Raw genomic sequence first — 70,394 nt, forward strand, 5'->3', positions numbered from 1 at the left:
CTGAGCTGACGCCGGCCCATGGCTTCCTAACTGTAATGAGACATCTCGGGGCTACCGGGGGCACCCCGGGCTCGGCCGGGAAGAGGAAGACTGGCTATCAATGGTGTTAGATGGAGTGCGCTGGCATTAGACGGAATGTAGACAGCGTCAGACAAAACGTAGATAGTATTAGGAAGAATGTCGATGGCCATTAGAACAGAGATGCATTAAACAAGATGCCGACGGCATTAGACACAGAATGTAGCTAGGATTAAACCAAACACCGTAGGTGGCATCGGATAGAATGTACACGGCACTACCCAGAACGCGTAGGTGGCGCGAGATGGAACGTAGCTGGCGTTGATAGAATGTCGACATCTTAGACAGAATGATGTAGGTGGCACTAGATCGCAGGCAAACAGCATGAGACGGAATGACGTGGGTGGCCTGGGGCAGAATATAGATGGTGTCAGAACGTAGCAATCCTACAACAGAAGCCTCTCCTTTCCCCACTCGCCACTCTGCGCGCCTCACCATTCTTTTACCCATGCTCTGTCCTTTGACCCCGCACCTGTTGGGGTTCAGCTTTGGCCTCGAGGGGGAAGGGCAGAGGAGAGCGCTCCCGAGACGCCGCCCATCCCCCAGCCCTGCGGGAATGCGGAAGCAGGCCACAATTATCTGGGTCCGGAACCAGAAGAACTGGCTTTGCGACCCCCAATTTTCTCGCCAGCCCATGTGCCCCCCATTCTCGCGGGCTTTCCCCCTGGGGTGGCGCTAAGCAAGTGACGTTAGCTCACGAGGGGGTCCTATGACAAGCTCGCCAGCCTATCGCCAGCTCTCGGCCGATCACCCCCTTTTCTCGTCACCCCCCTGCTATATCAACCGCTAGCCACTCCCTTAATAAATCAGATTTGCTCTTGAAGCGTCTCCGAGATCCGCACACGCCTGGCTTTCTTCACGGGTAAGAAGGGAGGTAAAGCGATCTCGTACGGCCGCGTGCACCTGAGGCCTTTCCTGAGCCCCCCACTCCACTCTGGCCTTACCTGCAGGTCGGGTGACCAGGGGAGAGGGTGAGAAAGGGAGCCATTAGAGTAGAGTAGAGCCTGAACCCCTGTGCCAGAGGAGGCGACCCCAGCCTGGCTCGCACCCAGATCCCACCTGCCACTTCCGCGAACCTCCCCACTGCCTCTGGGCTGTAAAGACTCATCTACCTGGGCTCCTCTGAGGCACCTGCCTTAGTCACCCTTTCTTGTAGTTATCAGTGGCCTCCGTGTGGACTCTTGCCATCTGTGTCTCTTGGCACTCTATCAATATTTCATACACTGGTCCCTCATCTCTTAAAGCTCTTGTCTTCATCCCTTGCCCTTCCCTCGGCTCGCATTCCCCGGCTAGACTAACTCTCCCCATCCTCTTTCCGGGCTGCAGTGCCCGAGCGATCTTGCCCTCCCTGCTCTCTCCCTGGGTGGCCTTACCCAGCCCAAGGCATTTGCTACAGTTGAATTCATTTTCCACCAGGGCCGCTTCTTGAGCTCCACTCTTATTTCCAATTGTCTGCATGATATTTTCACGTTTGAAGCTCAGAACTTCTCATCAGAACTCCTCATCCTCGGGTCCCCAGATCTCTTGCTTTTTGAGTCTTCGGTAGCTCAAGGAATGATCATCACAATTCATTAGACACCAAGGATTTGCCAGGCGTTTCCTGGGCCTTCAGGATACAGTGTCGCTCATCTAGCCGTCCTGAGATGGGAGGAGGGTAGCTGTCTTCGGCCGACTCCTAAGAAGACAGCTTCACGGGTTTGAAATTTGCTGTAGGTTACCCTGACAGCACCAGGACTGAGACCCTTGCCCTTTTGACTCTGTTCATATCTTTTTGAACTTTGGCTCTTTATTGCTTACCTGTCATCTCTAGAGTGGCACTGGAAGGGCCACCACATTGCATAATTTAAGAGGGATATTTACAGTGACGTCTGTATAAACCATGGTCCTAGAGTTACAGTGAGTAGAGTGAGCAGGGGCTGGCAGGGATACTGTCCCCTTCTGTCCTTTGTCCCTATTTTCTTCCCTCTTCCCCTCTCCTCCACTCTACCCCATCTGTGGTGCTTGCTGGGCACGTGTCTCCAGCCATGCCATCAGGCTGTGGACACAAGCGAATCGATGAGGGCTCGTGAGTGTGGAGATGACTCCGTTACGATTCTCCAGAGAAACAGAACCGGGAGAATATGTGTTATGCACACACACACACACACACACACACACACACACACAGAATCTGTCTGTGTGTCTAGATTTGTTTTAAGAAGTTGGCTAGGCAGTGTTGGAAGCTCTTTCAAAATCATCTCCTCTTTTAAAAGCCAGCTCTGAGGGGGCAGCGTCAGGGTTGGGCCTGGATCCCAGAACCAGAAGTCTAGGGACATGATGTTTGCTGAGCAAATATTTAATGTATAAATACTACAGCTAAAACTTACTAGAAAGAAGCACCGACATAGTTTAAGTCCTAGCAATGTACACATGTATTAATGAATCTATCTTTAATGTTGAATAATGCATATTCATGAATATATCTTCCTTTGTTTGTCAAGCCGGTTGGTTTTTTTCCCTGGCATCCAATATTCTGAGATATCACATTTTAAGGATGACATGAATGTATCAGCCTATGAATGCACCGTACTGTAGCCAAACTCTTTTTCTGTTATCGATGCCATGGTTCTAACACATACAGTGTCACAATGAAATGTGCAGTGCACATTTTTATCTATGCATTAGGATAATTTTTTTTTTTACCTGTGGATTAGTTAGGCCAAAGGACATCAATGCCTTTGTGGCTCTAGAAACGTATTTCTCCTTGGGAAGTGGCTCCGTGATTGAGTATTGGCTTTGGCTCCATGATTGAATATTGGCTTTGCAAGTGTGAAGTCCTGAGTTCATAACCCAGCAGTGCCAAATACATATATGTGTGTGTGTGTGTGTGTGTGTGTGGTGTGTGTATATATATATATATACACATACATATCATATAGACACACATTTCCAAACTCCAGAAGAAGCATACAGTCTCCATATTCAATCAGGCCGGTGTGCTGAGGTACAATTTTGGTGACTGTTTCCAATCTAATGAGTGAGGCTGGCACTGACTTCCTTTTCACCGCGTGGTGACAGACAGCCTGGCATCGCCCAAACGTGCCTGCCCCTCCCCCCACGCCCCATCTCCTGAAGGAGAATGGTGGGAGGAGCTGCCTGCGTTCAGCAGCCAGGAGGCAAGGGTGGGGAACATCTGCACCCCACCTCACATCTGGCAAATGGAGAAGCTACGGCCCGAGACACACAGGGCAGTGCCGGGGTCTCCAGCGTGCCCGGGGGCCGCACGAGGGTGCTACCGCGTTGTATCCCGGTGTGCACGAGGGTGCTACCGCGTTGTATCCCGGTGTGGTCTCCACCGGGCACCTGCGGAAGCGACAGTCGCCGAGAGCCGCCTCACCTTGAGCAGGAAGCGCCTAATGGCCTCGTCTCTTTCTTTCTCAGGACCAGCCAAGATCCCAAATCGGAACTCAACCATGACGCCCAGAGACCAGGGCCCAGCAGAAAACAAAGAAAATGAACGGGCCAGGAAGAAAGTGGTCAGTCCCGTCGCTTGTCTTTCTCTCTTTCTCATTTTGTTTCGTATTATCGTAAAGGTGCCGCGTGGAGGGGCTGCGGTGGCGTGAGTCAGGTAGAGAGTGCGTTTCTTTTTGGACACTGTCGCTGCGTTCTCTCACTCTCTCCCAGTGTATCCCCTCCCCCCCCGCCCCTCCTTTCTCCAGGGAAACGGGGTTGGCGTAGGGACAGCGGGGAGAAGAGCGTGAGGCGCTGACGGCAAAGCTCCAAGGCTGTGTGGCCGTCGTGTGCCTAGGGCGGGTTCTGGGATGGATGACCCAGGTCTGGTTCTCACGGCCACAGCGTGGCGAAGGCAGCCGGAGGCCCAGTGGACAGACAGACGAAGAGGCTGACGGGATGTGACCTCAGCCGCCCCAGGCTACCCGGGGCAAAGGCAAGGTGGAGCCAGTCGCCCTTCTTGGCCCGTCTTTGCGTCATTTCCTGTGATTGCGTGCGAGGGCGACCGTGACTTGGAAGCAAATATAGACTTCCGTGTTTATAGTAAGCGTGTGGGGTTGGGGATTCAGCTCAGTGGAAGAGCACTGCCCTGCTGAGTGCAAGGCCCGGAGTTCAGTCCTCAGGTTGTGTGTGTTGGGGGGGAGCTAAGACTATAATAAGCTTGTGTTTGGATCGACACAAGTCTACTCACAAATTGTCACTGGCGTGTGACAGGCTGAACCCCAGCTGTCCCCGCACAGGTGGGAAGTGGAAGCTCAGGAAGGCAGGGCCCCTTGCCTCCAGTAATTCTGCGAGGTGAGTCAGAGAGCTGCTGTCCAGGAATTCCGTGCAATGAAGGAAGGAATGTAGCCAAGAAAAGCCCCCCCCACCCGCCCCATCCCGTCCAGCCTTCCCTGATGGAAAGGTCAACCTCGAGGCAACTTCTAGGCTTAGGATACATCCAGAGTTTAGTTCTGGAAGCATCTCCTAGGACCTTCCTCTGATCTAGGCAGGAGGAAGACCAGAGCAATGCCCCTCGGCTTCGGATCCTGGGTACGGTGCGAGTCGACACAGGGCTGGTGACAAAGGCTCACAGAGGCGTGGCTTCGGCACCAGGGGCCCCGGGCCTCACAACCATGTAGGCCATGAGTCCGATCACGTACGGCAGGGTGGCCTCCTGCTCTCGCGTCTCCTTCTGGCTTTAGATGGCTGTCGTCTCCCTGCGTGTGCTCATGTGGTCATGTGGTGTGTGTGCGTGTGTGTGTGTGTGTGTGTGTGTGTGTGTGTGTGTGTGGTGGGCATGTGTTCATTTCTTCTTACAAGGCACCAGGCATATTGGATTAGGCCCCACCCACGTGACTTGACGTGACCGGAACCACCCGGTGAAGTCTCCTATTTCCAAATAGGAGGCTAGAGATCGCCACACATGACAGGGACCCCATTATCCCGTCAGACACACACACAGTCCCCCTCCCTCGTCTCCCCTCCCCTCCACCACCTCTGGCCGTCTGCCTTGAGCCCTCTCTACCGTCCTGACCTCTCCAGCCATCCACCTCTTGGACTTGCTTCCCCCACCCTACTCCACCCTCCCTCCCTCCCTCTGATCACTTCCCTGCCTGCCCCCACCCCTACTCAGCCCCTTCCTTCCCTCTGACCCCGGAACCCTCCCTCTCAACCCTATACACCTCCACCTTCTTCCCACCTACCCACGCCCCATGTCCCTCGCCATCCCTGGACCTTCCCCTGACTCCTCTCCTCCTCCACGGCCTCCTCACCCCCCCTGCCTGACCGCCCCCCACAAGTCCCGTCCACCTCAATGACTTCCACCCTTGTCCCCGGAATCTCGCCATCTCCTCGACCCCTACCGCCATCCTTGACCTCTCCCCTTCTCCCTCATCCCTCCCCACCCCTCCTCCTCCCCACAGGAGCTCCTGTCCAGAGGGGAAGGCAGATGGCAGGGACAAGACGCGGAACACACTGGCCGAAGTCAAAGGGGGCATCCCCGAAGATTGGGGGGGCAGCAGCTAGGCGTGGGAGGACGGACAGGGTTAAGGGCGGTGAGAAGCAAGGGCTGTAATCCCGGAGTGTTCCCTGCCTGCAGCCGGGCCCTGCTCTCCTGTGTGAGCTGTCTCAGACCTCCGCCTCCCCCCTCCCGCCCCACCCAGCCCCTGAGGGGCTGCTGTGGGAACCTGGTGGCTTCAGGCTGGGCACAAGGAGGGTTTTCTGGTGGTGGGGCTCCTGAGCCATCTGCTGGTTGGTGCGGGGTCCCAGCCGACCCCCAACCTTCACGCTGCTCACCCCTAGCTGCCCGCGCATCTGCATGGACCACTGGGCCCTGACGCCTCTGGGTGGGGGGGGGGGGAAGGGGAGCTTTTCATGGCCGCAGCGGTGTGGGGAGGAGGAGGGTTCACTGGGTATAAGGTGAGCTCCAGCACCGCCTGGCTGCTGTTATAGACGAGGAAACTGAGGCAGGAAGAAGCGTGGTGGGGGGGGTGAGGAGGAGGAATGGAGATGGTGGCTCTAAAGCCCCCATCAGAACGGCCCTGGCCTGCCCCGCCCTTGGCCTCTACTGCCCCTTAGGCCCCAGGCTTGCCCCGCCCTGTGCTCCCCCGCCTAAGCCTGGGCCCCTGCCCTCCCCACCTCCCGCCCACGCCCCTCCAGGGCTCAGCGATCCTGGGTGGTGTGCTCCCCTCCCCTCCGGAGCTGACCCTTCCAGGATCCAGCTGAGGGGAGTGCCGTGTCCCCCAACACTGCCCTAGCCAGCCCTCCCTCCCCCTCCCCCGTCACTCCGTGTTCCAGCTCCCCCCCCCCCGGGGCACCCCGACTTTTGGATGCGTGGGCACTTGTCTCACCCGGTGACTCACCCTCTCCCCGAAGTTCCTGGCTTAACTGCCGACAGTGCCTTCTCCCAGGGGAGCGGGGCTCCCGGTCTCGCTTGTGGGGCTGAGCCCCACCTTTACACTCGCCCCGCCCGCCCGCCCCCCTGTGGGACAGTTGAGGTCCCTGGGCCCCGCTTGGGGCACATGAGGTCCTCGTCAGGAACCCGGGGAGGTCGCCTTCGCCCGGACAGACCGACGGAACACAGTCATGACCCAGAGGCAACGTCTTCCTTCCCCCCCCGCAGCCCCGGCCCCCCCCCCCCCCCGCCATGGGCATGCCCTCGAGCTGCGGGACGGTCTCCACCGTCCCCGCATGCGGCCAGGGTGGGGGGGCTCGCGGTCTGGCTGCGGGGTGGCCCCAGAGGACGGCGGGGAAGGACGGGCGTGCAGCGCTGTTCCTCCCGAGGACACCGGGTGAACGAGGGGAGGAGTCGGGCCTGGAATCCGCCCAGGCTCCAGAGGCCAAGCCAGGGGCTCCTCCCTCCGGATCCGGCCACTCACAGGGGCCCTGAACCCGTGCCGGCCACGCCACGTGGGACGCCCGCCTTGTGAAGACGGAGACGCTGCGAGATGCCGGGGGGCGGGGGGTGGGGACTCCCCGGGCACCCCCGAGGGGAGGGCACAGGTTTTCCTTTAAGAACCTCCTCTCGCTGTAACGATCTTGGGGGTGCAGGGCAGACAGTGTGACCGGTTCCTGTTAGGGCTTGAGCAGATTGCCACACTTCCTGTCCCATCCCCTGCCCTCCCCCCTCCCCCCCCCCCCCCCCCCGCGGACTCTGCCTCCTCACCCCCGGAGATGCCCTGGCAGAGTCCAGAGTCCTGAGCTGGCGGGGAGCAGTCAGCCGGGCGGCCGGGGCCTTCGGGAGGAGCCCAGCATGGATCCCAAGGAGCTCAGCTTGGCCCCCCTGACCCACGACACGGGCCCCCCCGGGCGCGGGGTCCCCGGTGGAAGGACCGGGAAGGTAAACGCGAGATGGCCGGAGCGCCCTGGTGGGTAGGCACCGAGACACGGGGCTCAGGCCCAGCCCGGCAGCGGCGTGGCGCGAAGGACCTCAGGCTCGGAGTCAGGGAGTCCCGAGTGTGAATCCTGCCCCGGCCCTGGGACCTGCCGCGCTCCCGCTCCCCCTCCCCACCCCCCCCGCCCCAGCTGCCGTACCCCGGCTGCTCACGGAGGGCTGCTTGATGGAGAATTCCGCGCCCACGTGGAGGGCTGCCCCCTCCCCCGCTTCCTTCCCAGGTCACCGTGCGGGCAGTGACACCAAGGATGGGTTGTGGCACCCTCCCCTTGGGGGACCCGTGGAAGGAGGCGGGGGCGGGGAGGGGGGCTGGGGTAGGCAGACCGCCAGGCCAGGCAGAAGAGACAGCTCCATCTACCGCTGTCCACCCCCGGCAAGGCCTCCTGCGTCTCACCTGACGACCGGCGCAGATGTGCAAGAAGGCCAAGTCTCTTTTTTCCCCATATTTTCCATATGAATATGAATAGACCCCGCCCATCGCTCTCCCGGCCCCCCTGGCATGAATAGACCCCGTCGATCGCTCTCCTGGCCCCCCTGGCATGAATGGACCCCTCGATTGCTCTCCTGGCCTCCCTGGCATGAATAGACCCCATCGATCGCTCTCCCGGCCCCCCTGGCATGAATAGACCCCGCCCATCGCTCTCCCGGCCCCCCTGGCATGAATGGACCCCTCGATTGCTCTCCTGGCCCCCCTGGCATGAATAGACCCTGTCGATCGCTCTCCTGGCCCCCCTGGCATGAATGGACCCCTCGATCGCTCTCCCCGGCCTCCCTGGCATGAATGGACCCCACCCATCGCTCTCCCGGCCCCCCTGGCATGAATGGACCCCTCGATTGCTCTCCTGGCCCCCCTGGCATGAATAGACCCTGTCGATCGCTCTCCTGGCCCCCCTGGCATGAATGGACCCCTCGATCGCTCTCCCGGCCTCCCTGGCATGAATGGACCCCACCCATCGCTCTCCTGGCCCCCCTGGCATGAATGGACCCCTCGATTGCTCTCCTGGCCTCCCTGGCATGAATGGACCCCTCGATTGCTCTCCTGGCCCCCCTGGCATGAATAGACCCGTCGATGGCTCTCCCGGCCCCCCCGGCCTTCTACTCGTTGGCGAGCGCTGACTGCCATAGCCAAGCACCCTGAGCCGCGGGCAGCGGAAGGGGTTCCCCTCCTCACTCGGAACGCCAGCCGTGGGGGACTGGGCGGTCAGAGGGCCGAGGGAGGAGGCGCCCGTGGCTTTCCGGCACGATCTGGCCCCCGCTGGTGTGAGGCAGCTTCGGGCCTGCCGGCGCTCCAAACCAGCAGGGCCTCCTTCCGCCAGGCCGCGCAGGGAAACAGCGCGCGTCTGTCGAGACCACGGCTGCGGCGGGTGCCACGGGGTCATTGTAATCCTCGTCCTCGGGACGCTGAGATGGGAGAATCCCCGGTTCAGAGCCGTCCGGGGCCGATGGCCCGAGAGACTCATCTCCAACTAGCCAGCAAATAGAAGGGAACTGGAGGCGTGGTTCAAGTGGTTGGGCACCAGCTCTGAGGAAAAAAGCAAGCACGCGAGGCCCCTGAGGCCAGGCCTTAGTCCCCACGAGACCAGGAGGGGGGTGGGGGCGGGGAGGATATGCAAAACGGAGGGAAAGGGACGGAGGGCGTCGCTCCAGCGGTGGGGCATTCGCCAAGGCAACGCCCTGAGTTCAAACCAACAGACCAAACGGGACGGCGGGACTCGGAGGAGGGGCAGACAGACCCCCCCCCCCCCGTGCCAGGCTCCCGCAGCGGAGGGGGCCGCCTCCGCCGGGGCCGACGGACGCCTTTGCCTCTCTCTCCCCCCAGGACTGGTCCTGCTGGCTGGTGGTGGCCTCGCTGGTGGGCGCCCTGGGTTCCTCCTTCCTGTACGGATACAACCTGTCCGTGGTGAACGCTCCAACCCCGGTGAGTGTCTGCCAGGCGTCGCCCAGCAGGGGGCGCTGCGGCCACGCCGAGCCTTCCGACTCCAGCTGGGGAGTCCTGACCTTGTGCTGCTCGCTGGCCGCTAAGCCGGGCGGGGGGGGGGGGGGGGGGGGAAGACGCAGAGACAGGGAGCCGCCCCCCACCCCCACCCCGCAAGGGGAGATGAGGCTCAGCTCCTTGTGACTAATGCGCAGCATCCTGGGGAGGGGGGGGGTGTACAGGGAGCCCCCCCCCCCCCCCCCGCAGCACACTAAGGTGCTAACGCCGGGACTCGGAGCGAGAGGGGGTGATGCATTTTCTTGACACTTCATCCCAGTGGGGGCCACGGCGGGCTGAGACCTAGTCCTGGCTGCCGGCTGTCTTAGGGATCACGGGGGGGGGTGGGGTGCTCGCTCTCAGCCTGGGCTTTCGGGGTTCCTGGGCAGGATGAGGGGTGAAGGAAGGTCTGGCTAGGGCAGGCCATGCCCGAGCCCAGCCTTGCGCGTGGGGGAATGAAGGCCTGACGTTCAGGAGCTTACCAAGCAACAGGGCTGTTTTTCCAGGCACCTGGAGCACAGAGTGGGTGGATGGGAGCCGGGCTGGGCAGGCCTGGGAGGCCTTGGGGCTCTTCCTCATTTGGAAATAGCCCCCCACGCGGCGTCCACGGGGGGCGGGGTGGCGGGGGTGTTTGGGGAGCTGGGTCTGGCAAGTCTCCAGAGTGCTTCTGGAGACGTACCTCCGAGTTCCAGGTCCCGTGTGTGCCAGGACGGATCTAGGGGGCCCCGTTTACGATTCTGTTAACTCTGATATGTAGGGGTTCTAGGTGAGTTTTGTTGTTTTTTTTAATGACTCCTGGTTGCCAAATCCCATTTGAAAACCTGGTAGCCGTCGGTCTTCTCTGACTTGGCGCTGGCGGTCTGAGAAGGGGGTTTGACTGTCCCGGGTTGTCTGTGGCTCAGAGAGCATGGGGAATTGGAATGTTCATCTTGAAAGTTCTGCGGAGTGGCCAGCCGAGAGGGAGGGAGACCTTTGTACCTCAGGGTTGTGGGGTGAAGAGACTCATGAGACTTGAACTGGGAATCGATGGGTATGGTGGGAACAAGAAGAAGACTTCCTCCCTCCCTCCCTCCCTCCCTCCCTCCCCCTCCCTCCCTCCCTCCCTCCCTCCCTCCCTCCCTGCCTCCCTTCAACAAGGTCCAAATCTGATCATCAGGAAGGCAAACGGAGAAGGCAGCATCTTCTCAGAGCCCTGAAAGGCAACAGGACTTCCAAAGGTGTCAGAGAGGGGGAAGGAGAGAGAAAGAGAGAGACCGAGACCGAGACGGAGAGAGGGGGAGCCACACACTGGCACAGGAGGCCTGGGGGAAGGCAGGCTGGGGACAGGGAGGTGTGGACCCGCCAGTGCCCAGGGGCCCGGAGGGGAGAAGATGGAAGACAAGGCGGAGCAACAGGCTGGAGTCAGAAGAAGAGCTCAGACCTGACACTGAGCAGCATTAGTTTACGGACAATGAAGAGCCACAACAGGTTTTTGGGGTGTCGATGAGACTCCCTGGGTTGGGGCTTTCTCATGGGGATGTGCCCGGTTCGGCCCATGGATGATGTTACCTCCATTTCACCGTGAGGGGCCGGGTGTAACTTGCCTGGGGGCCTCGTCACTGGAATTCAAAGCCTAGTCTGTCCAAAGCCAGCTCATGCCTCTTCTACCCCTGCCATCAATCGGCAGTGCCAAACCTCAGAAAAAAAAAAACCCAGTGAGCTGGGAGTCTTGGCAGTGTGTGCCACCCACAGAGCGAGCTGTTCACTGCTCTCCAGGCCCCCACGCGCCTGAGCTGGGCTCTCCTTACACACCTCTAGGGTCAAGGACGAACCTCGCCCAGGCTGAAAGGGCATTGCCGCAGGTGGCCCTCGGTCATCCGAGTCCTGCCAAAGCCCCTGTCCCCGTCCGTCCCTGGAGGGAGCAAGGCATGGCACCGGGGTGATCCGACAGAGAAATCTACTGTCGGGCCGGCGCCCAAAGTCTCCGGCCTTAGGAGGGCCGGGCCACCGCTCCCTTTCCCAGCGCTACGGGGGCGGGGGGGGGGTGTGTCTCGAAATCGCTTCACGGACTCTGGTGCTGATGGCTCACACCTGCAACCCTAGCTACTGGGGGGGGGGCCGAGATCCGAGGACCCCAGTTCAAAGCCGACCCCGGGGCATAAAAGTCCTGGAGACTTTTTAATCTCCAATGGATCGGCAAAAAGCCACGCGCCTCAAGTTGTAGAGGAGCGGTCGTGAATGAAAAGGCCGAGTGAGAGGGTGAGGCCTGAGTTCAAGCCCCAGGATTGGCACAAGAAAGAGAGAGGGAGGGGTGGATGGAGAAGAGAGATCGCCATGAACCATGGCAGCAGGTGAGCTAGGAATGCTTAAGACAGAAGAGACTTAGATGCCTGGGGCTGGCACGGAGGCTGCCACCAGGGGGCGCAGACCAGGTTCTGCCACGCCTGGACTGTGAATGTCTTACACTGACTGGGCAAAGCTTAGGGTCGTAGGGCAAGCCCTCGACATTACCTTCGTAATGTGAAAGGGGCCCTAGACGGCGTCCAAATGAACGGGCGAAGCCGTGCGCCAGTGAAGCTTTAGTTACACACATGGATTGTGGGCCGGCTATTACTGTCTAACTCCTATCTTTGAGATTTGAGGAAAGGGGGGCGGGGGAGTGGCCAGTAGATCCCTGATGGGGACCTTCTGGTCAGAGGGCTGGCCGGCTGGACATTTAGTCCATTACCAGTGATCTGTAGCATCTACCCTGGGAGAGAAGACTTCCGGGGGCGGGGGGGGGGGCGCTGGTTGTTCCCTAGTGTTTTTCCTTCCTTTGCCCATTTATCGGTGCCTGTCTAGGCTTTTCTATTTCCCGTGGCTAATTCTCATCGACAGCGTTTTGTGTGTTTAGCCACCTGTCATTTCTTTCCTCTATGATCTATGTAGATACGTCCATTATCTATTTATTCTTTATCGCCCATGTGTCCATTCATCTCCCTACCTATCTACCTATGGGAGGCATTCTGACGACTCGGGAAAAGCCGGCATTTCCAAGGCCAAGGGGCACAGCAACCGCAGGTGTGTGATCATTAACTGAATTCTCCAGCAGTCACGCCTTTGGGCAGAAGGCTGGCAAATGGCCTCAGGCCTCTGCCATCGCAGCTTTGACCTTTAGCAGGAGAACGCAGGGCCCCTCGCCGGCTTCCACGGGACTAATGCAAGGGTCTGCAGTGGCCAGAGTTGTGGGAGGAGCTGCCCCCGGGTGCCCGGGGGACCCCGAGTTATCGCCTCTGTGGACCCCTGGGTCTGGACGCACCCGAAAGGCCGGCGGGCATTGGATAGTCCGGCGAGGCTGCAGTGAGGGTTCTGGGCTCCAAAGCCAGTCTGTAGGAAGAGCGGCGGGTTTCGATCCCTGGGCAGGGGGCACAGGCCTGGGCTGAGTGAGGTTATCAGGGTCGGGCCAGGCCAAGCCGCTCTTGTGTATGAGCATCACCCAGAAGGCCCACAGGGAGATTCTGGAAGCCATGTTCTGAAGAGATGCGATGTTGGAGCCAGGATAGACACGGCGGAGTACAGGTTCCAGAAGGAAGAAGGAAGGAAAGAGGGACGGAGGGAAGGAAGGAAGGGGGAGGGAGGAAAGGAAGGAAGAGGGAGGGAGGGAGGAAAGGAAGGAAGGAGGGAGGGAGGGGAGGAAGAATAAAGGACTTTAGGGGAGTGCTGTGGTCAGAGGAGAGGCAGGAGGGGAAAGGGGAGGGGAGGGGAGGGAAGGGGAGGGGAGGGGAGGAAAGGGGAGGGGAGGGGAGGAAAGGGGAGGGGAGGAGAGGGGAGGGGAGGGGAGGGGAGGAGAGGGGAGGGGAGGGGAGGGGAGGGGAGGGAGAGCTCCCTCTGCTAAGCATTCCTGTCTGTAGTTCAGGGAGGAGCCTGCCGCCTCGGCAGAAGTTCACAGACAGGATTTCACAGACCACCAAACAGTGCTGGGTCTCTGTTGGCTGCGTCTTGCAGGCTAGCGGTGCTCACACTGGAGATGACTTCTGATGCTCATCACCCAGATTGAGGCCTTTCTTTCCACTTCGGCTGCGGGCTCCCGGAGACACCCACACTTCTGGATATGGGTCTAACCACTAAGCCCTTCCTTGGTTTGCTAGAAATGCTCACGGAAGTCAAGAAAGTGCTCTACTTAACGGATACGTGTATAGTGGCAGCAAGGACACAAACGAGAGTGTCCCCAGGTCACAGGGGTGTCCCCAGGTCACAAGCGTGTCTCCCCCGGGAGCGGCTGGTGTCTCTGCACGGTGTCAGGGCTCGCCGCTCCCCGTTCATCACGCAGAGTTGTGGAGCAGGGGTACTCCAGTGTGCGATTTTCACCCGAGTTCCATTACACTGGTGGGGTGGATGGGCTCATTGTCCACCAGGCTGACTCTGTCTCCCGGCCTCTCCTCCTCCCTGGAGAGACGGAGAGCTGGGAACACGGAGCGCCAAGCCCCCGCCCCTAACACGCCAACAGGGTGGATCAAACTCCACCCTGGGTTCCGTCACGTCAAGGCCGTGTCTGGGGCCTGAGCGGCCCACCTTGGATACCGAGGGTACTTCAGTCACTCGAGAAATCCCAAGGACTCTGACGCCGTCTCCCAAGAGCCAGGTGCCAAGCTCAGCCCGGCCCTCCGTTGCGGATAGCTGTTTACTGTGCAAAGTACCATGTGCGTTAAATGCATATTTACAGGAAGCATAAGGATGCTCCGGAATATTTGCTCGGATGAATTAGTGACTAGAGGGAAGGACTGACTGAATAGAGAAGGAGGGAGTGAGAAAGAAAGTCATCAAGAGCACAGCTCTAAGAGTCGAACACCTTGCCCTGCCCCTACCAAGTCTGAATTAGGAATTCTTTAGAGGGGGTGACACGCGGCACCCGTGGAAACAATAGTGGCCATTGCTTTGGCTTTGAGAATGAATTTCTCAACACGTTAGTGGTTTCCGACTGGACCAGATGTCTCGTCCCTGAAGGAGACGCCGGAGGTAGCGTGTAAGCCCACGGAGGAACAACTCATTCGCGTATCCCTAAGTCTAGAAGCGGGTGTGGCAGTGAGTCTGCTGTCTCCGCTTCCTCGTCCTCTTCCTGCTCCCGGCCTCAGGGCCGCTTTCCCCGTGACGACGAGAAGATGCCGTCCACGGCTCCCCTACGCCAGCGCTGCTGCCCAGCTCGCCGCAGAGCTTGGAAGACGGCGTCAGAAACGACCCAGTGACCCGGAGGGCTGGGCCTCTGGCTCCCATCCCCAAGGCGCCGTCCGGGGCAGGGGCGGGGGAGGAGGGAAGCCGCAGGCGTGTTGAACGTGCACGTGGAGGGCGGGCTTCCCTTAGAGAAGGCCCTGGAAGGGGGGGCTGCCGCGGCCCTCCGCGGGGGCTCGGCACGCACCGCCTGATGGCTTGCGCACCTGCCACCCTGGCTCTCGGGATTGGTTGAGTGGAACCCCATGGCCTAATGGGAGCAGAGGGCTCCCCGCTCCCCCGTGCGCCTCATCCCCCCAATTACGAGCGCAACAGGCGTCTGTCAGGAGAAGAAAGCAGCCCCCGAGATTTCACAACAAGGCTCCTGGGTGAGTCAGCCTGGGTCTGGTGTGTCTCCCTACCACGCAGGGCCGGCGGGCAGACGCTGGGATAATCGCCCGCTTTACAAACCGGGGGGGGGGGGGGGGCGGGGGGGGGCGGATGGAGCAAGCGGCTGCCCAACCGCCACACCCACCCGGTCTCAGCCTGGGCTGGGCCCCAGCGGGAGGCCGCTTGCTCGGAATCCTCCCTCTAAACCTACCCGTTCCCAAACGCCTCCCGTGTCTGCTAGGTTAACACTGTGTGTGTGTGTGCGTGTGTGGGTGTGTGTGTGTGTGGTGCGCGTGTGTTGATATTGTGAGCATCTTGAAGGCTCCCTCTCGGGGACCTGAAGCGCCGCGCCGCGTCCTGTCCCGCAGGTTCTCCATCTGCCCCTCGTGGGCATCTTCGGTTGTTTCTGACCTTTCTCTGGTTTGAGGGGCTGCTGGGCTCTTCCGATCGGGGCCTCTGGGTCGTGTGTTGGTTTGGTCTGGTTTGAATCAGTGCTGGTAAGGCTGACAGGACGCCGGAGCCTTCCAGGCCTGGGGTGTCCATTTCTGGGTGTTCCAGGCTGCGGGTATCACCAGCCCCCCCCCCCCCCCCCCGCTCATTCTCTGGAAGTTTCAGCTTATTAGAACTGAACGACTTGCCTCTTTCTTTCCTTCCTTCTTTCTCTCTCTCCCTCCTTTCTTCCCTCCCTCCCTCCCTCCCTCCCTGCTTTCCTCCCTGCCTCCCTCCCGCCCTCCCTTCCTTCCTTTCTTTCTTTTTCTGTACTAGGGATTGGACCAAAAGCCTTGTGCTTGCTAGTCCAGTGCTCTACTACTTGAGCTTACACCCCAGCCCTCTTACCTTATTCATTCCTGTATTGTTCCTTGGTTGGTTTATTGTTGTTGTGATACGATCTCACTGACGTTTCCTAGGCTGTCCTCAAACCCCGAGCTTCCTACCCATGCCTTTCAAGTAAGCTAGGATTATAGTGCATGCCTCTATATCCAGTCAGCCCGCATATGTGATTCAGGATTTTCTCCTGTCATTAGGTTCTAGGACAATAGCTGTGTTGCCCTGGTGGAGAACAGGCCGTGAGCCCATCGTGGCTCTGAGATGCTCTGCTTGAAGGGCAGGGCAGTGGCTGCTCAGTCAGAGAGCTAGGGTAAGGATGCTCAAGGGTGGGAAGTGGCGAATCATGGAGGGAGAGGGCTGCGAGTGTGAGCAAGACCAGACGGAAACGTAAACACCTTGCTCTGACCCACAGAGGAAAGACAGGTTTATTTACCACCAACCACATGAGGCCCTCTCCTCATCGTGTAAGAAACCCGAGACTTGCTGGTCACGGGTAGCTCATGCCTGTACCTTAGGAAGCAACTCGGGAAGCTGAAATCTGAGAATCCCAGTTCGAAGCCAGCCTGGGCAGGAAAATCTGAGAAACTCTCATCGCCAGTTAACCGGCAAAAAAAACTGGAAGTGGAGGCATGGCTCAAGTAGCAGGGTACCGGCCTTGAGGAAAAAAAATGTCAGGCAAGAGCATGCGGTTCTGAGTTCAAGGGCTGGGGGAGTGGCTCAGATGGTAGAGAACCCGGCTAGTAAACAGGAGGGCCTAGTTCAATCCCCAGATCCTGACAGAAAAATAAAACTGTGAACAAACAGTACAAGAAATGGATCCAGTGCCTAATGTATGAAACTGTAACCTCTCTGTAATTCAGTTTGATAATAAAAAAATATATATAAATAAATAAAACTGTGCAATACAGATAAAACAAGGTCCTGTGTTCAAGTCCCAGTACCAGGAAAAAAGAAAGGAAGGAAGGAAGGAAGGAAAGGAAAGGAAAGGAAAGGAAAGGAAAGGAAAGGAAGAAGAAAAAAGAAGAGAAGAGAAACCCCAAACTCCCAGAAGAAAAGCAGGCATGAAGCTCAGGGAACCAACCACAATTCTGCCCAAAGGTCTGTTCTGGAAGGATGCCCCTCCCCAAGCCCAAGTCCCCAGTCCCCAGCCCAGGCCAGCCTCCCGAGCAGGCCTTTCTAAGGGACGGCAGTGTCAGGTCTGCCTTGTGAAAGGCTGGCAGCCGCGGAGGCCTGGGCGTGAGGAGTCAGGCGGCATTAAGTGGCCCTGTGAGGCCCACGTAGCTCCCATGTCCCATGAGCCTGTCTGGGCATTGAAGACGCCTCGTGTATCACCATGCTCCTCCTGGGGGCGGTGTGTTCACGGGTGCCTACCCACCGGCTTTGCACACCCCTCAGGGGCCGTGGGTATGTACGAGTGGGTCTCACGTGTGACACGCGCGTGCCATGGATGGTCACCGGCCCTTCTGCACGCGCGTGACTGTAGATGAGTTCTCGGCGGGCGGTTAGCGAAGCAGGAAGAAGCCTTTCCCGCAGCGAGGCAGGCCACAAGGTCATCTGTCGCCCACTGGCAATTCCCACATCGTGCGCGTGATGGGATTCTCAGAGTTTAATTTATTGCCAGAAGGATGGCGTGTGCGTTCTTAGGCTGGGAGACAATGGTGAATTATTTATAGGCTCTTAAACCTGAGAAATAAACACGTCTAGACGCCTTATTTCGCCAATAAAGAAATAGCCGTATTCATAGCACCAGCAACCAACCACCCCAATTTCTGACTTTGTGTGTGTGTGTCTACGGAGCCAGGGCTGTCTCCATATTCTTCTCGCATAAATCTTCCCCATGACTCCTTTAAAAAGGCACGGATTCACAGATGAGGGGCCCGAGGCCCCAAGACACTGAGTGACTTGTTCCATCACCCAGCAGAGAATGGGTGTCAGGGATGAAAATGGAACAAAGCAGATGCCCAGGGTCCTAAACCACTGTAGACACTGCCCAGAAGGGCGGAACACCTTGCTGGATGGAGTAGGCCAAGGTCACAGGGTCAAGGTCACAGAACAACTCCATGGCGCTAGCAAGTCTTGAACCCGGGACTGTCAACTCCTCAGTTTCCTTTAACTATGTCAACTCTGACTCATTTCTTTGTAGTTTAGGCTCTAGTTAGTATGAGTCATAGTACAATCGTTCCTTGAGGGACTAAACCAAAAAAAAATTGTGGTCGGCCCTGTGGTGGGGCTCACGCCTGTAATCCTAGCTACTCAAGAGACTGAAATCTGAGGATCGAGGTTCAAAGCCGAAATACGTCAGAAGTGGAGCTGTGGCTCAAGTAGCAGAACATTAGCCTTGAGCAAAAAAGCTTAGAAACAGAGCCTAGACTCCAAGTTCAAGCTCCAGGACACACACACACACACACACCACAATCTGTCAGGCTCATTATTTCACACCAAAGGCAGGAGCCCCCTCGCTGGCTTAGCTTGGTAACTGTGGAGTGGTCCTCAGGCTACATCTATAACGACTATTTTGAACCCCAAATGAGGGCTACTGGTCCCTGCCCAGCCCCTCCTGTGGCCCCTCCCGGCCCAGGAGATTAAGGGCAGCCTCCAAAGACCACGGGCAAAGCCAGGCGTAAGCAGCCCCTGTCTTGTTCCCCAACCTTCCTCCCGGTGCCGGACCACCCTTCGACCCCACGGAGCCATCTTCAGCTGCTCGACGTCCACGCGCGGTCACCGGCTTCTGCGCCTTGAGCTTTCTGTCCCTTCCGTCTGCGCTGTCCACCTGAGGCGTGTGACGTTTTAACACATTCCTAGGGGGTCACCTCTGAGGTAGAGAATGCGGTCAGCCCTGAGTCTGATGCCAGGGTTAGCACCTAACAAGTCCCTGTATCTCTGAGGAGCCTCAACGAGTCACCGAGGATCCGTTCCCCAGCTGCAGAACGAGGTGAAACTGGGAGCCGGTCCCGTTATTTGTTCGGAGAGCCCATTGAGATAAGCTCACATGGAATCAGCCAGGAGAAGAACACAGAGAGAGTGATCTATTAACACACACACGCACACGCACACACGCACGCACACGCGCACACTCCTCAACTCTCCAAGCAGCAGCAGGAGAGGACAGAAGGAATTAACACCGTGTGTTGTTTGTTTTCAGTATATCAAGGCCTTTTACAGTGGCGTGTGGGAAAGACGGTACGGACATCCCCCAGACCCGGACACTCTGACTCTGCTCTGGTCTGTGACTGTGTCCATATTCGCCATCGGTGGACTGGTGGGGACCGTGTTCGTGAAGATGATCGGAAAAGCTCTCGGGAGGTCAGTACGGCGCCTCCCTCCGTCATGAACGCACTATGTCTACATGGTCCTCAAAGCCCCAGCCGGCAGCACAATCCCTCTCAGCTTTGGTGGGGGGACTTTAACACCCGAAGAGGAAGGGGAGGAGCTAGGGTTCCAGAGCCGGAGGTGAGCAGAGGCTAAGGATGAAGGGCTGAGGAGAACTGGAGCTGTGGAGGGGCTGGACCGAGCTAGAACTGTAAAACTCAAATAAGGGGTGAAGAGCCCCTCCTTTTCTCCCACTCCCCACTCTTCTGTAAGATCCTCCCCTGGTCAAACCCAAGTGGAAGCCAGAAAACTAGGGAGCCGTCAAGGAGGGCTAGCAACCAGGGTACAGAGGAGAGTGGGAGGGAGGAGAACGGAGAACTCTGAGCACAGAGCTTCGGCGACGGGCTGTTCCCCGCACGCTGGAAGAAAATCATCTGTTCAGATGACCTTCCATTTTATAACGGGCTCGTCATCTGCTCGACGGCTCCCTGACTGATAGATGTTTAGGCTGCTTCAAAGCGTTTGCTCACACGTAAAGATGTGGTGCATATCCAAACTCCACACTGAGGTTTCCCTCCCAGGCCTTCTCCAGTCACACACTTGGCTTCCTGAGCTCCATTCCTCTTGCCTTTCTTTGACACAAAGCCTTCTTTTGAGGCAGATTAGACCATGGATAAATTTCCTCTGTATCTTCTCCACGTCCTTGCTATGGACAACAGTTTTCTGGGAGCTTTGAAGGCGTGTGGGAACAGAGTCTGCAAATTTCCTGTCTGAGCAGAGTCATGATTCTTCCACTACTAGTGGGGTGGCCTTGGGCAAATCATTTTCTATATCTGCACCTCAGTTTCCAACCCTCTAAAAATGGGAGGTAAGGAGCAATGATCTCCATTTTCTCCAGGGAATGCTCCAGGTGCTGGAGGAGATGGATGGAGTGAATGTCACTAGGAGTTTCATAAATAGAACCCTGTCCCTCTTGCCCAGCGTCTTTATTATCCCCATGACATCCATACCAAGGGAGTGCTCAACAGATCCCAACCTTGCATTCCTCTGAGCTAGTAGCCCCTGGTGCTCAGAGGGAAGGACCAAAGTAAAGATCAGCCAAGAGGGCAGGGACAGGCTGGTGCTGAATGACATCCTGGAATGGACGGAAGGGGAAGGACGTCCACACTGCCCAGTGCTGCTGAGCAGCGAAGGCAAAGACTGAGCCCTGCTCCGTGCATCTAGCAGCCAGGAGGCCACTGGTCACTTTGACAAGGGTCATTTCAAGGGCGCAGTGGGAGCAGTAACCCCTTGGATATCAAGAGAGGAGAGAGGGGCCGGCGACGGGGTGAAGTGTGAAAAGGGAAACAGAGGCAGTAGTGTACAAGAAAGGGGAAGATGTGGGACGGAGGTGTTTTGTGTGTGTTTTCTTGGAAGGTTAAAGCCATGTGAATAAGACATTTGAGTAGAGAGGGACAAATTAACCGCAAGACAGTTGCTGGAAAAATATCCTAGAGTATGTGGACAGGAATGGGGAAGTAGCCAAAACGTGCAGGGAGGGACCGGCTACGAGTAAGGACAGTCTGGGGACCTGAGGGGGGCAGGTCTATGGATACACAGCGGTTAGGGCAGTACGTTGAGGGTTTGGGGAATCACTTCTGTGTCTTTAACGGACTGCACGCAAGATCATCCACGGAAAATGAGGAAAAGCAGAGAGAGCAGGCACCTGAAATACTCCCTTTGGAGGTCAGGGTGATGAATGGACCAGGAAATTGTAAGACCAACGCTGGGAGCCGTAAAGCCTCTTGGGGTTGGTGGTCGTGCATTTCAGATGAACTGTCACTATGGCTGTATTTCCTCCGGCCAAGCTGAGCAGGTGCAGGCATGGGTGGCCGAGAGATGGAGAGCCAGGTGGGGTTCAGCCAGGTGGGGTTCTCCCAGGTTCACGGGGTACAGTGGAAAGCAATGGAGCTGCGGGGATAGATGGACACAAGGCGGGTGGGGAAAGGTGGGCGTAAGGTACAACCCCAGGTCTGGTGTGGCTGAAGAATGACTGAGGCGGTTCAACCTGTGTATGGAGGAGGGGGGCAGCTAGTATTTCCAGAGGCTCCCCATTTCACTAGGGTCTGATGAGAAATGCTTCCCCACTTGAGCCAGCAACACCGACCGCTGTGTCCTCCACAGAGGGATGCTGGCTCTGTGAAGGAGGGGAGAAAGTGGCTCTCGGGCCTTCTTTGTCCTTCCCCTTGTGACGGCAAAGTTTCCCCCGAGCCTCTTGGAAGAGCCTGATGGCCCATCTCGCTTCCCCTTACCATCTTGCCTTTCTGTCTAAGGGTTGATCTCGGGGCGGGGGCGGGGGTATAGGGAAGAGTCTACAGTATGGGAGAAGCTCGAGAAACAATGAATCAGGGGTCCTGGGTGAAGTCCAGAGGTCCTTGGAGTTCTTCCCTGCAGAATTAATTGCCACTGTTGTTGTTGTTGTTGTTTTGGTTTTGGTTTATCTGTGTGGGGGTGGCTATGCTTATCCTGGGGTGGGGGTAGGGGTGGGGGCGGGGGCGGGGGGGAATGGAAACTCAGCCCTGAAGTCCCCGTCTCTGAACCTCGGTGAGTCGGGTGTGTGAATTATTTGCAAATACGGTTTCCATTGTCCCCTGGGAGGCCGTCTGGCCGAGGGTTATTTTGGGAATGAATATGTTAACGTGATGAGCTTGCGTAGAGGGGGGCAAGTCAGACCTGACTGCGAGGCGCACATTTCCTGATTAGCACCGAAGGCGTCATCCTAGCCGAGGCCGAGGTTCAGGCCGGAGCCCCGGGAGCGCCCTTTGCGCCTCTACCTCCCCACCGCCGTCCCATCGCCGGCAGATCCCAGCCACTCCCGCCTCCAGATGAAACAGGATTTCATCCCACCTCGCCACCCGCCAGATCCAGATGCGCAACTCTGACTGCTCTTTCGAGGACGAGGCCGGCGGCACCGCTGCTTTCCTCGGCCTCGGCCAGTGGCCGCCTGCTTCTCCCAGAGGGAAAACCTAGCCCTCCCGGCGGCTGGAGGAGCCTTCGGGAACCCTCCACCACCCCTCTCCTTGACGGGCCCTCAGCCGTCCGTCTCCAGCTGGAATCACCTAAGGGATGGTTCTGAACTAGACCAAGCCCAGCTCTTTGGACCTCTCTGCCCAGAGAGCTGTCGCTAGCCGCCTGCCCGGCCCGCTTCCTCTCTTTCTTAGGTCTGTGCTCACACACAGGACCACCACTGGCAAAATCACATCCCCTTCCCTGCTTCAATTGTCTCTACAATACCTATAACCGCGGGCATGCTGTGTGAAAAAAGAAAAAAAAAAACTTACTGAGCCGCGCACTGGTGGCTCAAGACTGTAACCCTAGCTACTCTGGAGGCTGAGATCTGAGGATCAGGGTTTAAAGCCAACCTGGGCAGTAAAGTCTGTGAGAGGCTCTTATCGCCGATAGACCACTCAGAAAAGGCCAGGAATTGTGCAACTGGTACAGAGATACCCTTGAGTGAGAAAAGCTCAGCACCCAGACCTTGAGTTCAGGTCCCAGAACCAGCCCAAAAGGAACACACACACACACACACACACACACACACACACACACACACGCTGATTGGAAGAACATGAGATCACGGACGTTGTGGTAGTCTTTGCCATGTGCCAGAGCCTGGTCTGCACACGCAACTGTGTGTTGGATGGATAAGTGTAAGTGAATGAACGAGTAGATGAATGAATGTGGGAAGAATGAAGGACCGTGAGTGACTAGATAGCTAGGGATACAGGTTGCTTAGTATCACTGTTACTGGAAAGCTAGGACATTTATTTACTACTGCGTGGCCCTGACTTCAGATACTTGTGGATTTGGGGAGAGGGGCCGGTGACTGTTCTCGGGGCTTTGTGTTACCTTGGCTGGAGCTCTACCACTTGAACCATGCCTCCAGACTGGCTCGTTGCTGATTCATTGGAAATAGAGTTTCCTGGGCTTTTCTGTTCAGGTTGGCTTTGAACTATAATTCTTTGATCTCAGCCCCAGGAGTAGCTAGACAGGGTTTCAGGCGGGGGCCACTAGCACCTGGCTCGATTTATTCTTCCATGTGTGACACGAGGTAACAAGATAGGGTAACTATATACAAAGAATTGTGCATGGGCTATTTGGATTTGGATTTGGATTTGTCAATCTCTTGAGGCTTCAAACAAGTTCCACATGCCACCCTCAGAATTTTATATACGTTGCAGAACCAGCGTTGTTATCCATTTTGCAAGCAAACAAGGCTAAGAAACCTGCCCAAAGTCACTCCATTTGTGCACGGCAGAGCCGCTCAAGTCCCCTCTTTGGAGGTGGCATGTTGGGGCCTCTGTGTCTCCTACCCATAGATCTAGAAGGGACCCAGGACCGACAGCACCAGGCTGCCTGGCCAGGACGTGACATGGCTTCTGGGAGTCACTCTTTTGTCTACGCCACAAGTACAAATAAGGCTGTGCGTGCGAGGGCGGCCACCGCAGGCGGCGTGTTGGGGGGACACGTGAGCCAGACGCATGAGATCCGTCACGCAAGGAGGCCTCTGGCCGGCCACCGGAAACCAGAACCCCAGAATGGAAGGGAGCCCATGGCGCGGGGCAGACAGAGAGGAAGCGAGGAGAGGGTAAACCAGCCAGCCACAGGGACCGTCGTCCGCTGTCTTCGGGAGTCTCCTTGATCGGTGGCTTTGCCCGCTTGGGTTCCAGTTTCCTGTGGCCCAACGGGAAATTGTGCACGAAGAACGCTTGGCTGAGCCGTGAGGGGCGGGGCCCGGGCTCCCGATGGATTCTCCCCCTTCTGCAGGGCGCCCCTCAGCTGGCCCCGCGCTGAGCTGAGCCGCCTCACGGTCTCTCCTCTCCCTCTAGGAAGTCCATCCTGCTGGTCAACAACGCGTTTGGGATTTCCGCTGCCCTGCTGATGGCCTGCTCTCACCTGGCGGGAGCCTTTGAAATGCTCATTCTGGGGCGGTTCATCATGGGTGTGGATGGAGGTGAGAGGTCACGGGGTGGGGGAGGGGGCCAGGAGCAGGAATGGAGCCCCAGGGTGGAGCATCCGTCCAGCAACGCTTTACCCGCTTCGTTGAATAAGCTGAAGTCAAACCGAAAGACCTCAGATTCCTACCCCAGCGCTGCCCACGGTTTCTGGAGCGTGCGTCTGAGGGCTGCGCCTCCCGCCTGGGCCTCTGACTCGCCGGTGCTTTTCTGTAGACACGGCATCAGTGGCACAGACAATGGCGGGTGTCGTAGTTGTTGAGGACACCACGGGAGATCTGCTCCTGGGGCAGGCAGACAGCTACAACGAACGCAAGGCAGGTCAGGGGCTTGGGGGCTCTCGTTCTAGAAAAGCCAGTCGGGGAAGACCGTTTGGAGGAGAAGCAGGGATGAGAACGGAGCTGAGACCCGGGGAACGGGTTCTCCAGCCGCGAGGAGAGGGAGCCAGAGCTCTGAGGTGGAAGGGTGCCTGGCACGTTCCGGGAAGTGTGGGGGGACGGGCGTGCTGGGAGCCGGCTGGGCGAGGGGGAGCAGGGAGCGGAGCCGGATGAGGACTGGGGCTCACCGTGCGGCTGGCCGCGGGAGGGGACGGGCGCTCCGACTGCCAGGTGCGCGGTCGCCCGGGCTGATTTTCCACGCCCGTCATCCCTGCTCGGAAGGGCTGCAGGAAAGTCACGCAGCGAAGCCAGTCAGGATGCAGAGCGTCACGAAAAGGGGAGCCAACGGCCAGCACAGTGCAAGCGAGATGAGCCTTGAAGCAGGGGCCCGGCTCCAGAGCCGTGGCGGCTTTGTGTCTCGGGGTTTTATTTTACTCTGGCCGGGGTCAGGTATGGGCCGTCCTTCGTTGGAAAGACATGTCTCGTGGGAAGATCCATTTCCGTGGCCCTGGTGGCTAGGATCCTTGTGCTTGCTGCCCTCCCTGAAGCTATGCATAGAACACACACACACACGCACACACACACACACACACGCGTAGACACGCCTTCACACAGCTAGATACTGCCTGGAACCTGGGTGAGCTCATGGAAGGCTGATTCCCTTCTCACAGAGAGCTCTTTAACAACTGGATACCCGGTAAGAATACGTCTCTGGCCCGATGCTGTTGGCTCACACCTGTAATCCTTGCCCCTCGGAGGCTGAGATCTGATGATCGTGACTTGAAGCCAGCCTGGGCAGAAAGGTCTCTAAGATTCTTAACGCCATTTAACTAGCAAAAAGCCGGGAGTGGGGCTGCGGCTCGAGCGGTAGAGTCCCAGCCTCAAAAGACAAAAGCCAAGTGAGATTGTGAGGGCCCGTGCGTGCACGCACACACACACACGCATGCACGCACACACACACACACACACACACACACTTTTCTCAGTCGGGGAGCAGATGAGCAAGGAGTTGGAAGTAAGCAGGAGAATCATTTCAGGACTTTGTCATAAGCCACACTCCAGATGAGATTACTCCTTGGTCTTCGTATTTGTTCAGAAGGAAAGGCCAGCTCAAGAAAGACTCTTACCCTGAGGAAGAAGGGCTGAACTTCGCGATGCCTGTGTTTATCAGACGTGGCGTCTGTGTCACCTCTGACCTTTCCCAAGTTCCCTGAGGTCATCGAGACTGGGAAAGATGAAGGCAGCAGGTCTGGATCATCTGGGCTCTGTGATTCGCCTGGGAAGATGTCATCACCTGTGTTGGTTCAGCTCGGCTGCGTAAAGCAGCAACCCCTGATATAGCACCCTTGCCTTGCACCTTGTCTGGTACCCTCTCACCTGTCTGCAGCCCAGGCATAGTGATAGCCTGACGTCATAGCGGGACGTCACAGCACGACGTGATAGCGTGACGTCATAGCATGACGGCTGCGGCAAGGGGCCTGGCTCACAGACCCTCCGGCCTCGGAGCCAGGCGGTCTGAGGTTGCCAAGATCTGCTCTCTCCTGGTCTTTATGCTCTATTTTATCCATTCAGATCCTTTCCCGTCGCTTGTAGTACTTGCTAATGCCAATTACGGGTGCTGGGTACACTCTGGATTTCCGTAACTAAAAATAAGCCATATTCAAAGACAGATGCCACTTTTAACACACCACACATTCAAAATGAATGTCCTTTAGATCCCATCCCAAGGAGATGTGTTTTTTTTAAGCAGAAAGGATAGGAGATAATTAAAATTAAACACACACACACACACACACACACACACACACACACACACACACACACTCCTGATTTCCGGAACACAATCTGTTGCAGCCATGACACGACTCAAGTTGCTGTTGTTCATTCTCACCAAACCCTCCCAGATCAGAGAAAGGAAGGTGAGGGCATTTAAGGAGAGGGAAGTTGCCCAGGAAGAAAGGAGAGTTGCTGGTCACGAGTTCGATTGGCAGCGTGTGCATAGTGAAGAACTGAAAGCCAGCCATGAATGTGGAGAACTCCAGAAGGCAGAAGGCTCAAACACTTACTGATGGGCTGAGTTCTCCTGAATGTTGGACTAGAGGACATCTTCCTGTGGACTTTCCCTAGAAAACAAAGAAGAAACAAATACATCATCTTTTACATTGACACAAACAGGGCCTGGTATGCTGTCCTAGGAAAATGTATGTCAATAGCAAAGTTCATTGTGTTGGATACATTCCTGGCATGGCCTTCCTAAGCTTGCGCACAGTTCCAGGTTCAAGTCCATGTCGGCTGCCTTCAGAGATTCACAGTTTCAGTTATCAGAAAACATTACATGGGAAATTCCCGAAATAATACGTTTTAACTAACTTTCATTCGCACGTATTATTACATTTTTCTATTTTGTTCTTAGTTATTGTTCATCCTTATTTTGACAGCACTGGGGTTTGAACTCCGGGCTTTGGGCTTGCTAGATGTGAACTCTACCACTTGTGCCACCTCCCCAGCCTTGTTTGCTTTTGTTATTTTTCAGATAGAGTCTCAACACGTTTTTCCCCCAGGGTCAGCCTCGGATCGTCATCTCCGTACCTCTGTCTCCTGAGGAGCGGGGATGACAGGCATGTACACAGTCTAGCCTGTGAATCTCTCACTGCCCACGATTTGTCAGTTCACCTATGTTCTTGTCCGTTAGTACACGGATAGGGGAAGACGAAATTGATATAGAGTGGGCACTATCCGCGGTGTCAGACATCCGCTGAGGTTGAGGAATGAATCCTTGAGAATAAAAGAGGACAGCTATGTGTCCGCGCAACTTGAACAGCTATGAGGGACCCCAGGCAGGGTGAAGAGCTGAAGCACAGTGGGCGGGCTAGGTGACTTAGACCGTGTTTATCGGGAAATCACTCGGTAGAGAAGAAGTGTGTTGATTCTGGGTGCGTGGTTCATGACCACAGAGGGATGCAGTTGCATAGTTCTAGAGGCCGGGGGCGCAGGGCAGGGGTCAGCCCTGCCGAGGGCTCCTCCCCGCCACCCTGATGGAGACCTTGTCATCACCATCATCCTTGACGTCGTTACATTATCATCGCTGTCCCTACCACCATCATTAGCGCCATCACCACCACCACCAACTTCCAGGGAAGCAGAGCCGGCGAGGTGGGGGGCTGGGAGGGATGGAGGGGGGCTGGGACCTGAAGGTGCGCCCCGTTGGCTCACCACTGCACGCCTCCCCCTCAGGCATCGCCCTCAGTGCACTCCCCATGTACCTCAACGAGATCTCACCCAAGGAGATCCGCGGCGCCACGGGCCAGATGACCGCCATCTTCATCTGCGTCGGCGTGTTCACTGGACAGCTGCTCGGCCTGCCCGAGCTGCTGGGCAAGGTAAGCGCCGCCTCCTGGCCGGCCAGGGTAGCGCTCGCCTCGCGGTTACCACGTGCGCGCTCCACCTATGGTTAGCAACGCCATTGAAATTCGCTTAGCCATGGCCTCTCCTTGGCAAACCCTATAAACAGATCTGGCTAGCTGCTTGCTTCGTGGCGTACGCGTTGTTCAGATTTCATTCTATATATACATATATATATATAGATAGAGAGAGAGAGAGAGAGGAGCATCTTTGCAAGGTTTTTAGCTGACTCTACCTCCCTCGTGAGTCATTCTTTTCCCTAAATACGTGATTACATGTTTGTTTGTTTTTTTCTGATTTGGCTGGGTGTTTGGGAACAGGAAGGGCAGAATTAGACTCTTGGGCCAGGGGTGCGCTTTCTGTGTGTCCTTCTGTGTGGAAACCGGTGAGGAGTCCAAGATGACTCCCACAAGAGGCCTCAGAAGTAAACCCTTCCAGGTGAGCAGGAGTCAGGCAGTTGAGGCTGGGGGGTTGGGAGATGATAAGGAATCCTAAGAAAGAGAACACCAATGATAATTACTTAATAATGAAGGCCTGAAGACAGAATGGAGCGCTCCCCCCTCCCCCCGCCCCGCCAGCAAGATCTGGGGGTTTGGGTTCGGGGACCAAGGAGACTGTGAAACTGGAAAGGGTGAGGAATGAGCATAAAGCCAAGGGCACGCCGCCAAAGCTACCTCCTGGACTTGGGGCATCCGAGACGCTGTTGATAGCCTGCAGGCTGTTTCTTCTTGTGTCGGTCAGTTGTTTTACCATGCGACAAAACTATCGGAGAGAAACAGCTTCAAGGAGGAAAGGTTTTTGCTTCAGAAGTTTCCATCCAGGGTCGGCGGGCTGCATTGCTGTGGGCTGTGCGAAAGCAGAACGTCACGGATGGGGGAACGTCTCCCCTCATGGCAGCCCAGAAGCAGAGAGACAGAAGGACAGACAGAACAAGGGGACACGGGGCCAGGGACGAGGTATCCTCCCAAGACATGCTCCAGGGACATTGCTGCAGATGGCGCTGTCTTCCGGCTCTCATCACTTCCCAATAATCCCACCAGTGTGTAAATCCATCGTGGATTAATCGCTGATGACGTCAGAGCCCTTAGGACCCCATCGCTTCTCAAGCCTCCGTTGAATATTGCATTTGGAGCACATGAGTCTTCGGAGGGACGTTTTATATATATCCAAACAACATTATTTCCCCTCACTTTGAATGTCCTGGACGATCTTGGCTCTGACTTAGAAGATGCGTTCGTAGGCTCAGTTAATATTCCGCTCTGCTTTGTTTTCCAAATTCATGCTCTGGGAAGGTGAATCTTTGACTGTTTTACCCAGGAAGGACATCACACGAAGTCTTTGCCTTCATCCCTTTGTGGACATATGGCGTTCCAGCCAAGTGAGATTCGCAGTTATTTCACTGGGGGTCAGGATTTCATGCGCTCTGTTTTGACCGTATTGTTTCGTTTACCTTCAATGATGGAGATAACGAAGCTTGGGGAGGGGGAGAAAGCCTGTAAGGCTTTGCTTCAACGCAGGGAGTCCCTCTGAAAGGCACGGGCTGGGGGGAATGGTGAGGAGCGTGTCAGCTCGCTGATGAGGCCACGAGAGAGAGAGGAGCCACGTGTGGGAATTCACGGTGGTGTCCTGAATTCAGTCAGACAGACCCACCACAAAACAAGGTGGTGACTGAATGTGCCGGTGACGTTTTGTGCTTCCACGTGTTATTTCTGAAAGCATATTGCTTAGCCATGTCTCTTGCAAAGATGAAGGAAGAAGGAACTTAGATGGGAATCGTGGGCTGAAGTATGAACAGAGATGTAGGAGCAATGTAGGCCATAAATGGGGGGCAGAGTCTCCCCCAAGGGAAGGGTGCTAGTTGGAGGGCACACATGGAGTCTGGTATCTGGAAACGACAGTGCCTGGCTTTTTTCACTGACCTCACAGCTGTGGCAAAATGCGGCAGGGCGGGGCTATCCACTGACACGCCTTGTGCGGGAATTTGCTGGAAGTACAGACTCCCATCCCCACCTGCCAGATACCCCTGCAGCCGAATCTCTGAAGTCCAGGAGGCACGGACATGCTCAAACCCTTCGTTCATCCACGTGCAACCGACCTTGGCTTTACTCTACAGTCATGACACAACTTGATTGCAAGCATTTTTTTTTTTTAAATCAGGAAAACCAAAAGATGAAACCTCTCCCCTTACCTTTGTCTCTAATGCTCGGGGCTCCCGAGGGGGAGGCTTGGACCTGCCACCTGCGCTGCGCCTGTCAAGGCCCCATGACCCAGCTCCCTCCTCCCTCTCGGAGTAGCTAAGCCACAGCAAGTTGGCGACATGGGTGGGGATTGTTACCCGGGGTTCCTCAGCCCCATTCCAGGCTTTGGATTAAGGCCGGTCTCCCACAGTTGTCATTTCTGTCAGACTCCCTGATTCAATCCCCCCACGGCTGGGAGGTCAGAGGAGCTGCCCTCCCCACCCCCCTCTCCACCCCATCCCTGGAGATCGCAGTTTAGGTCCCGCCTCCCAGCATCCACTTCCTTCCCCCTTCCTTCCTCTGCCTCCTTCCTCCATCTCCTCTGACTGTTCCATCCTTCAAGGCCCAGAGAGAGGGGCCCTTCCCTCCTTCAATACCTTCTCTCCGATTAGACACAAGAATTCGCTGTGCCTGCCTCGGCCTCCCCTCAAACAAGACTCCTCTTCTAGATTTGCAAGCTGCTCAGGGGGTCTTCCGCCTGTCTTTGCCAGGCCCAAGGCCAGAGGTTCCATCTTTCCGTGTTTGTCATTGGTCCAAATGCAGATCTACGGTCCTGGGCTGACCCTCACTGGGGAGGGGGCGGGGGTCACACATTTCTCTTGACTCTGGACTTAGGTTGAGGAGCCTGGCTTGACTTTTCTATGTTTCCTTCCATCCAAGAGCACCACAGAGCCCTCCCCATCCATCACCTCCAGACTCACCTCTGTGAGTCTGTGTATCCGGTCACTCTGAGTGCTCGGATACTGTGGCTCAAGTGAGTCACCTGCCCAGCCTGCCCGTTGACTGCCAGCCAGAGAAGCTGAGGCATTGCCGAAGCGCTGGGACTCCTGCCTGCTTGAGGTGCTGACTTGATGTCTAATGCTGGGTGGTGGTTTGAGCCCCGGGCTGGGGCACTTAAACCCCACGGTCCACTCAGCTGGTGTCTCCTCTCCAGATAAGGAAGGTTGAAGGGCAAGAAAGATAAATGTAATCGCTCTTGAAGTCCTGTCAACTGGGATTTTAAGGAAAATCTTTGAAGCTTGTCTGAACTTCGCTGTTCTAATTGGAAGACAGCCTCGGGGGAAAATGACTCGTTAGCTATTCTGTGAGTGGGTGGCGGGTAGCTGGGGCTGGAAGGGAAACAGTGCTAGCAGCAGCCACGGGGTCACGGAGGACTGCAGAACCTTCTGGAGCTAAGTCCCGCCCTACCCACCCCACCACCTAGAGGCCTCTTGGGAATAATGACTCTAAGGCCATGCGTCATGGCTCCTGTCTGTAATAATTCCAGCTCGTTACGGGGTGGAGAGAGGAAGATCACCATCCAAGGGCAGTCCAGGTGTAATGATGTCATCTTACCCAAGCCACAGAGAGGCTGAGGTGGGAGGAGGACTGCAGTCCACCGCTGCTCCCAAGCAGAAGTGTGAGGCTCTGTCTGAAAAATAACAAAAACTAGAGCCGGGTCCTGGGGCTCACACCTGTAATCCTAGCTACCCAGGAGACTGAAATCTAAGGATTGTGGTTTGAAGCCAGCCCTGGCAGGAAAGGCTGTGAGGCTCTTATCTCTATTAAACCACTCAGAAAAAGCCAGGAGTGGCTCTGTGACTCCAGTGGAGCACTAGCCTTGAGCACTAAGAGGCTCAGGAACAGCACCCAGGCCCAGAGGTCAAGCCCCGACTGGCCAAAAAATATATATATATATTTTTTTCCACATTCTTTATTTTCCTATAAAGATATACATGGTTTTCAGATAGAAAGGACAAACACCCAACCCTCTAAATGTCATTCTCAACAACAAAGTTCTCCCAGTCCATAATTATCACCTCGACATTTACTTTAAAATTCCTCATTTGTGGGACTTGGCCAAAGTGGCATTTTGCTTTCAGTTATGTGTGTTTCTCAATAAGATGTGCAATGTGCGATTTGAGACTGATGAAGAATGTTTCTCTAAAAGAGAGAGAGTGAAAGGAAAGAAGTAAGCGAGGGAGGGAAGGGGAGGGAAGGGAAGGGAAGGGAAGGGAAGGGAAGGGAAGGGAAGGGAAGGGAGGAAATTTCCTAATCTAAACAAAGGCATGACTTAAGAGGTAGAGTAATTGCCTATGAAGTTTGAGGTTCTCAGTTGAAGCCAGTATTGTCAGTATTATAAAAAATAAATAAAAGAAAAAGAAAAAAAGTCAAATCCAGCTCACCTGGCTACTGACTTACGCACGGAAGTCTCCCCCTATCCTGGCTCCCAGGGAGGGCCCTCTCCTCTCCTGCCCCAAGTCTGTTCTCCATCACTGAGATCATGCTTCTGGGAAGCCTTCTGCAGAGAGAAAGCTGGGCCCCAGACATAACGAGGGCCGCCTGCTTCATGGCCATGTTCTCCTCCCACAGGAGAGCACCTGGCCATACCTGTTCGGAGTGATCATTGTCCCTGCTGTGGTACAGTTAGCCATCCTGCCCTTCCTCCCTGAGAGCCCTCGCTACCTGCTCTTGGAGAAACATGACGAGACAGGAGCTGTGAAAGGTAAGGGCTCTGGCCTTTTGTGAATGGGGTCAGTGTGCGGTGTGCCGAGACCGAGGCCAGTAGGCACAGGAAGTGGCGCCATCTTGATTCCTTCCTGCAGGTACTGTGCTGGACACCACAGGACCCTTCCTTGTTGAACTTCCTGAGTGGCCCTGCTGTAGATGCACAGAGGAGATACCCAGGGAGTCCAGAAATGTCAAGCAAGACAGGCTAAGACCCAGATCTCTTCACTGTCCACTCTAGGGATGACACAAACTTGGGTTTCCTAGTGGTTTAGGTACATTGTGGCCTTTACGGTTCTTCAACTGCCCCTGCCTTCACATTTATAAGCCAGGCCAGAGAAAAATGCAGGCACAGAATGAACAGCAACATTACATAGAGGAAGCCTCCCCTAAGAGGAGGCTCCCAATGGGGTCTGGGAATGACCCCGGGTGGCTTTCCTTCAATGTCCAAAGGGTGGGTAAAGTAAGAGATTCGAGATTACCGCTTTCACAATCAGAGGACAGAAGGACAAAACCATTTTATCCAGAAGTAGACAGAGTAGAATGAACAGTCCAGTTGTTTTGCTATATAAGTTGAGACCGGGTTGGCAGTGTGGTAGTCAGGCAACAGGACTTGGGTAAGCTGCTCTGCGGTCTGACCTTGTCACTCCATAGGCTGGCTAGCTTTGAAGCAGCAGAGATTCATTTTGTACATGAAGGAATCCGTCAGCTAGAAGTCCACAGCCAAGTCCCACGTGCATGGTGTCCCCAGAGGGCTCATCTCTGGACCACATGGACGGAGCCCTCTCCTTGTGTCAGGTGGAGGAAGTTCTCCTCTAAAAAGCAATAATCCTTCTCCGGGCATGATGGCACAGGCTTTTAAGCTCATCTACTAGGGCATTAGAGATGGGAAGATCAAGGTTCAAGGCCAGCTCAGAGCATTAACCAAGGTCATTTCAATGACCTTGATGGTCTTGAGGGGGAACCTCACAGAACGTGGTATGTAGAGGGAGGTGGCGACAAGTCTGCGAGCTGAACGTACTTGGTATCCAGCCAGCAATCCAACCACTAGAGCAAGGAATTTGAGAGGTGGAAATGCAGCCCGTGAATTTCCATCTTCTCTAGTGTCGATACACTTGTCCTGGAAAAATAATGAGAAGAGGTTGCCTTCATATGCTTTGGCAAGCAAGACCCACTGAATCTCTTCAGTTGGAAGATTTTTAACAAAAATATTTTATTTCCGTGTGTGTGTGTGTGTGTGTGTGTGTGTGTGTATGTGTGTGTACACGCCAGTACTAGGACTTGAACTCAGTGTCTGAGCACTGTCCCCTTACATTTTTAATCGAGGATGGTGCTCTACCACTTGAGCCACATCTCCACTCCCAGCTTTTAGCACCTAGCTTTTTTCTAACCCTTTACAAGTGGCATGTTTTTAAGTGTGAGATATGAAAGCTTTGATTTAGTGACCTCGGTGCCTGAGTTGGGCTACCAAGCCATTCGGTAATGGAAACATTTCTGAATAGTCCCTTTTCCTGACATGATTTTTCCTGAAAAGCTGCTAGTTTCTCATTCCTGTTAAAAATGGCATCTTTACGTCGAGGAAATAGATTAATTACATCTTAAGCTTTAAAACTCCCTGCTTGCCCAGGTGTTGGTGGCTCACAATCCTACCCAGAAGGCTGAGATCTGAGGATTAATGGTTCAAAGCCAGCCCAGGGAAGGAACGTCCATGAGACTCATATCTCTAGTAAACTACAAAACATCCAGGCATGGAGCTGCGGCTAAAGCGGTAGAGCGGAAAAGCGCAGGGGCAGCACCCAGTTCCTGAGTTCAAGCCCCAGGACTGGCGCAGACGTACACCTGCCTGCGCGCACACACACACACACACATCCCTGCTACGCCTCGTCAGTGGCCACGGAGGAGGGCAGCAGGCTTGTCCCCTGCTAGAGGAGAGGGAGCACTATCCCGTGTCAGTCTGCGCCACCGCGGTGACTGTCATGTAGGGTTCTGTGGGCACGGGGTTCTCTTGGGTCCCTAAAATGAACACCTGTACATTTCTTAGGATTGTTTCAATGAAAACCAAAGATCACCACCCGCAAATTCACCAACCAGTCGAGTTGCTAAAAGCAAAGAAAGACTAGCAGCTCTCTGTCTGCTCCTCTGCGCAGCTGGCCGCCTCTCTGTCCTCATCTGGGCTGCACGAAGACGTGGGGACTAATCTATAATAAAGTGCTATAAAAGCCATGCCCCGGACCCCATGATTTCCTCTAGACCCCCTTCTTCCTACCATACTTAAGATCCACAGTTCTGGGCAATAAAAAGACAATAGACCCGCACTAAAGCCCAGTGGCTTCTCCCCTTCCAATTCCAAGAGTCGTTAATAATAAATGTCTCCACAAAACCGATTTTTAGAAGCGCGGAGTCCCACGCTGTGCCGAAGAAAGGAGCTCCGCGCTCCTCTCGACACAGATCCCCAAGGGCGGGGCGTCCCGTGACCAGGCGTGGACACCGCCGTCGTAGTGAAGGGCCACAGCGGATGGCTCGGGGCGACAGAAACTGATTTGGACGCAGTTGCCCGGGAGATGTCTGGAGTCCCGGCGTCCGCGGGCCCCGCTGGCTCGCCCCCCCCCCCGGGGGGTAACGGCCGCTCCTGGGCTCCAGGTCCTCACTGGATTTGGCTCCATCACTCCAGCCTCTGCCCCGTCCACACCTGGTCGTCTCCTCTGTGAGTCACTGCATCCCTTGTCTTCCTACAAGAGTCACGGGATCAAGGCCCCGGTCGTCCAACACGACCTCATCTTAACTCCAATCTCCACCCATGCGGACTTTCCGAAGAAGGCCACATGCCAGGAGTTAGGACTTAAAGGGGTCTTTATGGGGGACAGGACTCAACCCCTCACATCCAGCCGATCACCCAACCAAACAGAAAAGGCAGTAAGGACCTCCTACCTCAATCCTTAGTTTATCCAGAGTCAACACTATTCTAATAAGGTCATGTGTGCTGATGTTTAATACTTTTAAGCAACCTGACGGCTGTTACGTCCGTGCATGCCACAGATGAGGAAACGGAGGCACGGAAAGCCACTGGGTGGAAGAGCTGGGATGGAGAGCCAGGCCGCGTGGCCCTGAGCCGGCTCCCGCGCCTTGACCTCCCGCCGATGCGCCGCAGGTGCAAGTGTGCTAGGCAGGAATTAACTCACCAAGTTGTGATCAGGCCTGCGGGAGGGGGCGTGCGAGGCTGTAGCGGGTGACTCGGCATGGTCCCGCCGGGGACTGGCGGCAGGGTTGGAACCCAGCTCTGTCTCCTGGGCCTATCTGCTTTTCTCTTGCCTCTCAGCACTCCGTGCTTTTGCTGCAGGGGGCTGCTCGGCAGGCGTTTGAGGTCCTGAGCGGATCTATCGTCAGCACAACTTCTGGTCACCACTTCCTTGGTCTGAGGTGCTTCTGGGCCTCGAGTCCTACTGCTCAGGAACGTGCCCCTTTGCCAGACACGGTGGCTCACGCTTACCATCCTAGCCACGCAGGAGGCTGAGATCTGAGGATCATGGTTCAAAGCCAGCCCGAGAAGGAAAGTCTAGACACTCTTATCTGCCATGAACCACCAGAAAACCGAAGTGGCGCTGTGGCTCAAGTGGTAGAGCGCTGGCCTTCAGCAGAAAAGCTCAGGAACAATGCCCGGGTCCTGAGTTCAAGCCCTACAAACGAGACGAAAAAAAAATCTTTATTCCTCTCATGGGCATGACAAAAAGTAGGAACTCAGCCATCTGTGACAATGGCAGCAGACAACTCCAGGGGACATGCCGCGGGCCAAATTGCGTGTCCCCAATTTTCTGCGTTGCAGCCTCAGCCCCGGTATGAGTGGCCAGAGCGGGGTCTCTGAGGAGGTAACTGGGTCACCGCGCTGGCACTTAAGGGAAACGCAGAGAGCTCGCTCCGCCACGCCCGCAGGCAGCGTCTGCCAGCCGGGAAGCGTCTCCTCTCTCCGCTCGACTTCAGCCTTGAGCCCCGGCTTCCCGGCGGTGGAAAAGAAGTCATCCGACCCCACCCTGCCGCCCACCGTCTCAGCCTCCAGAACCGCCCCTCAGTCAGAACCCAGAGCTCCGGTCAGCCGGCGTCCCCGCGACAGGTCCCTTGAAGGCGCTTGACGGTGCCGCCCCGGAGGTCCAGCTTGGCACGTGTCACCTCAGCCGCCGTTCTTCTGTCCCGCACTTTAAGATGAAAGCCAGGGCATTCGTGGAAGCGAAGTCAGCCTTCCAGAAAAGCCCACGAGCCACCCCACACCCGCCCAGGCGTCCACCGAGCGCTTCCCACGCCAAGCCCACGTCTGCGAACGCCCGCTGGCCAGGAAAGGGCTTGCTGTAGGGACTGGGCATGAATCCGTTTGCTGGAGGGGCACTATTCTGTGTGTTGAGGTTGGCTGAGAGCTTCCTGGAAATCGATGTGAAAAGGGAAAGAAGTGCTGTAAATAATTTTGTTGTTCGATAATGGAAAACGTGTATGTCAAGGAGGAAAGAGGAGTATGTTACTGACTCCAGACTCTAGAATTATTTTGCATGTTGCACTTGGACTTTAGGGACATGTTAGAAATAAGATGATGTCGTGCACACTGCAGAAATAGTGCGCATTTTTTGGTGATTACACATTTTCCCTTCTTCACTTTTAATTAGCCTTGGGAAAAGTGTTAAATTGCAGCTCTCAAAGAGACACCAGCAGCAGATTTCGCTGCTGAGCTGGAAAGGACACTCCGAAGCCCTGAGGAGCTTGCTTTCGGAAAACTCCGGGGCGACTTTAACAGCTTTACTTTTCTTTTCCTGCTTAAGATGAGCAATTTCACACGCCCCGTGGCGCTGAGCAAGTCGTTACAGCGGCTGCCCGCTGTGTCTGCCCTGGCCTAGCCGCCTGTCCCCCCCCCCACCCCCCCGCCCCCCACGGGCAGACTCTCAGAGCACTGAATATTTACAATGCTCTAAACGCATGCCCCCGTGATCCGGCCGTTAGCATCTCAGCCCACCTCGGAGCCTTCCGGTGCAGACGGTTACACAATTGAGGTCTTGGGGGAAAGGGGAGCATTGCCCTGCGGCTGGAGCTTTCCAGCGTGCAGCCCGGAAATGACACGGACCACCAGCCCCAGTGTGAGCCCAGGAAAGCCGAGCTCTTGGAGACTTTCAAATCGGGGCATACACCTTCTAGGCTCATTGTGGGGAGGGGGGGGGGGGAAGCAGCCTTGGGCCCCCTCTCCACCACTCCCTCCCCTGAGGACGAGCCCCTGGGGCCAGGCAAGCAGGACACACCCAATGAATGCACCTAGAGAGGGCAGTGGCCGAGGGGCAGGCTCTGAGCAGGGGAAGTACGGTATTGTCACCAGAACCGGGATGGGTTCAAGCCCAGGGAGGTTCCCAGAGGATGCCACCTCAACCTAGCATGTGGCGTTGGTGACCTGGACCGTGGTTCCCATGCCAACCAAGCCGCTGATGGTGTCACAGGGAAGAATTGAAATAGGTGGGTGACAAGTTTATAGAAATTTGTTGTTGTTGTTGTTGTTGTGCCCCTCCTGGGGCTTGAACTCAGAGTTTTTATGCTCAAGGATAGCAATGTACCAATTGAGCTCCACTTCTGGCTCTTGTTTTATTTTGGTTTGGGTTGGTTCCGGGTGGTTCATTGGAGATAAGAGTCTCACGGACTGTCCTGCCCAGGCTGACTTTGAACCAGAGCCTCAGCTCTCAGCCTCCTGAGTAGCTAGGATGACAGGCATGAGCCATGCCACCTAATAGAAGTTCATTTAGCGAGGCAGAAAGCAGCAAAGCCCCGGTCCCGAGGGGCCGCAGGCGAAGACCGTGAGGAGCACCAGGCTCTGTGGAAGGGACATTTGTGAGACTCGGGTCAGAGCAGGGTCTGGAGGTTCCTCGCTCTGTGCCAGCCTCATTTCCCCATGTGCCAAGTTAACCCTCTGGCTTCTTTTAATTGTATCCTATGTCCTTAGAACCTAAAGCTAGTTTAAGCTTCCCAGAGACACGGTCTCCTTCATTGACGTGGGAGAGGTGGGAGGCGATGGGAGGGGTGACACTGATCGAGAGGCGTTGTTCTCACCAGCTGTCATGCTGAATGGAAACCTTGCACAACTACTTAAAGACAACAAGGTAAGCGGAGTGAAGCCAGCCGGGACACGAAAGTTCATGAGACTCTTACCTCCAATTAACAGCCAGAGAAATCCAAAGTGGAGCTGGGGCCCAAGTGGTAGAGCACCAGCCTTGAGCCCAGAAAGCTCAGGGACAGTGCCCAGACCCTGAGTTCAAGCTCCATGACCTACAAGTAAGGAAGGGGAGGAGGAGGAAGAAGAAGGAGAAGGAGAAGGAAAAGAAGAAGGAGGAGGAGGAGGAGGAGGAGGAGGAGGAGGAGGAGGAGGAGGAGGAGGAAGAAGAGGAAGAAGAAGAAGGAGGAGGAGGAGGAAGAGGAGGAAGAAGAGGAAGAGGAGGAAGAAGAAGAATAAGAAGAGGAGGAGGAGGAGGAGGAGGAGGAGGAGGAGGAGATTTGTTTAGGGCAAAAGAAGTCTATGGTTAAGAGCTGTTTTCCTTTAACACGGTCTCCTTTTAGTCCCAGGAGGAGTCTGTCCAGGTGATTTTCTTCTTGCCGTTTCTCGAAGGTATACCGGTTCAGAGTTCCAGGCCAACCATCAGTGTGAGAGAAGTCAAGTCACCTATTAAAACAGCGCTTGTTCTCTCGCTCTTAGCCCTGGCTCTTTGCTCCCATGCCTCAGCGCCACCAAGTGAGCCCACCCCCCAATGATCGCAGCAGCCACAGGATCAGGAACCACAGACAAGCGGGACACACCCCCGTCCCTGTCCCCCTGCGTGGATTCGAACCCTGATCCCCTCTCCCTTCCGGGGGGGGGGTAATCCCGAGACTCTGCTCCTCTCCCCGACCCCCCCCCCCGGTGGTCTTGGCGATAGCAGGGCATCTCCCCGTGTTCCCATTGTACCACGGGAGCCTGCGGTGCCCGCGGGGCGTGGAGGGCGGAGCCCGCGGCCGCCCTCCTCCCGCTCAGGTCGGTGCTCTCCCTGTGCAGCGCTGCAGACGCTCCTGGGGAAGGCGGACGTGTCGGCGGAGGTGGACGAGGCGCTGTCGGAGAGCCGGCTGCGGAGGAACGTGCGCCTGGCGTCGGTCCGGGAGCTGCTCGGGGCGCGCTCAGTGCGCTGGCAGGTGGTCACCGTGGTGGTCACCATGGCCTGCTACCAGCTTTGCGGCCTCAATGCGGTGAGTGCCGGGCCCCCTGGGAACCCCGGGCACGGAGGGGTCGTTGGGGCTGGGCCACCGGGCTTTCCATGACGTCTTGGCATCTGGGTCAAAGTCCTTCCCGTCGGGTTTGGGGCCCCCAGCCGTGTCTCCCCTCTGCGCCCCGGAGGCGCAGTCTCCCATGCGAGGAATCCTTCTCATCACCCTTGCTTCCGGGATCCTCTGGGGTCTGAGTCCCTCATCTGGGGATGGGGTGCATGCATCAGGGTGGCCGGGGGGCCTGGAGGGGCCCCTTCCCCAGAGCCTGGCTGAGCCCCGAGCAGGGCAGGTGGGTGGCCCCTGTCACCCGGCTCTGCCTTTCTATGGCATGAGCAAGAGCCCCCCCCCCCCCGGCCCCAAGCCAGCAGGGTGTGTTTGGGGGTGTGGAGGGGGGAGGGACAGTGACAAGGAAAGGCGCTCCTCTAGGAGTTACAAGCAGGCATGCTCTGCTTCCGTGCAACAATGCCCCTCCAGGGTGGCGAGAGGCCATGTTGCTCCTTCTTCTGCTTTTTTTTTCCCCCGTCCGGTCATAGTGCTAAGGGCAGGATGAAGGAATGAATGAATTAGGAGTTTGGGGGCTACTACCTCTGTACTCCAGACATGGCAGCCAAGGATCAGCCCAAAGACAGAGGCAAAGGAGAGGCGGACGCAGCACGCACGACGGCTCCCCGCCTCGCACCTTTAACCCACGCGCGTCAAGGGCCACGCGGATGGCCGCCGTGGATGTCCACGCGGAAGGCTGTGCTCCATCTCTGTGTGCCTGAAGCCTCTGTCGCTGGCAGCCGGCCCCGCCGCGCACTGGCCGGACTGGCCGCCCGGCCGCCCGGGGGTTCACGCATGCGCAGCTTCCTGCCGGCCCTTCTGCAAACCCGAGGCTGAGACTCCACCCCACTGACCTCCACTCGGAGGGAGTCGGACAACCTTACTCAGTGGCGGGCACCCCCCAGGGCGGACAAGATGGGTCCATCGTTCCGCTTTAACTTGGGGCGAATGAGTTGCTTGGGGCCACACAGCCAGTCAGAGAAGGAGCCGCGTCTCCACGATCCTGCCGCCCCTGCCCGGGAGGAGGGGATCTCCACACAGGGGGGGCAGGCTTTCTGCCTCCCAAGGAAGAGGGAAGGGCTGCCACCAGGCCCGGATTATCTCGGTTTACCCAGGATGACCCGAGACCATCCATGATTACTTCTCCCAGGTGGACCCGAGTCTGGATAATCAATGGCACGATCCCTCCAATCAGGGAGGAGAGGGTAACTTCCTCACTTCCTGCTCCGACGCTGACTAGGCCACTTCCATCCCAAGGCTAGGGGTTCTGGGCCTAGGTAGGCAGACTATGCCGTGCACAAGTTTTGAGAATGGCAGCACACATACCCCTGATGGGTTTACAATGATAGTTTTCTAGCGGGCGATAAAAGGTAGGACATGGATCTCGTCTAATGCTCACAACGTTATCCTGAGAACTCCACAACGTTATCCTGAGAACTCCTGGTGTTGGCCCAAGGTCACCGAATGCTCCAAAAGGGCTGCTGATGCTCCAGCCACCACACCCACCATCCTGACAGCAGAAAACCTCTGTTTAACGGGGAAAAAAAAGAGGATTTGTGGGGGCCAAGCACTAGTTCTGTCTCTATCTCATGGTCACCCTTCATAGCAAGGCAGGCTCAGCCACACCGTCTCCAGCGTGAGGTCCGTCCGCGAGGAAGGAAACCGCGTGGCTCTGGATTTAGCGCAGAGCTCACCGACCTAGACAGGGCCTTCTCTCTGACCTCCCTCCCCGTCTTCCGCACACGGCAGATCTGGTTCTACACCAACAGCATCTTCGGGAAGGCTGGGATCGCTCAGGGAAAGATCCCGTACATCACGCTGAGCACCGGCGGCATTGAGACGCTGGCCGCCATCTTCTCGGTGAGTCCCTGGGGGCCCGGGGACTGGGGAAGGGGGGTGGACAGCCCTGCGGGGACTCAAGACAGCACAGCCCCGCCCCGTGGCCACCGCGGTGACACGCCATCCACCCGCGGAGCTTCCCTTCTGCCTCTCGCTCTCTTCTGTCTCACCAGTCACAGCTCCTTCTTTCCCACACTGGAACCGGGATTTGAATCCTGGCTCTCTGGAACCGCTCAGCTGTGCGATACTGGACTCCCCTCTCTTTGCCTCAGTTTCCCCTTGCACGGGAGGTTCACGTCTCCGCTCTTGTGTTGATGGGGGTCTGGGCCCACAGCGCTAAGCTTATTTTCCCATCTGTAAAATGGGTATACTCTGCAAGGACAACAATAGTGACCCCTAAAGATGCTCACATCCTGAATCCCGGGAGCTGAGACTCTGCCCCCTGCGGGGGAGCTGGGATTGTCGGAGTGGGCTGAGGGTTTCGCGGGATCCTTTGCCGTGGGTGCTTGAACTCAGAGCCTGGCTGCTGTCCTTCATCTCTTTCACTCGAGGTCGGAGCTCTACCACTTGATCCACAGCTCTACTTCTGGCTTTCTGCTCCACTTCTGGTTTTCTGGTGGTCGTTGGAGATTAGAGTCCCATGGAGTTTTCCACCCAAGCTGGCTGTGAAGTGAGGTCCTCCCATCTCAGCCTCCTGGGTAGCTAGGATGACAGGCGAGAGCTACAGGTGCCTGGCCAGATCCAGCACATTTTTTTAAAAAAAGAAGAAAGTGGCTGGAGGTGACCGAGCAGACAGGAGAGTTTGGGATCGGGTCTTTCCTGAACTAAAGGTGACCTTGCACCTGCCTCTCTGATAGCCATTTTTCTCTTAGGGAAAGTGGAGATGATAACACAGCTACCTCCGCTGGTATTGTGAAGGTTACACCACGGTGCTCCATGCTTAGAATAGGTACTTATAAATATTCATTATTAGTATTGTTATTATTATAGGTTGAATTGTCATTCTTGAAAATTAATACCCTTAAACCCTCAGCACCTCAGCATTGGGCCTGATTTGGAAATAGAATTGTGGCTGGATGTCATTCGTTCAGCCAAGATGGAGTTATACTAGGGTTGGTTGGACCCCCTAATCCAGTATGACTGTCCTTACAAGAAGGGGAGATTGAACCCAGACACGATGTAACTGCTGGAATTTTACTGCCAATGATAGCAGATATCCCAGCAGTGTGGGGGGGCGGGGGGGGGGGCGGTGCTGGCTGCTGAGGGCTGAGTAGCCCTCAACTCAGGAGTCCCAGGGGGGTTTCTTGGGAGCGTGAGGGCTGACCGTCACCCCCAGTTGGCTTCAGCAACTTCCCCAGCACTGCTCATCTTGAGATCACACCCTCACACGGAGGAAGGACTCTGTGTTCACACAAATCCCTGTGTCCTTGAAGGGAAGGGAGAGGGAGAAGGAAGGAGCCCGGCCCCCAGGAAGCCGTTTCCTGGGGTCACTTGCCAATCGGGGAGGACACGTTGTCTGCACTATGTTCAGGAGACAGCTTCATCGAAGTGACATCAGGAAAATGATGCGTGCCCCTCCCTCCACAGGAGCCCTGAATGTGGGCATGCTCAGAAATAATGGCTGCCGAGTGCTCTGTGGGGGGGGGGGGTACACTTGCAAATACTGAGATCGGGGAAGGCTCGAACAACCCCCCCCCCCCACAATCACACATGCCAGGCAAGTGCTCTGCCAGGAGCTTTACACACCGTTGGAGAAACCTTCAAACCCTGGAAATCAAAAAACAGCATGTGTGTTCATTTTAGTTACACTGTCTCCTCAGAGTAGCAAGGTGACACACTTGTTGCATCCATTGTCTCCGGGTCACAGTGGAGATGGCGTAGGTTAACATTGGCAGTGTAACTGTGTACTGTTTCCATTCCACTGCTTGGGCAAGGGGAACCGCATTACTATCGGCGCAGCCGTGTTGATCGCGGGGGAACAATGTAATGCACGTTGATATTCCAGTAACAGCAGCGGCGGTCAGCTTCAGGTCACTGGGGGCACGCCCCACGACCTCTAACACACTCAGGACACAAAGTTCCCACACAGTCTAGTTATCTGGGCCCTGCCCTAGGGGCCACAAGATTGACTATGGCATCCTTGTATCGCAGGACACATACGTTTTTACACGGTTATGAAACTTTGCTTGGGTGAGCACTGGGGACAGGAAAAGTATAAAGACTGACTCGGGAGGCAGACATTTGCACCCCCGTAAACTAATTCTGGTTTTTGTTTGGTCTTCCTCCCTTCTTTTTTTTTCCTGAATAATTACTTATCATCAAAATGATGTACAGAGGGGTTACCGTTTCATACATAAGGCAGTGGGTACATTTCTTGTACAATTTGTTACCTCCTCCCTCATTTCCCCCCTCCCCCCTCCTCCCTTCTTTTACGTGAAAAAAAGCTCAACTTATAAAACTAAAACAAAGGCAAGTAATATAGTATTCGCATGCTCCCCCACAAAGTTAACCATCACAAATGATTCCTGTACTTATCTGTACAGGATCTATTAGCTTAACGTAACTGTATTTCACATGGTGTGTGTGTGTGTATGTGTGTGTGTGTGTGTGTGTGTGTATCTCACAATTCTATAAAAGTCTGTTAATTCCTATATATTTAGCATCTAGACATTCCAGAACATATTTTACCAATTCAATTCTTGGTGGATTTATCTCTCTTTCTACATCCTTGCCAGTATTAACAATACAGCAGTAATGACCTTTGGCCAGGAATCTTTGACCAGCTCTCCTTAAAATAAATAACCAGGATGACAAAGAGCAAGAGTTCGGGAATTTTCCAGCCTCGCTGGGAGGGGGCTAGAATCTGCCCGCTTCCTTAGTCCTCTGAGAAGTTTGCTCTGACTTTTGACAAACCCCATCCATGCTCTCGGCCCCCCTGCATCTCGCACCCAGCAGAAACCAACCCTCCGGATGTGGACAGCGTGGAGATTCTGAGAACCTTCTCCACGCCCCCTCCACATGCCCGGCCCCGGGCATCTCTCCCCATGAAACCTGTGGCACAGAAGCTCAGGGAAGCTTCCTGTAAGGCAAGCTGGCTTGGAAGGAGGCGGGAGAGCTGGAGTGGCCATGTCCTCCCGTGTCCTTCCTCCAGACCTACTTCCTGCAGGGGAGGAAGAAGAGAGGAACCAGCCGACACAGCAGCCGCTCCAGAAGGGCTCTCTCTTCTCCCCCTTGTCTTTCTCAGAATGATCTTTGATTCTCTGCCCGTGGCTGGGAGAAAGTGGCCAGTATCTGAGCCGTCACAGGGTCAAATAACCTCGCACCGTGACCCCGGGGCCAGGTCCCAGGGCCGCCATTCCCTGTGTTTGCTGCTCCCGGTGGACTGATAAGGCGCTGGCCTGTGCTCTCCCCCCGGCCTAGGGTCTGGTCATCGAGCGCCTGGGAAGGAGGGCTCTGCTCATCGGTGGCTTCGGGCTCATGGCCCTCTTCTTCGGGACGCTCACCGTCACGCTGACACTTCAGGTGAGGCCCGGCCACGCCTCCGGGGGGAGGGGGAGGAGCTCCAGCTGGGGGGGGGGGGGCTTTGCCGACGGGAGACGGGAGATCTGAGCCCCGGTCCCGTCACTCACGGCCACTGGGCGGCTGTGTGTGTGATTTAACGCGAGGCGTGTCTCCTCCGCAGCCCCTCGGAGGGCTCTGCTCGCCCCCTCACCTTGCAGCACGGGCTGCCGGGCCCCCCCCCACGCCCCCTCCCCCTCCCTTCCCCGGCTGCGGGCCGGGGCGCTCTGGATCCACCTGTAACGAAAAGCTCGGCGAGCCACCCACCGTGTCCGCTCCTCCCGTGCCCCATTCTGAAGCGGGGACAGTGGAACTGCCACACGCAGTCCCCGGTGCTCGGAGGACTCCCTGAGAAAGGCACTCGAGCCGGGGCCCGGTGAGCGCCGTTATGAAGGGGGGGGTGCCGGGGTGCCTCATCCCTGCGATAGTCCAATCTCCCCCCTCGCTGGGAAGGAGGACTCGGTGCTCGGGCACCATGAGCGCGATGACCGAGGTCACAACGCTCAACCGTGGCCGAGCTGGGATTGGAACCTAAGACTCTGAGATGCCAAAGCCCACATCTCGCCTTTCTGCCCGTTGCCAGGCAGCGTGCGTTAATTGAACACGTACTACGTGTCCTGAATGGGGGGGTTCCCCCCACGCTTGCAACCACCGAAGCATCACGGTATTTTATTTTATGTTTTTGAAAACGAACCACCCGGTTAAACATTGGGCACGGTGCTGATCCGCTGGGCCTGCTGCTGTTCGGACCTCTCTAGAAGAGAGAATAGCACGGGCGTGTGTGACAGTGGCTTGTCCACAAGCAGAAAGTCACTGGCCAGCAGAGAATAGGGACATCGGGGGGTGGCGGGGACATCTCCTTCCTGACGGCCGCCCCTCCCCCGCCGCCTTGCTCTTCCCCGCAGGACCGCGCCCCCTGGGTCCCCTACCTGAGCATTGTGGGCATCCTGGCCATCATTGCTTCCTTCTGCAGCGGACCAGGTAAGGGACCGGCCTGATCCTGCTCGCCCAGGAGCTCATGGCACCACCAAGGTGGGGGGGGGGGCCTCCTCATAAGATGGGGAGCCAACAGAAGCAAGGCCTGATGGGACCCTGCCTGCCCCTTACTTAAACGCGGTGGAACGCCTTGAAAGGCACTAGCAAGCGTGTCGACCCAAAGATGAGCGCGTCACACGGAACGCACGCAGCGACGATGTGGCAAGCCGCGAGCCAGATCCAGGCGGGACTGGCTTGGCACCAGACGGTCGAGGCACAGTCCACGCCCCTGAGAGGCAGGGGACGATGTGGAAGGCAGGGCGATGCTGCACTAGGGGTTGATGGCTTGGATTACGAGTGCGAGCACCCCCTGCAGAGGGCCCTGTGGACCCTGCACCTGGGCGGCGAGCGTGGGCCACTTGGGCAAGGCCAGGCCCCATGCTGTGGATTCTGTGCTTCTCGTGTTAGCTTCGTCTAGAACAGCCGTGCTGCCAGAGAGAACAGCAAATGTCCGCCTTAGGCGGGGGCCCTCCACCCCCCCCCCCCCCCGGTTCCATGGATGGGCCTGACTGGTTGCATCCACAAACCTGCCTGTGTGTTGCTGACCAAAGCCACAGAGCTTGGCCTTTTCTGTTCCCCCCGGCTCCCAGCCCTCTGGGGTCTTTCTCATGGTGGTTGGTTCTGCCCCAGAGGCTGCAAACATGGCTCTCATGTCTCTGTAGTGTGCTGTATCTCTGAGATTTGAGATGTTCAATCCCCATCAGTTGTTAACCTCAACTATCCACTACTCAAATACACACACACACACACACACACACACACACACACACGCACGCACTGTTCACTGGCAGCCGGGCCTCCACAACTAGACGTGACCTTGGCCACAGGTGGACAAGACTGGGGAAGCAGTGTGGAGACTCGGGTTGACTACGCAGATCAAGGCCCAACGGAAATTCCCCGTCTCAGGGAACCTGCCATTTAAGTTGTGAGGGTTCTCTCTCTCCTCCCATCTTCGTGGACAGAAAGCAGCGAAAAGCCCCCAGAGGAGTCACCGTGGGGAAGCGGCCATGGAGATGAGCGTGGAAGACACAGCCCTCCCTCCGCGTGGGGCTGCTCTCTGGGATTCGACGTGAAGAGCTGCGCGCCCAGGAGAGAGCCAAGGAGCTCGCTCGCCTCTGGCAGCTCCTCTGGAGAGCAGATGGATGCAAGGAGATGTGACAGGGGGTTGAGATCAGGCAGAAGGAACGAAGGAAAACAAGGAAGGCAGCGTCTTGGGACATATTTTATGCGTGTGCGTAACCCGGAGGCAGCGGCAGAAATGTCTCATTCATGAAGCCCGAGTAAAGAGCTTTGCCTTTGAAGAAGAGGTCACTATGGACGAGTGTCTACACTCCAGCTGGAAAAATCTTCCTAGGGTCTGACTGTGTTCCCAGCCCCAAGGAAGCTGGCTAGGGGGGGTTAGGGCCACGGTGACAGTAGAGGTGCAGAGGAGGACCTAAGAGCCCGGAGGAGCATCCATAATTCTTACGTGTTCTATTCTTAATGGCCCCCTGCCACGGGGACGGAAACGCAGCAACTCCACCATTTATTTTACTGGCTCAATATGAAAAGACTGCCCAAGCGTGCTAACTTGCTGCCGTGCCTCAGTCTGCCCACCTGCCCGCTCTTCCTGAAGATGGGGTCCAAAGCTCCAGCCCCCTAGGCGGGACTGGCTCCTGAGTGGCTACGAGACGCCCCGCCCCCTCATTAGCATACACTCCCGTGTTCTGGTTCTTCGGGAAGTTCCAAGGCTCTCGGGAGCTCCGTGGCAGAAACTGGGGAGGAAGATCCAATGCGCTGCGTGTGTTGATCACACCCCAGGGGCCACCTGCCCCGCGGAGGAGGAGCCGCAGGGCCAGACGTCCACCGCACGCAGGCTGCCATTGTGGAGCCTTGCGGTTCACTGGGAGGCCAGGACGCGGAGGCTGCCCTGAGGCCGGCCAGTTCTAAGCCTGAGAGGAACAGAGCCCCCAAGCAGGGCTCTCGAGCCTGGGGAGTGTGGGAGACAGACCCAACCCAGGAGGATGCGAGACACGGAGGCAGACGAGAGGCCAGTGGAAGAGCCAAAGCCCTGCTCCTCCTGGGTGTGGACTGCATGCCAGCCGCATGGCTGCCACATCGGCGGAGAAGGAAGCGGAAAGCATCTACTTCCATCTGCCTCCTCCCACGGGGGAGACGGAGCCCGTGACGGATCCACGGGAGAGAGATGAGGGAACGCATGTATTTATGGACATCTTGTCTGTGCATGACTCCTTTTGATTCTGTCGTATCTGTGAGCTTGAGTCTCCGATTTTGCACGGGTCAGGGGAGAGTCTGGACCCTGAATTTCGAGCCACATTGGTGAGGGTTTCAGCCCTCACCACCGCAGCAGGACTTCCGTGGCCTGGCCAGGTGTCAGGGCTGGAGGCGGGTCTGCAGGTGGACCACATACCACACCCCAGAGAGCCGAGAGGAAGTCTCCCGGCATGGCGCCTGCACACGTCTGTCCAGTGAGAGAATGAATGGGCAGTGGACAGAGCCCTGACCGTGGCCGTGGCCTCCGTACAACTAACTGCATCCGTGAGGCCAAAATCAGATCCCAAGCCTCACTGAACACTGGCGAGCTCAGTGACTCCAGCGCAGAGGGTGAGAGGAGCAAAGTTCCAGGCTAGCCCAGGCCAAAAAATAATAATAATAATAATAATATGTGAGACCTCATCTTCACAGAAAAGTGGTGTGCCTTTCATCTCAACGGTGGGAAGAACAAATAGAAGGACGGCATTCCAAAACAAGACCCTTGTTCAGTCATAACCAGAGCAAAAGGACTAGAGGCGTGGCTCAAGCAGGAGGGTGCCCATCTAGAAAGTGCAAAGCCCTACGGCTCACGCCCGAAGTCAAGTGGGGGCTGGAGGCGTGGCTCAGGTGGTAGAACACTGGCCAGTGACTGAAAGCCTTAGGTAGCAAGTTTGAGTTCTGGTCTTGCTCCACTTCAAAAAAACCACGTGGCCTTTCCCCCCCCCCCCCAGGAGTCAGAAAAAAAAAAAACATGTACAAAGCAGAAGGACAGGTAAATTAACTTCCTGACCAAGCGGAAATGATTGCCTAGAAGAAACAGGTATATAAACGCTAATATGATTAGATCCATAAATGAAGAGACACATCCTGGCCCCAAATTACCATGTACTACTCATAACTTTTTTTTTTTAAACAAACCCATGTAAAACAAAATTAGCTGCCACTGCCCAGGACATATTGCGTTCTCGGAAATGAGTTTATGTAGAGAGATTTAATTCCGCTATCACGCGTGTGAATTAGTGGCCACAGCAATCCAGAAGGGGAGGTGGTGGTAGTCATTCATGGTGGAGCAACGCCGTTGGTGTCACCAACCGCCACACCACACCCCCACGGAGCCTCGGAGGAGGATGCGCCTGAGATGAACTGTTTCCATATGGTCTTAGGGAATGGTGAAGTGCGGCAAGAGTCCAGGAGGTGGCTGGACTTCAGTAGCACGTTCCGCTCGATTCCTTCCGGCTGTAGAGTCCCCTCGCTCTGTGGTCCACGGCAAGTCCCGGCTTCTCCCAGTTGAGCCGTGAACATGAAGTCAAGCCAGGAGAGCCCAGCATGCCTGCAGCCTGTCACCACGGGGCCAGGCAGACGGAGGTGGCATCTGCCCGGCGGGCTCGCAGTCTACATAGCCTGATAGTCGACCTGGGCCCAAAGCTTCTGGCAGCAGAGTGGGCTGGCAACCCTGTGAGCCCCAGAGTGACAAGCTGGCATCCGATCTGGCCCTGAGGCTCTGTAGACCTCGGGGGGGCTTGATGGTGAGTGATTGGGACTCACCCCCCCACACAAGGGCTCAAGAGTCTCTCAGTCATCTCCCTTCCTGTGCCTTCTCTGCTGCCCCTGAGCTCGCCCGCAGAACCATCGCCTCCGCTCTGGATTTCTCCCGAGACCACTGCGTCCACCCGCTCACTCCCATCCTTCCCCCAGCAAGCAGCGCTCTCTCTGAAGTGCGAGTTGGCCACTTCACCGCCGGTGGTTTTCTTCGGTAGTCAAGCCCTTGGTCCCCTGGTCTACAGGAGCTGGACACTGTCCTGCTGGCCTTTGTCACCCCGCCTCACCCACTCTCCCTGTCTCCTTCCTTTACGTGTCCAGGTAGATTGGCCATCCTAGACCTTGGCCCCATCCTCGTGGTCAGACCTCTGCCTTCCCATCTCCCCACCCATCATGAGCCTCCCTGGGTCTTCAACAGCCACGTGTCCACCACCGAAGACCCAGAGAGGCCTCCCCAGACCTGCTGGGCCACCCCCACGGCCCCGGGCATCTTGGGTGCTAGTCACACTTGGCTCTACTCAGGCTCTCACTCACCCCCTCGAAACAAGTCACCTTGTCTCCCCTACCAGATGAGGGCGTTCCCTGGAGGCAGGGACATGCCGGACCACCCCTGTTGGAGAGCCACAGCCAGAAAATCATTGTTGGGTGTCCACAGCATGACTAAATCCTACTGGGTGGTCTTCCAGCTGTGTTTGGTGTCTCTCCTCCCACTACCCACCCGGCCATGTCTGAGGAATTCCGAGATGCCATCAGAATGGCAGACTGGCAACTCCACTAAAGAACAAACCACACTGCGTCACAGGTCCTGCATCTGGGCGGGGGAACCAATGTCCACTCTCACTGAGCAGAATATGTAGGGAAGGGAGAGGGCACACCTCAGCGGTGCTTGGACAAGAGAGCTGAGTACGTGTACAACTCAGTGCAGGTAGTCCAGTTGCCGTGGTGACCGGGGAGGTGATTGACACCCTGCAGTTGCATTGGGCAGTCTCTTGGATGATCAATTATCTCCACTTAAAATGGCGTTGCCTCTAAGCTGCACCCTCCCCGCCAAATCAGGAACAGGGCTAACCCCACACCCAGCCAAGAGAAGTTAAGGACTAAAGGAGAACCACCTGGGTAGGGGCTTCTGCCCGCTCTCTCAAAGGAGACTTATAAGGGAGAAACTTGGAGTTTGGACACCTAGGTTCCGGCCTGAGTTCTCAGCCTGACACTCAGGAGCTGGGTAACCTTGAACAACTCAAGTGACTGCCCTGGGCTCCGGTTTCCTCATCCAAGAATGAGGGAACCAATCCCAGCCTGGCTCTTGTGGCTTCCGTCTGAAGGCTAGATTGACTATATTCCTAACATGGTAAAAACATGGGTTCCCACTCAGCATGGCTTTACTTACAGTGTTTTGACTTCACAATGTACGAAAACTGAGCTCAGGACGCTGTGGTAGGGGGATTATGAGTTCAAGCGGAGCCTGGGCTAGGAAGCAACAGCCGGTCCACAAACAAAACACAACAGACGTTCAGTCAAAACCACACTTTCAATGTTGCATTGTAGTCTCTTCCTGGCCTAGAGTGATGTCTGTTCTAGAACTTTCCCAAGTGCTCACAAGCGAACATTATAAGCAAGTGATCTGAACATCTGTAGGTCACATTATGTGGTAGGTTAGATTACATTCGGTGCCCTTTTGGTATTTAATATAGTCGGCGCACATGTTTAGCCCTGTGGCGAGCTAGCAGCCTCTGGGCTCTATAAATGTGGATTGTTCATACTTCAGAGGCCTCTAGGCAGTGCTCAGTCTGTGACCGGGCTGGAGATGCTCAGAGGGTCTCGAGGACGCTGGCTTCCTGCTTTGGATAAGCCCACCCAGGGACGCGTTTCCACCCCTCAGAGCTGAAGGGCGGAGGGTCCTCAGTGCCAGCGTCCTCTCCTCAAACCTCCGCACGGGCAGAGCTGCTCCGGACAGGAGAGCATCCCTACCCCGGGGTGGTCCTGCGGCCTGGCTCGCGGAGTCCGGGGTGGGTGGCTCACTCCCACCCGGCTCTTGACACAGGCGGCATCCCCTTCATCCTGACCGGTGAGTTCTTCCAGCAGTCACAGCGCCCAGCAGCCTTCATGATCGCGGGCACCGTCAACTGGCTGTCCAACTTCGCCGTGGGCCTCCTCTTCCCCTACATCCAGGTATGACCAGCAAGAGGCTGCTTGTGGGGGCTCACCCTGCGTTCCGCAGCCTGTGGAGGCTAGCTGAGGACAGAGCAGCTCTCCCTCCCTCCCTCCCTCCCTCCCTCCCTCCCTCCCTCCCTCCCTCCCTCCCTCTCTCCCTCCCTCCAATTCATACGATTCTCCCTTAAGAAGAAAGGAACTGTGTTTTAACTGAAGGTCCTCTTCTCTCAGAGGGCACCGTGGCTGACACCTGTACTTGTTTAGTTATTTTTGTCGGTTGCAGGGCTTGAACTCAGGACCTGGGCGCCGTCCCTGAGCCTCTTTGTGCTCAAGACTAGCGCTCTACCCCTTGAGCCACAGCACCACTTCCAGTTTCCGAGTGGGTCACTGGAGATAAGAGTCTCACAGGGACTTTTCTGCCTGGGCTGGCTTCGAACCTCAGTTCTCAGAGCTCAGCCTCCTGAGTAGCTAGGATGACAGGCGTGAGCTTTTGAGGAACTGTTGAATGGCTCCTTCTAAACGACGACATGAGGGGCTGTATGACATTAGTTTTGTGACCAGGTTTGTAGACCATGCCCAGCTCACCCCAACAACACTGATCTACAAAAGCTCCCTGGGTGTAGGAGGAGGTGTAGAGACCGTGGCCATGTCACCAAGGAGGTCCTTCCTGTCTTTCTGCCTTGTTCAAGGGAGCCCTTACATTCTCACCCGGTTCTCACTCACGGGAGTAGGGGGGGGGAAAAAAGCTGAGATTTTTGTTTTATCTAAATAGCAAGGTAAAAGTAGCACTTTGCCAAAATGGCCTTCCATTTTTAGCATCATTTTAACATCAATGCTATATTCTGCCAAAGAGACTTTTGTCTGAATCAGAGAATCTGGAACATTTTCATGGCCATTTCCAATAGCATAAAAGATGTATTTACAGAGGTGGTGAGATTACACTTAATAGCTTTTAAGTCCGCTGGCAAAGGGAAGAGGAAAGGAGGGGGGTTGCTCTTCGCCGGGTGGGGGGTCCAATTGCTCACCCCAGTAAAGACGCCACAGTGCCTCAGCTCTTAACTGTTCTGCGTAGCCCAGAAAATGGGACCAAAATCTTCACCTCCCCCCCTTGGTTGCCTTATCCAAAAATAGTGCCCACATTACAGGTGTGGATAAGCACTGCCGGCCAACAGTGTGTCCCCAAGCCAGCACGCCTGCCACCTTGGCCTCGTTCCTCTCCAGACCAAGCCGGGGCTCGAACAAGGACAGTCTGGGGAGAGAACACCAGGCTGGTTTTTCTCCCGCCTGCCACCCCCAGCAGGATGTTCTGGACACGCAGCAGAAATTACTGCGGTTTAGTGTTCTGATCCGAGCGGAGGGCTGAGCTAGACGGGAGCCCACCACCAAGGACCCGACTCCAGACGCAGGCCGGGTAATCGCTCGCCTCGCCGAGTCGCTGGGCAGCCTCTTCTCACCAAGCCTCTCCCCCCCGAGCCGTTCTGCGGCGCCAACCACCAGCGCCGGGGCTCGGCTCGAGGTTGGAAGGGAGGGGCGGTGGGGAGATTGGCGTCTGCCATCGGGTCTGTGGCAACACCAGGGCAGTCATCTCCCCTGGGGCAGGGTATGGGGGTTCGTCCTAGCTGTCCGTGCTGCTATAACAAAAGGCCACAGACCAGGTCATTCGTTAAGTGCAGGAAGAAAGCTCTTTCTTAGGCCAAGGGGTAGAGGTGCTTCCATGGGGGAGGAGAGCCGGCGCAGGTCGGAAGGCTTGGTGTGTGACTGGACAAGTCAGATGCCCACTTCGCAGGGGTGTGTAGCGCCAGGACCCAGATGCTCCCATTTCGTCTTCAGGACCCCAGGAGCTGTGCCACGGCGGTACCCACTGGGGAAGTGACTGATGGTCAGGGCACTGAAATGCCAGGTCTTTGGTGTTGGCATCACGTGAACAATAGTGCTAGAATTCGGATCCCACTGGATTGGCAGAGTCCCCACTCCTCCATGCTACCTATGGTGGGGGGGCATGGAAGGTACCCACACACTGAGAGCAAAGCCCCCCACAGTGTGGGACACTTGCCGCAAGCGCCACTGTATATAAGACTTAATTTTAACAGCACTGCCGTTGCACGAGAGGCAGGAGGAGTCTCAGAGGTGCTGTCTGCTCAGCCTCAGATTGGCGTGAGAGGTCAAGCTCTAAATGCTATGCCCCGAGAGCAGGGGGTGGGGGTTTTCTTCAAATGAAAGAATGAAGTAGAATGGGCTAAAAGCAGACAACCAATACTCCTACTTGTATCATCGCGCCCTCTTTGGCTTAGTAGCTATTTGTCCACAGCAGGCAGGAAACCTTTCACTCCCAAACTCTGCTGAGCACCTCATGCAAACCAGATGCCCCTCGAGGCCCAGAAGCAGCAGCGGGGCCCAAGTCCCCACGAAGCGGGAGGTCTCTCCTGGCTCTAATCAGGACACCAAGAAGCATCTGCAACAGCCGTGTCTTTTTACTTTCTCTAGTCTCTCTTATTTGTGCAAGGTTGGGTCAAAGTGAGTTTAGATCTTTCACATATTGGAAACACCAAACTTATTATTCTTGGGGACTGGAATGGTTCTCTTCCCATGTGTCTCGTGGTGCATAGTGGAAGTGGGAAGAAAAATGCGGGGAACACAAAACAGGAAGCTAAGACAATAGGCTTCCCATGTTACATTCTTGCTTTTGTGATGGCCAACTTGGAAATGCCAAATCTGCAACAACAACAACAAAAATGTTTTTAAGCAATCAAGACTGCTACTTCCTCTTTCCAGTGGTTGGTTACATGTCTTCTTGTCCCTGCCTTTCCACAGAAAAGTCTGGGTTCCTACTGCTTCCTTGTCTTTGCCGCCATATGCATTGCAGGCGCACTCTACTTCTACTTCGTCCTGCCTGAGACCAAGAACAGAACCCACGCTGAAATCAGCCAGGCCTTTGCCCGTCGGAACAAAGTGCCCGCCCCCGAGGAGAAGGCCTGCCCCGCCGCAGACGGCGAGAAGGAGAACGGAACGGCTCCCGCATTGGACAACTATGCCAGAAACCGGGTCGTGTGAATGGAGGCAAAGGTCTCCCCATTTCAACAAGCCAAAGATCTCCCCATGTTTGGAGGACTCAAACAGCTGAAGCCATGCAAGCCTTTACAAACGAGCCCTTCCGATCTCACAGGGGCATTTCTAAACAGCTCAAAACCCCCCGCACTCTTCCGGAAGCTGGAAAGAATCTCCGTAGGTTTCAGTGGACCGTTGGGCACGACAGAGGCTGGCCTTCTGTGACTTCACCCGTGGGTTTGACAGGAAATTGGGGAAATAGCACTGGAATGCTCTCTTAAATAAGGAGACCTTCTGGTCTGGAGGACTCCGTGGGCTGGAAATTATACACAGAGGTTCAAGTCACAGCTGGGCCCTAAGGAGCCCTGACCTGCCCTCTGCCTGCAGCCTGTAGGCTCAAAGAGCCTAGGCTTTCAGAGCCCCCCCCCAGGAGGTACCACTCACCCATCATTGTGTCTCTCTCTCTGCCTTGTGACCAGGCTTGGGAAAGCCTCGTGCCAGACCGTTCTCTTGCAAGTTCTGCCTTCTCCATATTGTTATCCCAGGAGCTCCAGATGCCAGGCCTGTGGCTATCTTGACTTTAGGCTGTTACATACAGTGGCACAGAAAACATCTATGTGTAAAAGACTGGACAAGCAAGTATAAGAAAAAAAACTTTCTCCTAACTGGGGCAGACACTGCAAGTTGAACACTATCCAACCGAAGCACACTGCTGAGAAGGATTATGACTAGGCCTGCTGTTGATGGGAAGGAATATTGTGATTGACTGATGATGTCTGCCTCCAGTGCAGGAATGGAGGACTCAACTTGTGTGCTTCATGGTTGCCACGTCTGGAAGACTTTCCCAAAGAGGCAATATGCTGCCTTTGAAAACAGTGAGTCCTACCAGCACTCGAAATGCTGAGCGATGTCATTTGGTATTTGGCTTGCCTCCAAAATCATGCAAAATGCATGTGGAAAAAAAGCAGTTACTAAGTAAGTGACAGTTAGTGGCTAGATTGTTTGGCTGGTGCTTAGCGGTATAGAGAGAACGTGATGGTTAGGTAAGAAATGTGCCAGATGCAAAAGTGTAAAAAAAAATAAATAAATAAAATGTAAAATAGAAATCTTAACTTCTGAATGATCTTGTTCAAGTCAAAATATCTCTTACTCATGACTAAATCCAAACTTGATTCTTACAGGTTGTTCCAGGAAAGAGCCCCAGGAAAATGGTAATATATGAACCAAACCCAATTCTTTAGACACACAGTGAGTTATTTCCACGGAACCCAGCCGGGTCAAAGTTGGAGAGGACCCTCCAGGCCAAGGCCGGTAGCTTCCTTCCCATAAACCTTGCTGGGCTCTTGGAGCTGTCCTTGGTGCTGACCCAAGCTTCAAGCCTGCTAACGTACTGACACACTATTGTTTGTGATGCTGGAGATGACTGTAAAGTAAATATTGGGCTCCTTTAGTATAGTCCAAAACCAGTTCTTCCAGATCGAAGACCAGCTGGGTTTAACGCATCATTCGGTGCCCAGAATGATGACTGTGACCTGTGCACAACATTTAGATATAAATCCTTTTCACCATGGCATCCTGACGCCTGCTGACTACACATTGGGTTGTAGCATTAATGACGTTAGTAAATCACCTCCTAACATTCCTGGGTTGTATATACTCTCCCATGTTGTCTTTACACTTGGTGCAAGTTTCTTTGGTGACCGAGACATCAGACAATATGACTTGGGGGTAAGGGCAGGACACAATTAATGTGCTCTAGAGCTTTCCCTCTCGGAAGGCTGTATATTTGGGCAAGTTCACTCTGACTTTCTTTTTCTTTGGCCAGTCCTGGGGCTTGGACTCAGGGCCTGAGCACTGTCCCTGGCTTCTTTTTGCTCAAGGCTAGCACTCTGCCACTTGAGCCACAGCGCCGCTTCTGTCCGTTTTCTGTATATGTGGTGCTGGGGAATTGAACCCAGGGCCTCATGTATACGAGGCAAGCACTCTTGCCACTAGAGCTCTGACCTTCTTCAAGCCTCCATTTGAGTGATTTTCCAGCTGAAGCAACTATGTAATTGAGCCCAGGAGAAAGTAACCAAAGATCTGCTCAAAGAAAACTCAGAGAATTACAACAAACATGAATTATTGCTGCTCTACACCATCTTCGGGTATACTTTGGCAGACAACAATAGACAATTAAGGGAGGCATGTAATTTCTAGTTACATTTTTTCGTGAAGTCTCTAGTATTGGTTCAAGCTCAGACACTCTAAAAAGAACAAAATTAAAACTCTCTTGATTACCCCAGCCCTAGTGGTCATGCCTGTCATTGTGGCTACTTTCAAAGCACAGATCGGAAGAATCACGGTTTTAAGCCCAGACAAAAAGTTTATGAGATCCAACTGAGCACAATAATAATAAAAATGCCTGTCATCCCAGCTCTGCGTAAGACTGAGATTGTGAGGATCACAGTTCCAGACCAAGCTGAGCACAAAGCGTCCAGAGAACTCATCTCAACAGAAAGAGCTGGGCATGGTGGTATGCACCTGTCATCCTAAGTATAAATAGGTAGCTCAGTCCATGTCAACCCGCAAGAAAATGAAAACCAATTCTCTTGATGAGTAGCTCATTCATTTGCCTCCCAAACACTTGTTAAGTGTCGACTGCACGTCTATGCTAGGTAACAGGGAGGCAAAAATAGATGAAACCCAACTTGACCTTCAAGAATTGGGGGAAATGAAAGACCCATAGATGATGAGCTAGGGTTCCTCTGCGGTGGCTCTCTTTCTCCTCCCATGCACTGGGCCAAATCCCATCCAGCTGAGCCGGAACCCTTGCATCTCTGGAGCTCTGTCTGTCGATCCAGGCTGCAGTGGGGACCTCAGTTGTTCTTTGCTGGCTTTCTCAATGCTTCCATTTGGCGGTGGGAGTTTTTGTTTGCATTGCTTCTTTTTTTTTTTTTTGGCCAGTCCTGGGCCTTGGACTCAGGGCCTGAGCACTGTCCCTGGCTTCTTCCCGCTCAAGGCTAGCACTCCGCCACTTGAGCCACAGCGCCGCTTCTGGCCGTTTTCTGTATATGTGGTGCTGGGGAATCGAACCTAGGGCCTCCTGTATCCGAGGCAGGCACTCTTGCCACTAGGCTATATCCCCAGCCCTGCATTGCTTCTTGTCAAGACTAAGATCCTTAACACAAGACTTACCAGATCTATCCCAGGACTCTAGGCTCCTAAGAGCCTGTAACACGTATGTTGACGAAACAAATGAATGTTGTGATAAAGATTTGCACATAGGGGAGCTGCGTGAGGAGTTTGTGTGGCTGGGTGGTTAAGACAGGCATCTCCGAGTGAGAACATGGGATCTACATCTCCAATAAGGGTATGGATTTCATCAGACTGATGGGGGGGAAAGTAAGGAATTCCAGACAGAAGTCAGAAGACACGAGACAAGGGCATAATGGCATATTCCGGGACCAGAAAACCGATGGTGTGAGCCAGCATGGTGTATGTGGGGATGAAGGTGGAGGATGAGCTGGCCCGTGGTATTGGCGTAGAGTGGGAAAGGGAGTGTCGACCCCTCTGGGACTGAGTCCTGGACATACCTTCCACCTCTTGCTGAATCTAGGCCTGTGCCGGGAACCCCTGCCACTGCCCCGTCATTAACTGGATGATGAGACCCGGGGAGGTCAGATCATTCTAATCAGCCCGCTTCTCATTTTGCTTCCACTGAGCACTCATTAGCAGGTGGGAACCCCCGGAGAACTGAGGTCGCCTTGAGTGACAGAGACACCGCAGCTGCTCATGGCTGTAGACGTTGGCTGTGATTTACACGGTGACGTGGATGTAATCATCCTTAGCACATTCACTTCCCCTGGCACATTTGTGCATTAAGTAAATTTCCTCCCATTAAAGCACAGCACTTGGAGCCTGCCGTTTGCCTCAGCCAAGAACCAGAGCTTAGAATTACCCCAGGCGGAAGAAGGAAGCAGAACCCGAGAGCTCAGCAGCAGGTGTGGGCGGCCGGGATGGGGCCGTATTTCAGATCCGGGCTAGGGGCCCGCAGCTCCCGCAGTCCCATAACTCTGTGCCTCCTGAATGAATGGAAAGCCTTCCCGAACATGTGGCTTGCCCCAGCTACCACTGCCTCCGCATTTGGCAAACATAAAAAGGTGCGTTCTGTGCCAAACCTGGATGCGGAGAGGTACATTTTCAAGAAGATATTTCCAGAACAACCCTGGAGAGCGGGAGGCGGGGGGTGCTCACATGGCAGCTGGCAGGCTTGAAGAAATGCACGTGGACACAGTAATAGGAACCATTCAGCATTTGGCCAACGACCAGGATTAGCCTGCAGACCAGACCGGTCAAAGGGAGAGATGGGTGTCTCAGTGAGAGCCCATCGGCTGGTACCTTGTGTCAATCAGGAAATTCGCATAAACCAATGGCCTACGAGAAGAGTGTCCCGCCTCCTCACCCTTCCTCCCTGAGTGCAGGCTGATTTCCACACATTCCCAGTGACCCTGCCCAGCAAAGGAGCCCAGGAGTGAAGGAAGTGAGACACCAAAGCCAGAGGAGAGACAATGAGGAAATTGAGGAGCAGGTAAAGAAGTCATGAGCTCCTCCCGTTTCCTTCTCTAAGCTTGACCCTCTGCTGTGGTCCGAGAGCCATCGATGCCATGACTGTGAGTCCACCTCCTGCCCTCAGCGCTGCTTCCAAACACATTCCCAACCCAGTTAGAAATTTCTTTTAGTTTCTTAATTCTTCTCTTGTTGCAATAGCTAGAATACTTGCCCCTCTCGCGCCCCGAGTTCCTAGGGATTTAAAATTGCCTTTGAATTTTCTATTCACGTGTCCTGCTCTCTTTATCACACAGACTTTTTGAAAAAGAGAAGAGTTGATAAGACATCTCCAGATTTCCTTGCAGGCCACCAACTGTTAAATACCACACAGGAATGTGTTCTGTTTGATTCGTGTTTTGTTGGAAGATAGAGGGAAGAAATGAACAGATGTAACCTTTAGATAACTTACTCCTAGCTTCATCAAAACACAAAAATACAGCCTGTCCCGGTGACTGTTAGCTGTGTAGGATTTAATATATCCCCTGGCAACGTGGGAGGTATTTAATAAGCCTATTGTTGGTTCATTTATACAAGTCTCTATTGCAAGACTGAAGATGCCAAGCCAGAGGCCGTCAAACGCTTGCATTCTGTGGGGCAGACACCATTGATAAATGACTTATTATCAAGTAATAGCCAGAACCACTCGGGATGTTACAGCGAGGGTTCACGTCTCTGTAAGGGCAGCAAGGGCCTCCATAGCCTCTCATGTTGGACAGTGGGCTGCTCTTTTTGTAGTAATGAAGTCTCAGGCTAGGATTTGATCCTGGCTCTGCTGTTTACTGGCTTGGTAGAGGTAACATACATTTTGTAATCCTCCACTTCCCGTTGTGTGATTTCTCATCTGCCGGGGTTAAGGGCTGATGGATATGATGATTTTTCAAGAAAATATACTAAAACGTTTATCGTAGCTGTTGATGTATGTACAGACGAAGCGACAATATCAGTAGATGCCATAGTAAAATCCGAAGCCCATCATCATCAGCACACTGTCACGGTAACAGCCTCAGCTCATAGTATGCATCAGCCTATTCTAACTATTTCCATGATCTCACACCTAATCTTCAACCAGCCCGACTATTGTTAGCCCCATTTTACAAGTGATAAAACGGAGATGACAGAAAAACAGAAGCTGGGTGCTTTATCAAGGTCCTATAGCAAGAGAATGCCCAGACTAAGCCCACGTTCCGCGCGCTCCAATCCCCAGGCTGATGCTCCTTGTATTGCACTTATCAGCCCGATGCCATCCCCTCGGAAGCCACTTCGTATCCAGGACGTCGGTGTGGGGTGAAATCCTACAGTCCAAGGTCTACAAAAGATTCCCAGTACTATTGACCCGAGGCTTTAGAAAGGGGTCCCATGATAAAGTATATTTGGGAAACCTGGATGCATTAGAAATCCATCCAGCACTGTAACACATACCTCAGATCACCAACAGATAAAGAAGAAGAAGAAGAAAAAAAAGACTTCATTTTGGCTCACAGTTTCTGAGGTTTCTGTTCATGATGGGTTTGCCTCATGGCCCTGGGCCTGTGGCGAATCGGCACTTCATGGCGGACATGCACGGCAAAGCAGAACCACTGACCTCACAGTGGAAAGCTAAGGAAGGAAAGGGAAGGAGACTAGGAGCCCACAATGCCCTGTGAGGACACACCCCCATCACCTAAAGACTTCTTACTAAACTCCACCTCTTAAAGGGTCCACCACCTCCACAGAACACCAAGCTGGGGGGAAGGGGGGGGGAGAAGGAAGAGGGGAGGCAAGCTGGGTGCCATCCCAGACCCAAACTGTGACTCAGGCAAGATGAGAGCTGCGTACTGTACAGGAAGATGTTAATGAGCATCGAGACTCGCCCTAAAGAGGGCTATTCTGTCCTGTGCCCCACAGAAGCGTCTGCGCTCTTCCCTCTGAATCATGACACTGCCCGCCCCCCGCTTTTTCACCATTATTCATTTTGACTTCCAGGTTGAAAAAGGAAAGTGTCTGTAGAAAACATTCCTCCCAAGCCTTGTAAAAGTTGAGTCTCCAATCTCTGATCAAATAGAGCCCCACGTCCCTGTTTATCTACTGGAATGACCATTATTTACATGATTTGGTCCCTGAGTCGAGGAGCCTGGCCCATAAGCATCTGTCTCGCGCTGATCATTTCCATCATTAGAGAAGCGGGAACCAGGCCACACTTAGCAAGACAGCAGCCTCCTCCCAGGAGCTGTTCCAGTGGGGTAGAGAACGCTTAGGTCTAGCCAAACCCAGCTCCAAGTCAGTCTGTTAGAGTCATCTTTCCTTGCTTTGCTTGAAATGTTTGCCATCACAGAGGTCCCCGAGGCAGAGAAGGATAACAACCCCTACAGCGTTCTCTCCAGCAGCTCCCCTCGCACCCGGCACAAACCCGTTCCTAAGCCACTGCCCCCATATCTTTCCCCAGGGATCCCGTTATTGCTTGGTCCTTTGATAACTGAGATAACATGGATCCGCCCTCCTCAGCCAATATCACAGGAGCTGGCCAGAGGAGGACAGCGCCCAGGGGCATGGCGACTTATCTGAGGTCCCTCTGTGTCAACATTTTGGCCTTAAGGCTTTCTCTGAATCTAGGGCCCTTGCTCAGACCCACAGTCTGGAGGCTCCGGGGGCTGTCTGTCGGGGGGGGGGGGGAGAATTGTTGCACCTTCAACCCACTCCCTTGTTCTGTGGTTCACTGTGCATCTTTCCAGCTTTCTAGAGTCTTCCTTTCCAGGAAGGTCAACCCACCATGGTGACAAGCTCAACAACTCACCCCCTGCCGGCTTTGCCTCCGTAAAGTGTGCTTTCTTTGATTTTTCAAGTCTTCCCATCGCGTAGGAGAGCCGGAATAGAAACCTCAACGCCCTATTTTGACGCTGAAGAGCTTCATCTTGAAGGATAAGAATGGCAAAGCGCCCTCGCCTTTAGCACCTTCCAACTTAAAACCCAAACGATTACCTCGCCATTACATCTTGCTGCAGCCAGAGCACTAAGTAAAAGGGAGAGACTGACATTTGTGGGGAGGAAGGGGAGGTGAAGGAGCAGCAACCGCTCTTTACATAATGATTCTGTGACTTAGTTATAAATAACGCATGAGGACAATCCACCTTGTCCGCCGGGCCCTGATTGAGGACCATGGTGGGGCAGCGTTTGATTTTGGAGGAGTCATTCTTAATCAGCTGGCCCGGGTGCTTAACGTAAGTTGAATATTTAGGTGAATGTCCAGGGATGCTGTTGAAACAGCACCCGTTGCTACTCAGGAAAGACGGTGGCACTCCGTGGTCAGTGTTCATTGTGGTGCCTAAGGAGGGTGCCACTTGCTTTCCTCTGTGCCTGCCTCCTCCAAGTGCCCTGGTGCCTGGATGCTACTCACCCTGGCTAAATCCTTCCAGAAGGCCAGAGAAGGGTCTGACCTGGGCAAATCACACCACCACCTGCCGCAGCTCCCGCACGGACCGTTGAGCTGACCTGGCGGCGTGCATTGTCTCTGCAGCTTGTTGACATCCCAGCCCCGCAGCGAATGGATGTCTAGGCTTGAAGATGTGCGGAGCAGAGCTCACATAGGGGTGAATCAGCCAGACTTCTCCATAGACAGACCCGATAGCCTATCCATTCCAGTCCGTTTCTACGTCAGTCCTGCCAAGATACCAACTATCTGCCGTCGTGCTTGAGTCTAGGAGCATCCAAAACATGGAGAGCCTTGAGGATAGTCCCACAAGGTTCTAGGTTCTAGGTGCAGTTAGGTCCTCACTGTGGGATCAAGAGGGAGTGACTGAACTTCTCTGAGGCCTTCGTGAGTAACCTGGGGATAGTGATATTCTTGTTATTGGGGGGGGGGGGTTGATTAAAAAATAAAATTAGCTCTTTCTGGCAGCTAGGGGGAAATTACATTGTCCTGAGGACCACCTACCTCTGACCTTGTGATAACCACACCCCACAGCGCCTGGTAGGTGGAAAATAAAGGGTGTGAAGTGAGTGAATGGAGGGCTGGAGGAGAAGAGGCCTTGGAGTCCAGTGGAGAAGAAGAGCAGACGAGATGGATCCTTTGGTCCCTGCCTCCTCTCTGACCCTCTAGAGGGATTTATCGGGGATGGGTTGAGAGCATCCAAATGACGGCAGAAGACAGAGACTTCTGACTCATCTCTGAATCCCTGGTGCTCGGGCTGCTTCCTGGGAGCTATCAGTCACTCCAGGTATGTGTGCTGCTATGCTGTTATAGGATCACTCTTGCGTGCCCGTTAGACTGCTGTGCCTCCCACACTGTTGTTGAGCTTGGCCGGGTGACTTGCCTTGGCCGATGAAATATGGCTGAGCTTAGTGAGTTCGGCACCCGAGCAGAGTCAGTAAATGTTCCTGCTGGTTTGATAGGGCCTCTTGGGATCCTGTCCTCTACGGTGAGATGCGAGTAGGACAGAACAGAATACTTCAGCCGTGGCTGCTACGTTCCTGGATCCTCTCATGAGAGACAGGCACAGCAGACATGACGCTAACGTGCAGCCTAGAGCCAGGCTCAGCTGAATCTAGTCAAGCCCAGGAAAGCCACAGCTCGCCTTTGACTCCGAGAAGCAATGCTAGCCCTGACGTTGTGGGAGTGTTTCATTCTACAGCATTATGACAGCAGAGCCTGTTGCTCACTCAGGGTGTGAAGCATTTGAACAAGTTAAAATGAATCAGGCGGCCAAGGCAACATCCACCCAAGTGGTTTATTTGGATTCCTGTTTCAATTCCTATGTTTATTATTTGATTTATAACACTGTAGTCTCAAGCTACCGTGACCAAGTAAGGGTTGCAAGAACAGAGGGAAAATAACCAAACAGACTTGAAAAGGTATTTCAGTTGTGACAAAGGAACAGTATGTAGCATGGAGATAGAAGCTAGCCAGGAAGTACTAGACCAGCCAAGAGGGCCATGGGTGACTGTGTAGCCTCCTCACCTGCAAAAGCCCACTTCTAAGAGAGCAAAAGGATCATAAGAAGAAATACATAGAAAGCACAAAACACAAGGCCTGAGGGCATAGGAATCCCGAGCAGCAGCAGAAACATCATTACCATCATCATCATCATCATCATATTCTTCATCATCATCAATATCGTCATCCTTACCATCATCACCATCATTACCACCACCGTTAATCATCACCATCAAGTTCACCATCATACGCATGATCACCACCATTAGCAATAATCCCCACCACAATCAACATCACGGCCATCATTACCATTACCGTCATCATCACTCAGGTCAGTATCATTACCACTAACCTCATCCTCGTCACCATCCATATCAATATCACCATCATTATCACCACACTTGTCACTATCATCCTCATCATCACCACGACCATTATTACTTCTACACTCTGGACAAATGGCAGTTGAGTATGTAGAGTCACTGAGCCTATGCTCATCCAATAAATCTGACCTTTGTTCTGTATCAGGATTTAGGGAGTCACTGAAGGTCAAGAGAATGAACAGGGGTTAGATTTCTACTTCAGGCCTATAAATCAAGCAAGGTTTGTACAGGATAGAATAGAGGAGTGAGATTTTCAGGATATGAGCTATGTTTTCACTTGGCCAATTTTATCGTGATAGGGACAAGGAAAAAGGGTGTGTTGTGGCAACCTAAGTAGTGGACAAATGATGATTGCTATAACAGTGACCCGCTCCTCCACTTATTTACAGTCCCTGACATTAGGAGGCAGAAGAGTCTGAGGACCACAACATCTGAGAGCTAGCAAACAGCCACTGGGGAAATGAACAGGTAGATGTAATGCCAGGTGGTCACGTGCACACCAGTGCGAACTGACCTTCATGTTCCACATCTCCAAAGCAGAGCTGCTTCTTCGCATGAGATAAACTCACCTACCCCTGAGAAGAAGGTTCCTGGGTGTGAGGACCGACACTGCAGATGTTGTTGGGGACTAAGGTTCCATTTCAGAAGATGGAATGCTCCAGACGTGACACATAATCCACTGAGACATCTGGTCGTCCGCGCTCATGAATGTTAAGGCCAGGGAAAATACACTATCGACAATCTCAAGTGGTGGTGCCCGTGAGATTCCTTGAGAAGAAACCGGGGTTGATATCATTGGATGGGACATTTAGAGGACCCTTTCTTGGCCCTCAGAGTTCAGACCTAAAGGAGCATAAGCCAACTAAATATCCAGAGAGGCAAAGTGTTTGGTGGAAAAGTGGACTTTGAGTGTCCTGCCTGGGTCAGATCTGCACCTGTGCTTTGAGAGGTTCGATCACGCAGTCAATTCCTCATTGGGTCACCAGGACTGTGGCAATATCACCTGCCATTCGTTTTGTGGGGTAGGTATTGAATGCGTCGATATTTGTATTATTAGCAGAGAGCCTTAGCTCGTAGCCAGCACTCAACGGATCCGCACTGTCATGACCTTGTGTTCAGAGTGCTCGTCCATCTCCCTCAAGTCCTTCGGGGACAGAGAGCGTGGGAAATCCCTGTATTTGTGTAGGGAAGCCGGACCGGAGCGGCTAGAGGACCTGACCTCGGCCCAGGGAATGCACCTCTCCCCTTGTTCACAGAGGTCCAAAGAATTCAAATGAAGCTGAAGTAAATGCGCCGGGGGGGGGGGGGGGGGGAGCTCTGACAGACCAAGCAGGAGGAAGCACGGGGTTTGGGAACCAGAACTGATCTGTGAATCACCAAGAAGTGTCACCCTGAGGTGTCAGCTTTCTCCTCCCTGTGCTAGAGAGGCGAGCTCCACAGCGCGTGCGAGGGCGACGCAGTCCGTAGCCTCGGCTGTCCTCAGCATGGAGCTCGGTCACATCCTGGTGTTACCTGTCCTGATCCCTGACCTCTGCTCTGTTCCTCGCCTTCTCCGCCCACCTGAATGGTCCATGTGAGCCCCTGAGTTCAATCCTCAGTCTCTCTCTCTCTCTCTCTCTCTCTCTCTCTCTCACACACACACACACACACACACTCACAGAGAACCTATGGGACTTTATACATGTACATGCTAGGCATGGAAATCGGTGTGTGTATGCACAGATGTGTGTATGCATAGATTAATTCAATAGATTATAATATGCAATCGATTATGATATATATCCCTTATCTCAGTCTTTTGCTGGTTTCGGAAACCATGACACCTCAGTAGCAATGGATCCCCTAGTGCCCAGAAACTGATTTTGTTGGGGATTATTATGGCCTGGGAAAGGCTGCCCTTCCACCAGCCTTGGGACAATGGAAGTCCCTCCCACCTTCTGGCCTCCACCCCTTGGGAGGTGAACACGTGCGTGCCACCATGATGGGGTTGTCCCACCCACAAAGGGAAGTTTCGTGATGTCACTTGATGAACGTGGTCCCTAGCCTATGACTGGCCCTTTGGCCAGCCCCCTTTCTTTCCCGCCATTACTTCTATATAAGTGCCCTTCCATATTAAAGTCTTTGAGACGCTTCCCACCACCGCAGCGTGTCCCTGACGCCTTCCTTTTCGCCTCCGCCCTTGGTAACATGTGAGGGGACTGGGGGGAGGGGAGGCTTCAGCAACCTTTCCTCAACTTAGCGCTTGCCCATGTGAGCACGCCTTTGGCCTTCCGCTGGCGGAGGGCCAGGCTGAGTGCTCTTTCATAGAGTTTATGGTTACCATTCTCCCCGTGGGGGGAGAAAGGGGGTGTCCAAACCCCAACAGATTTCGAAGTGCCACTCTCTGCTGCTGGGTAGAGATGTGGTTGGTTCCAGAACTTGGGCAGACAACGTATAAAATGTGTCTGCCATGCTGCACATCAAAAAGCAGAGAACTATTCAAAGAGCATCGACACACGCCAGAAAGACACTGCAGCTCATTTGCAAAAAAAAAAACCTCTCAAGTTAAACCTCATAATAACTGCGAAGGAGTATGGGCTATAAGTTACTGGGAAAACTAGGATTTTGAGGATCTATGTTGGTGTAAATAATAAATTGATGTTCCTCCCATAGTGTAGAAAACCAAGAGTAAATTTAGAAAGACAATATAAGTTTTAAAAATGCAAACACCCCCTGGCACCCACCGTATTGACTGATTCAGAGAAGGTTCGTGAGTGGATATGAACACTGACAGACACATGTGTAAGGACAAATCGACTCTTCTTGCCGAGCATGCTTCCAGACATCTGTGCTCCCCTCACTCAGGATGGAGGCAGAGGCAGGAGGATCTTAAACTCTGCTCTACCCTAGGCTATAGAGTATGTCCCTGTATCCAAACGCAAAAGCCTGGCTTGGGGCTGCCACTCAGCGATAGAGTGCTTGCCTAGCACATTCAAGGCCCTGTGTTCAATCTCCAGAGCCCATAGGGTTGGGGGTGGGGAGAGGTTTCAATCTCAAAGCATCTATCCAAAGGACATTTCTTCGTTACTAAGGGTACAGAGAAACTCTGTCATGGATACTACAGGAAGGCCCAGAACAGTGAAAGAATTGTTAGTACAAGACTGAGAGACACACAGGTCCCTGCTAGGACACTGGAGAAAAGCTGAGAGCTTCTAATATATTCTTTTTTTTTTTGGCCAGTCCTGGGCCTTTGACTCAGGGCCTGAGCACTGTCCGTGGCTTCTTCCCGCTCAAGACTAGCACTCTGCCACTTGAGCCACAGTGCCGCTTCTGGCCGTTTTCTGTATATGTGGTGCTGGGGAATCGAACCTAGGGCCTCGTGTATCCGAGGCAGGCACTCTTGCCACTAGGCTATATCCCCAGCCCCTAATATATTCTTTTCAATGACCAGATCATAGGGGGCTGGGGATATGGCCTAGTGGCAAGAGTGCTTGCCTCGTATACATGAAGCTCTGGGTTCTATTCCCCAGCACCACATAGATAGAAAACGGCCAGAAGCGGCGCTGTGGCTCAAGTGGCAGAGTGCTAGCCTTGAGCAAAAGAAGCCAGGGACAGTGCTCAGGCCCTGAGTTCAAGGCCCAGGACTGGCAAAACAAAAACAAAAACGCAATGACCAGATCATGATCCAATCAAGAGAAAAGACCAAACACTCACCTTCGAGGACATTGTACAAGTGCCTGGCCAGAACACTGGCAGAGGCAATGTCATGAGAGATAAAGAAACAGGAACTGTTAAAGGAGCACTGCTGAAGTGTTGTTAAACTGTTAAAGTGGCTCACTACCAGAGAGTAAAGAGACAGACTGGGTGCAGCACGCTTCCTTGGGTGGCGCTTAGACGGAGGACGTCCTTGGGAAACCTGAGTAAGGTCTGCGCTGGAGCTTAGAGTGTCCTCGTTTGTATGAAATGGCACGGAAGAGTTCACAGGTGCCACATCCTTGACGATTCAGAGAAGAGAGGGGAACAAACGAATAATAGAGTAAAAGATGAATGTTGAAAGATCCGGGCAGAGGGTACGTATGAATTCTTTATACTGTTTGGTAGCTTTCCTGTGGCTCTGAGATTATGTCAGAATGAAAGTTCTCATAAAACATCCCAGAGGAAGCATTTCTGACAAGTTCTCACCACTCCCGGGGGTGGGGGGGAGTCCAGCCGCCCCCCTTGACCTGGAGACTGACCCTGCTGACTCCCTTCTGAGGAGCAGCTGCGGCGCTGGGGGCCAGGAGGCTCGGCACCCACCTGCCTCCTCATTCCAGGCACCCCACCCGGAGCCCCAACCTACCCTGCGTGCAGCCCAGCCACCATGGAACCACATGGGGAGACCTGAAGGTGAATTCATGTGGGGGTACCTGCCGGGGGCCGGAGGCTCACACCTGTAATCCTAGCCACTCAGGAGGCTGAGATTTGAGGATCATAGTTCAAAGCTAGGCTGGGCAGGAAAGTCCACAAGACTCTTATCTCCCAGGAACCACCAGAAAACCGGAAGTGGCGCTGTGGCTCAAAGTGGTAGAGCGCTAGCCTTGAGCAAAGTACTCAGGGACAGAGCCCAGGCCCTGAGTTCAAGTCCCATGACTGACAAAAAAATACATATTCCTGTCCTTCCTCCTCGCCTCTAGGCCTAGGCAGCTTAGTAGACGTAAACAGGAACAGAGAACTTCCCCAGCCTACAAAAAGCTATTTTCACCCCCACATGAGCACACAGTGAGCCAACCCTGTAAGATAATGGCCCCATCCCTTTTTTTTTGCCAGTCCTGGGGCTTGAACCCAGAGCCTGGGCACTGTCCCTGAACCTCTTTGTGCTCAAGGCTAGCGCTCTACCACTTGAGCCACAGCGCCACTTCTGTCTTTTTCTTTGTCTGTGGTGCTGAGGAATCGAACCCCGGGCTCCCTGCAGGCCAGGCAAGCACTCGACCCCTAGGCCGCATTGCCAGCCCCATCCCTTCCCTTCTTATGAAGCCTGTTCTCCTTAGCAAGGTGGCACATGCGCCTTGAGGGGTGGAGGGCCTCCAGGTGGCCCTGTGCGTCAGCCCCGCACGGGATGCGTGACTGCAGTAGCCGCCCTGTGGCCGCCATCGCTGCCATCGGCCTCGACCCGGCCCGCTCACCCTCTTCCATCGCCGTCGGCCCACCTTTCCCTGCGCCTGCGCCCCTTCTGCACGGACCGCTCTT

The 70,394-nt window shown here is 54.8% G+C and overlaps 1 protein-coding gene across 1 annotated transcript; it reads left to right on the forward strand.

Annotated features, from left to right (window-relative positions):
* Window positions 1–7,229: 7,229 nt before the first annotated feature.
* Window positions 7,230–55,411, forward strand: Slc2a9 (solute carrier family 2 member 9). The gene is made up of 12 exons (XM_048364220.1): window positions 7,230–7,387; window positions 9,261–9,359; window positions 18,937–19,097; window positions 23,972–24,096; window positions 27,709–27,854; window positions 32,466–32,598; window positions 39,643–39,830; window positions 41,640–41,750; window positions 45,150–45,251; window positions 46,193–46,268; window positions 52,156–52,283; window positions 55,077–55,411. The coding sequence occupies exons 1-12, from the start codon at window positions 7,301–7,303 to the stop codon at window positions 55,314–55,316; spliced, it is 1,596 nt and encodes a 531-aa protein (XP_048220177.1). The 5' UTR covers window positions 7,230–7,300; the 3' UTR covers window positions 55,317–55,411.
* The last annotated feature ends 14,983 nt before the right edge of the window (window positions 55,412–70,394 follow it).

Source organism: Perognathus longimembris, chromosome 16 (assembly GCF_023159225.1).
Source record: "Perognathus longimembris pacificus isolate PPM17 chromosome 16, ASM2315922v1, whole genome shotgun sequence".
Lineage (NCBI taxonomy): Eukaryota > Metazoa > Chordata > Mammalia > Rodentia > Heteromyidae > Perognathus > Perognathus longimembris.

What these genes read in the sequence shown, in the direction of transcription:
- Slc2a9 (XM_048364220.1), top strand. Translation starts at nt 7,301, where the DNA reads ATGGATCCCAAGGAGCTCAGCTTGGCCCCCCTGACCCACGACACGGGC. An exon ending in TGCCCGAGCTGCTGGGCAAG is followed by an intron (nt 27,855 to 32,465) that starts GTAAGCGCCGCC and finishes CTCCTCCCACAG; the next exon opens with GAGAGCACCTGGCCATACCT. An exon ending in AGCTTTGCGGCCTCAATGCG is followed by an intron (nt 39,831 to 41,639) that starts GTGAGTGCCGGG and finishes CGCACACGGCAG; the next exon opens with ATCTGGTTCTACACCAACAG.